Source organism: Pinus tabuliformis, chromosome Q (assembly GCF_031772625.1).
Source record: "Pinus tabuliformis cultivar Carrire ecotype Pingquan chromosome Q, CPIR1, whole genome shotgun sequence".
Taxonomy (NCBI): domain Eukaryota; kingdom Viridiplantae; phylum Streptophyta; class Pinopsida; order Pinales; family Pinaceae; genus Pinus; species Pinus tabuliformis.
The window spans coordinates 791,670,585-791,742,673 of record NC_142296.1 but is presented as its reverse complement, the minus strand read 5'-3'; positions in this window follow the sequence as shown (position 1 = coordinate 791,742,673).

Below are 72,089 nucleotides of genomic sequence, written 5' to 3'. Positions count from 1 at the left end.
TGTTCTTATCATGCCAGATCTTCCTCTAAAGTTGAATTACCTTTGTGTGTATGAGGGCCTGCATTTTGAACTCATCCAAACAATTCAACTGGAACAATCTCTCTCTTTGTGTACTGCTGAGATCTAGATCTAGTTGGGCTTCCATCCTTATTGTGTTATACTCAAATTCAATGGACATCAAGGCCTTTTCCCATAGACCAGCTCATAGGGTGTGAATCTAGTGGTAGTCTTCTAGGTGGTATTATAGGCCCAGGTGGCCTCAACTAGTCTATCTACCCAATCCTTCCTGTTGATGCTTACCACTTTGGTCAAGATGCCCTCCAGCACTCTATTGGTCACCTATACTTGTCCATTAGCTTGTGGATGATAGGGAGTGGAGGTTCTATGCTTGATCTTGTGATGGCTGAGCAAGTCTTCAATCATGTCAAAGGTAAACTGGCTACCTTGGTCTATGACAAACTCTCTAGGGTACCCAAAATTTTAAAATACATTCTCCCTTAGGAACTCAACTACCTTCTCTTCTATTTCTGCCTTAATTGACTTGGTTTCAGCCCACTTAGTTAGATAGTCAGTGCACACAATGATGTACTGCTTTTGTTTGGAAGGAGGGTCAAAGGTCCAATGACGTCCATGCCTCACTTGCCAAATGGCTCGAAAGTCACCTGAGGCTGCAGAGGCATTTCATCTATTGGAGTAGGCCTGCCCATCCTTTGGCACCAGTCACACTGGCTAGAATATCTTTTCACATCTTGATGAAGAGTGGGCCAATAATAACCTGCTTGTAACACTTTTAATGTTGTCCTCTTTGCTGCAAAGTGGCCTCCACAAGGCCCATCATGACAGGTCAGAAGGATGTCAAAGACTTCCTCTCCCTGACACACCTTCTCAAGATTTGATCTGGGCTAATTTTGAAGAGATTTCCCCGAATCCAAGTGAAAGGGGTGCTCTTCCTCACTATATTTGTCTTCTCTTTGGAGGACAAGTTTGGTGGTAACTATGCGGATACCAAATAGTTTGCTATATCAACAAACCATGGAGAGAGAACTGAAATACAAAATAAGTGCTCATTTGGTAACTGCTCATCAATCATTCCTTCTTCACCTGCATGCAAATTTAATCTAGACAAAAAGTCTACAACAAAATTTTCCTTACCAAGCTTATCAATAATAGCTAGATCAAACTGTTGTAATAAAAGTAGCGATATTATAATCAGAGCATTCACATTTGGTTTATTCATTAAATATTTGATTGCAACATGGTCAGTATGCACAAATGTTTGATAGCCTATAATATAATGCCTAAATTTGTTCAAGGAATGCACAACAACCAAGAGTTCCTTTTCGGTCACTCTGTAATCTAGTTAAGCCTTTGACATATTCTTATTGATAAAGTAGATAGCATAAGGCAATTTTTCATGTATATAACCTAGGGCTTCTCCTATGGCTTTGTGTGAGGCATCAACATGAATATAAAAGGGAAGGGCCCAATTTAGGCCTCGGAGAATAAGTGTAGTGGTTAACTTGTTCTTTAGGGTGTCTAGGGCCACTTGACAGCTTTTGGATCATATAAACTCATAGTCCTTGGCCAAAAAACCAAATAAAGGAGAGACCAACTTGCTGAAGTACTTTATGAACCTTCAGTAGTATCCAGCTAACCCTAGGAAACTTATGACATCTCTCTGCTTTTGAGGAGGTGGGACCCTTTGGATGATAGCTATTTTGTTTGGGTCCACCTATAGTCCTTGCTGAGATATTAAATGACCTAGAACGATCCCTGCAGTCATCAAGAATTCACATTTTTTAGGACTGAGAGATAGGTTCATTTCAATGCATTTGTGCAGTACTTTGCCTAGGTTGGACGGAGCCTCTTGAAAATCATAGCCATAAGGTGTAAAATCATCCATATAAATTTCCACCACATCATGGACTAACCTGGCGAAAATACTCAGGACTTCTCTCTGGAAAGTGGCAGAAGAATTGAATAGGCCAAAAGGAAGGACCCTATAGGTAAACGTACCCAAGTACAAGCGAAGGTGGTTTTATCCTAGTCTTACGAGCTGATATGGATTTGGTTGTACTTGCTAAATCCATCTAGGAAAGAGAAAAACTTTTTCCCTGCCAGGCCATCTAACACTTGGTCAATGAAGGGTAGAGGGAAATGGTCCTTCCCTGTGGCTTTGTTCAACTCCCTATAATTGACACAAATCCTCCACTTACCATTTTTCTTTGGAACTAACACCAAAGGGGAGACCCACTCATTGTCGGAGATAGGGTAAATGAATCCTGCATTTAGCAGTTTTTGCAGTTCTTCTTTGACTATGTCTTTAAGAGCTAGATTCATCCTCCTTTGGGGCTGTCAGACTAGCTTGAAACCCTCTTCGATGTATATGTGGTGAGTACACACTGAGGTGTACTCCCTTCATTTCTTTGTAACTCCAAGAGAAGGAATCTAGATGTTCCTTTAGCATGTTGCATAGCTTCTCTTATTAGACAACAGAATGAGATGGATTGATTTTCAAGGTTCTCTCAGAGCCAAATTCTATGGTTTTGAATTAAGGGGGTTGGAATCAACCAAGCATAGGTCAATTGGATGATTGTTTTGGGTTTCCTTTACTACATATTCTAGGGCAATGTACTGAGAGTTGGAATTTGGAGTAGGTGTTCAATCAAATCATCTTCATCCTACTGTCCTCCTCCCATGGTTGTTTCTAAAGTATAAATATTGGGCATAATAAACTTCATATTATTCCTCCTTCTCTAACCATAAAGGTAAATCATGTTGTAGAGATGGCTGAGCAGGAGGGTATAGGACTAACTGTTTGGAATATGCCCATTATTAATGGTCATATTCCCAGCTTTGCAGCTAATGTAAACATCGGTAGTAGCCAACTAGGGTCTCCCAAGGATGAGAGGGTAACCAGTAAGCTTAGCCTTAGGTTGGAGAACTAGGAAATATGCAGGGTACTCCCAAGAGTCAATGGAGACCATCACATCCACCACAATCCCCTCAAGGGTCACTATGGATCGATCTGCAAGTTGTAGAACTGTTGTGGTATTCCTCAAGGAACCTTGGAGGTTGAGCTTGAGCATGGTGTCCTTGGTCATCACATTAATGGTAGCCCCAATATCGATCAAAGTGTGTGGGACAATGGTGCCATTTATGTGCACATCTACTACATGGCTTCCAGGGTCCAAATACTTTGGACAGATTACCTCCCCCATCATTAATTCGGACAAATGTCCAATGAAAATAATGGTAGGGGAATCTCTTCTTTGCCTCCCTAGATGCTTGAAGCACTTCTCCTTAATCAACTTATTGTAAATAGGAACATCTTTTATTGCTTGGAGAAGTGGAATCTTTACACATAGATTTTTCAATTCTCCCAAAAGTTCAGTCTGTTGTAGAGTAGGCTGGAGTGGCTGGGTTAATATCTTAGGAAAGGGTGGATTCAATTTAAGAATGCTTTCCTATCTTTCTTCCTCAACCTCCCTAGGTGGAGGTAGAGTTTGGTTATCCGGGAGAACTCTCCCATATCTCAATTTAATCTCTTGGATTTCCACAGCATAAGCTAGATATGATGTCTTTACATTGTATACTTGCTGAGCTTGTTTGTTGTTTGAGTTCAGATTTGGCATTGAAGGCATCTTGGGTTGCTTGGGTGGAGCAGAGTGTAGAAGTTGTGGTTGGGTAGGTGGTGGAGGCAATAAATCTAGAGCATTGTTGTATTAAGGCCTCCACCCCTGGGGCAATGCATTTCAATGAGGTTGTTGTTGGGCGTGGAATCCCCCAAGGGCGGTTTTGGGGCTTAAAGCCCATATTTTGGTCTAATTTTGTAATCCAAGTGTAAAGACTCTACAATTTGTGGTTGCGGAGCGTGTAGTTGTTAAAGAGTCATAGGATTGTCCACCCTTATTTTGGAAAGGTAATGTCGACTATAGAAGATCTACCCATGGTCTGCGGACCATGGATTGTATAAATAGAGCTAAGCTCTAAGTAGTTAGAAAAAAGTAATTAAGATCGAACATGTATGAGAGATAGCTCTAAAGTGGAAGTCTAAGTTTTGGGTCATAGGATAGGTAGAGGCTCTGCAGCTAAGTGCGCAGAGACCTAGAAGTCCGCAGCTGAGTGTGTGGACCCCTTTAGCTGAGTGCACAGGGTGGGTTAAGTTTGTAATTGTTCATAATTATCAATAAAGAGAAGTATTCTACAATTTATGCGTCTTTATTTCCTGTTTATGCATCTGTTATATTGGGTATGAATTTTACTTATAATGCTTATATGATGTGCGAATGTATGTAAATATATTGGTTAAGTGAATGCAAGTAAGAAAATCCATTTACGCAAAGCTAACTAAGATCTGTTAATAAGATAAGTAAGACACTTAGCCTGGTTTGGGAAATATCACAGTTCGTTGCCCTAGCAGTGCAAAAGTATATCAGCCCCTTGTTTAGGGCTGCGTGAAAGCCGATTGTATCCTTCCACGAATGTACTGAATGGTGGAACAAATGGCTAAGCAACCTGTGCACAGGCAAGTATAGCTGAAATAAACTAACATCACAACCATCTCAAGGGTGCGGAAACTTGGTTCCAACATCCCCCCATACTGCTTCAGGTGAGACTTCAATCCGCGCTCTGCGGGTTGATGCCGAAAGGGCCAGTAGTGTATGGATTTGTTTGGCCAACAAATGGTTCCGTTGTGGGGACCAGAATCTATATAGATATGTGTGATTTCGTATTATTGGAATCCAACTAAGAAAGAAATCGAAGGCTGGTTGGATAGAAGAATTCATGAGTTCACGGCACAAGAAAACAGAAACCCATGACTATCAAAAGAACATTGGTTGGACCGATACATGTATATGGAGATCCATGAAATATTTTTTGCGTCCTTCCCTACTGAGCTATACGAGTGGACCCCGAATCTAGTGCGAAGGTTGGAAGCATCAGAGGATAATATCATGCGCACCATAGATCATTGGCTTGATCACATTATAGCAGGATTTGTTACTGAGTTTGCGGTCGACACCTTAGTCAACTATAGCAATGAAGAGCGACACTTTTTCAAAGTACCGAGAGGTAAGTACGTAAAATATTTGAATAATTGGATTAAAATGTTGTTGTGCGAAAAATGGGTTATGCAACTACATTGATGTTTGGAACTACACGAAGCAGAAAAAGTGTTAAACACACACATGGCAGAAAGAGTATGAAAGATAAAACATGAGAGTACATTTTTAATTAATGAATGATATACATTTATAATAAATGGTGTGACCGTTGGGTTCCACATCCCAAGGTCTCTTTGACTTCCTTAGTCTATTCAGCTTCCACACTAACCCTTAGAGGATTAGGTTTCCAACATTCCCCCCCTTAATTCGAAGGGTTATGTATGAGTCCAAGAAGAAAGATGTAATACAAAATGTGCAAAAATGCATGGTAGCACTAGGCTGAATGTGCTCTCTGAAATGTTGGTATAAAGGGTGGTGGTTTAAGGATGACCATCAAAACTGGAATTCTTAGTGCAGTTCCCGGAACTCTTCCAATTCTCGCATGAAGCTCAAGTCTTCTGCTAGAGGAAGTATTCCTGATGTTTTGAAGAGGAAAACCTTCAACCATGAAAGGGAGGTCTCACCCTGAATAAAAGGGAGAATCTGAACCTGAAAAGGGAGGTCTCAACCTATGGTGGTTTAAGGATTACCACCAACTCTGGAATGCTTAATGAAATTCCTGGAACTCTTCCAAAACTAGCATGAAGATGAAGTATTTTGCTAAAGGAAGTGTCCCCAATTCTATTCTTTGAAGAGGCATTACCAACTGAGGGCATGCTCAGGGGCATCTTTGTCTCTGGCTACAACTTTGAAACTGGTGTGGTAGGTTGTGGCTCAAGCTCACTTGATGTGACTTTGAAGCCTGTAGATGACCATCATTTCCCCCCTTATCAGATACAAGGTGAGATGATGGAGAAAAATCAACTGCAAGATTGTTCAATACTCTAGAACAAGTTCAGACATATGACTGGAATATCTTCTTGGCTATTGATGCCCATTGCCAAGAAGCGATCCATCCAAGATGAATCTTTGTTCTTGTAGGAGGTTTGTTTTTGAAGCATCTGTTTGAAGAAAGACTGTTTTTATGATAGTGCTTACATGGATGAAGATCAAAACAATGATCTTTCAGGTGGCCAACTCGATCACAGTGTTGGAATTTCACAATCTGTTGTGGCTACTGTGGAAGAGAACCAGAATCTAAAATAGCTAAAGGTGAACTGTCATGAGGAGCAGGTGAAGATAAACTGTCATGAAGAAATGCAGCACTTTGAAATTGGACTGGTTTGGAGTAGTCTGGAATATGAAAGGACACGTCCTTGTCATATCCAAGACCATTTCCATGCTTGTTGTGGACAAGCTCTTCCCAAGGTTTGATGATGGGCTTGGGAAGTGCAAGCTGAACTTTTGCATCTGCATGTAACCTTGTTGCTTTATTGGGTACTAAATATGAATGAACTGTAACATTATTGTCTTGCTATTTATGGTAGTCTGTTTCAATCTTCTAAATAGAAACAGGTTCAGAATGATGACTCCTCTGTTGCAATTCTTCCTGTTGTAGTTGAGATTCAAGCTGCAAAAATTCAATCTGTTCTTGTGCATATTGTAGACATGTCTGAATTTCTGAGAGAGAGGCTTTGCTGATTTGGAATGTGTCATTAGAAGTAGATTGTATTAGAGTTTTCAAGAACTCTAATACTTCACCAATTCGATCCATTTTTCAAAAAAATGCAGTGCCTTGATGATACTTTGAGTTCCTCAGAAAGATAAAAGCTTCTTGGAAAGATATTTCAAGTTTCTTGAAAAAATTCTGTCAACCACTCCTTAGAAAAATGGAGCATTACTTTAATCAAAAATCCAAATCTGATGCAAAGACTAGCCAAAACTATTCCACAGTCAATAACAAATCTCCCTTGGTGAGGTGTGGTTCGAACTTCTCCAAATCATACTATGAAAATAGTCATTAGGAAAGGTTTAATTAATTTCTTATGCCATATTCCATTTCATATCATTACATAAGAACTTTTATGTTTCAACCCTTTTAAAAATCTATTATATAATTACTTGAAATACGACAATAACAAAATCATGGGAGCATGGTATATGGGCATGATCCCAGCCGCTTCAATCCCAACGGTGCTCGATTTTCCCAAAACTGCACGATCCAACAATTTTAAGGAGGATCCTTATTAATGGCTGCCAAAATATATTATGCTGACAACAATGTTGGTTAATGCTGATAAGAGTCGTCATTGAATAAATCGTTGGAACAATCGCCCTTCAAAGTTTAGTCACTTACACAGAGGGCATTTGAATTGGTCAATGTTTGTTCTACACAACATATCACCACATTCCAATGTATTTTCAACACAGAAATTCGTCCATGCAACATGAAACACGTCCTACATTCATTGTTGTTACATGCTTCTATTTTTTTTTATTTTTTTTTTAGTCTAGATTACAATCTTCAATTAAAACATAAATCTTCATTCATTTTTGTAAGCATCCATCCATTTCATTCAGTCTTCTGCATGGAATACTGACTATCAGAAAAATTCAACACACGGGCTAGCTTATGCAAAGTCTCACGAAGAGCATCAAGGCATAAAGTCCAACATGTGCCAATGCACCAGAGTTCAAATTCAGGAAAATGAACAATCAAGGAGTTGGGAGTGCACCAGTGGAATTTGTGGCAGCGATGCTATAATTTATTCTCTTTTCATAAATCATAAAAAACATCCATACACAACCCACAGTCTTCAAAAAATAAGGTTAATGCATATACCATATATACGATCTCCACATCATAGAATGCACAATTCAAAACCATGACAGCAGGTATGAATCTACGCATCAGCAAACCCAAGTTCAGAAAGCTTCAGGTGAGCTTCCGCATAGTCAGCAAAGAAAGCGTCTTCGTCCATATGCATCCACGCTCACGACATTCACCATATAAAAAATATATGTAAACAGATTTGTTCGACCAATCATTTAAATATATGTAAATAGATCAAAAATACTATTCTAAATCGCTCAACAACACGCCACGGGATCAGAACTCCTGAGAAGCAGATCCAATCTCCCCCTTGTCTTTTCTAGATTTCTTAGGCAAAAGAACCTGGTGAATGTTAGGTAGGACTTCGATACTCCAACAATGGATTGAAAATGGTTACAACACCCAACAACTTTCTCAGCTCCTCATCATTGCGAATAGCAAGCTGAATATGTCTTGGAACTATACAATTCTTGCGAACGGAAAGCTGAATACCATTCCTCCATTGGCAATGATTACAACACCTAGAAACTCCACACTCACCACATCTCCATGCTCACCGCATCTCCACCAAACCCTGCATCTCCACTAGACTCTGAATGGGAACGAGATTTTGGGGTCGATACCACTACACCAGATGCCCGTAGTGCATTTGATTGTCAAGCTGAGAGCAATCTGTCAGAGCGTAATCCAAAGGAGGAAATATTTTCCTATACTAGCACGAAGAGGAATTCAAACCCTTGAGGTCACACTTAATAATCAAGTGCGGCCTGATTATCCCTGACCGGGCGGGAAATAAAACAGTGGGAAGGTTATGGAAGATTCGATGAGGCCAGAAGTTTCACTGAAGTCTGCTTCAGAATCTCATACCATGTTGGCTACCAATGAATTATCTAATGTGATTTCCAGCACTTATTTTGTTGCCAATGAATGCTCTAATGTGACTTGGAGCTTTTATTCTATTGCCAATGATGAAGGAAGTTCAAGAAAATATTTACGCGTCAATAGTATCATCACTCCAAAGGTACGTGTTGTGCATGTTTATGAACCCAAAATTATCAAAACTAACCCAGAAAACTTTCGGACTCTGGTTCAGAGACTAACAGGGAAATCTAGCCATAAATCAAAGGAGAAGAAGAGGAAACCAAATCACAATAGTTCAACCACTAAGGTAATGGCCACAGAAATAGGCTCTAAAAATCTTGAATATATGGAAGCCCCTTTCTATAGTAGAGATCAGTCGTTTATCATGGAAAACGAAACTACAAAATTTTCAACTGAAGATTGCGTTGGCAGAGAAGAGTGGTTGCAAGCATTGCCTCTGGTGTTAGTAGCAGGATTTGTTAAAATTGACAAGGAATTCCAGAGGAAGGAGGAAACTTCTAGAACTACGGTTACATTTGTTTTGGTTGATGGATGGCCGAAACGAAACTCTTTGATGCCAAGGTATGAGGGGCGTATGGATGCAGAGTGGAGAGGCATTTAAACACAAGCGTAAGAGCATCATTCGCAAGCATTTAGACAACGGACAGTGGTATATAACTGAACACCGAGGGAGCCATTCATTCATGCGCAGAGAATCACCATTGTTCAGAGTTAGGAATTTGTGCTGGCAAAAGACAAATGTGTCAGGCTACAGAAATGTAGAACATGGGCAGAATAGGCAGGGGTGCAGGTGTGTTTTTTTTTCCTCTTTGAGACAGTGGATAGAGAACCCAACACAAATCTAGCTGAGAGAGGTCAGCCAAACAGTTTGTAGCATGAAATAAGCATGCACACAATAATGAAAGTTCTATCTGCAGGAATGCAGAACTAACATGCACAGAGAGGCCACAACTAGTGGCTCAAATTTGAGCAGGGCAGAAATTTGCCTGCAGCTCTGATACCATATTAAACACACACATGGTAGAAAAAGTATGAAAGATAAAACATGAGAGTACATTTTTTATTAACAAATGATATACATTTATAGTACATGATGTGACCATTGGGTTCCACATCCCAAGGTCTCTTGGACTTCCTTAGTCTATTCGGCTTCCACACTAACCCTTAGCGGATTAGGTGTCCAAAAAAAAGTTATAGAAATGAAGGAAATAAGGGTCTGGAGTATAGCCCCTTGATTTCACCACCACGAAGGGATGAAGAAGGGATAGCAAAGGTCTCTCCTGAAAGTTCTATTCAGTTGATAAGTCAAGGGTTTCTGAGAATGCCACCTCCACCCACACCACCTCCATCTTCACCACCATTGCCTCCAACTTCACCTGTACCACCTCCACCGTGATTTAGTATGGCAAACACAGTGAAGTTCCCTTTGTTGAAAGGCTTGGGAAATGAAGACTCGGACCAATTCTGGTTTGTTGTGAGGGCTATATGGGAAGCTCAAGGTGTTATAGATGACCATACAAAGAAGGAAACATGGGTTAGTGCTCTGCAAGATCATGCGCTAACCTGGTATATTAAGTACTCCAGTGATAACCCGAATGCTAGAGTAGTGGACATCCAAGAAGCATTGAATAGGGAATTTAGTAGGCCTAAATATGTGTTGTGAGGAAAAATGCCTATGCAGGACGATCCTATCCACCAAGGTGTGACAGTGCCTTAACAACAAACAGAAACAACTATTCTAGTATTCTTCCTTTATGAATTAAGAATGAAGAGAGATGGATGGACTAACCGGTGTCTTCCGTTTGTCCCTCGATCCGGTTTCTCTTCTCTTTGAGAGTTCCCAGCTACTTGCCTTCTCGCTTGCCCAGCTTCAACAGGATCCTGCAAGATCACAAGAAGAGAACACTACACAAAGACATAGATTCATATTCATAGCTAGTTCAGGATTAGAAATAAACTAAACATACTAATGCAATCATACATCAAAGATACATCAGTATATAGGAGAAACCAAGATAGCTTTATTGATGAATAACAAGGTTCAGGAGGAGATACAACCAAGAGAGTTCCAATCCAGCATCTACCTCCCAGTGAATGAAATCCTTTCTTCACCTCCCTTCAAAGCATTAAGCACCCAATGATTCCAATCTCAAACCAACAGCAATTCTTTGCAATAACAAAATTCCAGCCTCCCTGGATCTCATGGAGGAGAGATCCATATATAGATGTTTGGAGAGAGGATGAGTCAGCTTGAGATCTGACTAGTGTCCTCTCCCTCTGTTAGTTCTTGCTTCCACTTGGAGACTAAGAGCCTCTTACTCATCACTTAGTCGAACTCATCAAGGCAAGTGTCATGGAGGAAGATTCTGGAAGCTTCCACAGTCTTTACACCTCGCACAAAGGACCCTGCCATTTGTCATTTCCCGCTCAGCGCACCCTGGTAGTGCTTCCACCTGCGTTGCAATGCAACTAGCCAGTGTAGCCTCTGCATTTCAACGCAGACAGCTAGTGGAGCCTCTGAATTGATTCTGAATTGACTTGTTTTTGAGCAGTTTCTGGTGGAGAACTTCTGTGAATTGTTGTAGTTTGTTAGCCTTGTTCCTCTAGGGGTAGGAACAACATGTTTAGGGACTTTGGATCCCTTGGATTATGGACATTTCATGCTTATAGCTATAAGGCACAAAAATGTCTATAACAGTTTCCCCCTAAAGTATGAGGCCGTTTATCGGGTGAAATGCTTTATTAGGAGGATCCGAAGTTCTTTCAATGCTGGGAGGAGACCTGTAATACAATACAATACAATACATTATTTTCATACTTTTTTTCACGATTTAGCTAAGGCGTGCATTCCCATGCTTAGCTTTATAAATTCATTTTCATGTACATATAACAAACAATCTTCTAATGATAGACTGATGATTCTGATAGAGCCATCATCCTTTTGGTAGGATGATTATCTGTGCTGTAAAGCTGTACATTTCTATGTCTTTATTTTCTGAATATATATCGTAGCCCGGATGGATGAAACTAGATCCGGGGTCTTCAATCTCGTCTGATCTTCACTCTAAGTACAAGTTGATCCATGTGAGAATCTCTGAAGTCGAACATGGAAAGACATCGCTCAATTACCAGTCAATGATGTAAACTGTTAACAAGCGCGAGAGGAATCACCGATAATGAAGATGACCCTCAAGGTACTGTAGTACAATTCATGTGGTGTGAATAGAGGACTTGGCGTCGAACACCACGCAAAATCTTTCGGTCGAAGGTCATTGATGTGTATCTGTCGCCGGAAGTGAGAAACTTGCCATTGAGGCATGCAAGCTTCAAAATACTGAAGGGGGTGTTCCTAGATCAACTTCTTGGATAATGAGCTGATGTCGACAAGAAGTGATCCGTCAAAGGAGGGCCTTAATGAATCCCACATCAATGACACGGAACGGAGCTAATGATTTTGATGGAGGTGAAAACGATCTGATGACATATGATTCAGGGTGGCGGTCATGAAAGAGTATAATGTATGGTAGTGGATGGGACACAGGTGACTTCTCTGAACGAATTCTCTTGAACATATGGCGAAACTTATGCGATGGATCGGTAGCATTACCCAAAATATGGATGGTATAGCGAGACCATGGTGATGTGACCGGTGAATGAAACAACCCAACCCGATTGTGGTACGGAGGAAAAGTGTCATGTTCAAGAGCGACTTGCTACCATCAAAGTTTTCTTGAGTTTCTCCCAATTTTTCCCCAGTCATTGCTAACCAGTACCTCTTTATTTTTGTCAAGCTTGAGGAGGATAACATATGCTTGTTCTATAACTTGCCCTTCGGCAAGCCCATCGCTATGTTTTAACGAGCCTAGCGATAGTGAAACTCGTTCTCGTCTAAAGACAAGTTTGTCGCTATTTCATGCATTTAACGAGTCTAACGACAAGGATAACTCGGTCCTTTTCATCTTTAGAGAGTCTGAAAAGGTACATAAAGTTAACTCCAAAAGTCCTTTTTCGTCATCTAATCCCTTAAGTCCGGAAAAGTATAAAACAATATAGAAGGGATGGATTTTCGATATCTTTAACGAGCCGAATAAAACAAGCGCTCGATCTTTTTGTGCAATAATCCCTCAGGTCCAAAAAGATTAAAATCTAGAGGAGGGATAGCTCTTCCGGTCACTTTATCGAGCTGGAAGGCCGAAACTCGGCAATCTTTTCATATTTCACGAGTCAGATGAAAAGAGCTTAAAGAAGACTCGTCTTTTGAGGAACGAGTGATAAAAAGGGTAGCAGATGATTCCAAATCACGGCAATGTCACAAGGATCGCAGCTGTTCCTCAAAATGGGTAAACAATCATATGGAGGTGAATGATTGGCCAATGGAAAAGTGGAGGTGATGGGCAAACACGACCAAGGCTTTAATGGCTGATGATATTACATTCACGGTGGTTATTTACCGGAATAGTTCATTTTTAACGAGCTTAAACGCGGGTATTTGCTCGATCTTATGTTTATTTTTTAACGAGCATGAACTATGCGCTAAAACTGCTCGGATCTTGCGTTTATTTTTTAACGAGCATGAACTGTGTGCTAAAACTGCTCGATGATGGTCTTGTTTTTTATTTTTACCATAAATAGCTTTGTTCTTTCAACAGATAGTATTGTATCTTCGACTGCTTCATCAAACGAGTTAGAAATAAACAATATTTGCTTGAAAATGAGATTGAAAACACTAATATTTTACTTTGAACTACGTGAAAAGCAATTAAAAAGTGTTTTTACCTCTCATTTTACCATTTCATTTGCACTTGGTTTGTTGGAGCTTTGGAGGTGCCTCTTCCTCTTCGATTTTCATCAGCTGATTTCGGGAGATTATGTGGATGATTCTCGGTGCTGTCTGGACCAGGTAGGAGCTAAACCCGAGCTCTTTCATTTCATGGTTTCCTTTTTGCATTCTGTGCCTCTTTTCCTGTTTTTCTGAGCCCCTGGGGTTTGATGGGCTCGTTTTTCTATCAACGCACCCTGTGCCTAGCGAAACCTGCGCTGAATGTCAGCCAGTATGAAGGCAGTTTGACATTCAACGCAGGTGAATCACTCCTGCAGGTGCGTTGGGCGAAAAAGAGGAACTTGTTGCACAGTTTTTGATGAAAATTTTGCCTGTTTTGCATCAAAATCAGGATCTTACTCCTTCTCTTGTTTGTTTTGCAGGGGCCATTGAGCAAAATGACCCTTACATGGCGAGAACGAGAGCATGAAGAAGAGGACATGATTGCCCTACATGATCCAGTTACCATGAACGCGCTGAGGAACTGTGGCTTGCTGAAGTTCTTCCGCATCTCTAGCATGAGACAGCAGATCAACCTACTGCAATATTTGCTCAATGCTTGGGATCCCGACCACCAAGTTTTTCAGATTAGGGGTAAGTCCATCCCCTTGACAGTGGTGGACATATATTTCTTGACTGGTTTGTCGAGGCGAGGTGCCCCCATCTCTTTGTCAGGTTCGGTCCGGGGGAGCGATTCTGTGAGAGATTATGTCTGCCAGTATTGTAGGGAAGGATCTCAGCCAAGTAAAGACGGCAAGATCGTCATCCGCGATGTCACCGACAGGCCCCTTAGGGCTATCTTGTTTACTTTTGGTAGGATGGCCGGGAGCGCGTCTCTTCATGTAGCCAACAGGTCCTATATGCAACATGCCTTGGAATGCCTCCAACCGAAATTGTTCAACTGGTGTGATGCAGTACTTCTGGTGATGAAAGAACAGCTGACCAAGGTAAAGACCGGAAGATTGAAGAACTTTGGGTTCGGTTCTATTTTGACCGCCTTTGCCTTGGAGAAGATACCACTGATGCAGCCTCAGTACATTGCACTTGACTTGCCTACTCCTTCTGAACCACGTATGCAGAGATGGGTTGACCACATGTCTAGGCATGCCGGCCAGTCTCAGATTTCATTTTCTGTTACCTTCTTCAGGTGGTTCGATCGTCAGGAGATGGCTTATGCCGAGTATCCATATGCTGGCATGGATTTCCGGGGTGACCCAGATTTAGTACTGCCGGCTGGCGAGCAGTGGGGTGCTATTGGTAAAATCTCTGACCATATCACTGTTTATTGTTTTTGTTTATAATGTTCTTGTGCTTTATCCTATCAAGACTTTAATTAAACTCATGTGTACATGCAGATGTTGGTCCTGTTGGCCCAGTAGCCCGTCCGAGAGTGCCAGCTGTCGCCCCAGCAGGAGAGGCTGTCGGGAGAGTTATTCTTCGCGATCTTGATGTGGCTGAGACTCTTTCAGCTGTGCAGGAGTAGGTCGAGAGCCTTACTCTTGGTATTCCAGATGTGAGGATTGACGAGTTGTCGTTGCAGCTACAGCGACATACTACCGGTGTGCCCAGATGATGGACTCGTCTCTTACGCATGATTGCACAGGCCGTGACTTGCTATCACGAGCATCATTAGACTAGGGTGCCCCCTAACATTTTGAGTTTTTGGGTCATATGACTGATTTTGTCTTGGTTACAGAACATTATATGTAAACCATAAACAGCTATATATATTTTTGATTTTCGGAGTTTTATTTTGGTTTATGTGATCCATATGTGAAACATTGATGATGCTTTTCTTTTTATCAATTTTGCAAATGTATATCTAACACATAGTTTTCTAATGAGTCGGTTAATGTGTTTAAGTTTCTGGATATGTGTTGATACTGAATAATATCAAATTGTCTTTCCAAAATTTTAACCCTTAGGAACATGCGATAAATAGCTGGATTTCGGACTGAGTAGATACCAGTGAGTTGCAGTATTACGAGTTGTGAGTCTAGCCTGACGATTAGGCGGCGTATACCATGGGTGATGGCATCAGAGAGTAGTTCTATCAACGTGCTATACTCAGCGATGTTATTCGTTGATTGACCAATACATACACCTCTGAAACTTACTAACTCGCCACTTGTATCAAAAATGGCCCAGGCTGCGGAGGATAGGTTCCGCGAACTACGACTCGCTCCGTCAGCATATCCAACACACGGTTCCAATGGATTTGACATCTGCAATAAATGTAAAAAGTGGATTACTTAACCAAAATAAACACTTTAGCGAAAACAAAAATGTAACAAAAGCATACAGGTTACTATTAGGCATAGTAACGCTTGAGGTACAACCCGTTACGAGGTTGCGCCAGTGGAATTCCGTCATAATCCATTAACTCATAGGTTCCTTTTGCTAATACCCTTTTAACAATATAGGGGCCCATCCATAAAGACTTAAATTTACCAGCTCCCAATTTATCGGATTCTTGGTCGTAAAGCAAGACCAAATCACCTTCTGAGAGGACACAGGGTTTGACATTCTTGTCGAACTGTGCCTTGACTCGTTTCTTGTGGGCTTCGTTAGCCAACACGGCGTCACGACGGGTTTCATCCAATTGGATTAACTCCAAGAAACGAGCCTCTTCTTCTAAAGTTCCGGGGAGGAGATCAATTGCGAGTTTAAGAGACGAGATTTCACACTGGATTGGTAGGATTGCTTCCAAGCCATACACCAGTTGGAAAGGTGTGAATCCAGTTGCATTCCTTACCGATGTTTGGTAAGCCCACAAAGCTGAGTACAGGATTAGGTGCCATCTTCTTTTGTGAACCCCAATCATCCTTTGCAGCATGCGCTTCAGGACTTTGTTGATTGCTTCAACTTGTCCGTTAGCTTGCGAATAATATGGGGTAGAGCTGTCGTGAGACAACCCTAGTTTGGCAGCTAATTCGACCATCATGTGATTGCGAAAATGCGATCCATGATCTGTGACTATAGCCTGTGGTACGCCGAATCTGGCGACTACATGATTGAAGAAGAAAAGGGCAGCTGTTTCACCAGTATTATCTAATGTAGGCATCGCCTCGGCCCATTTGGTAAAATAGTCAACCACGAATATGATATACCCATGCCCCCCGGTCGAGGTGGGGTTAAATGTCATGAAATCGATGCCCCATTTGGCGAAAGGCCCCACAGCTACTATTGGCTGTAGCGGAGCGGGAGGTCTTCTGGTTTTGCTATCAAAAATCTGACAAGCATGGCAACTTCTGACTGCGGTTATGCAATCTTTGAACATGGTTGGCCAGAAGTATCCTGCTCGTAAGATTTTTTGTGTTGTAGCATATCCAGATTGATGCCCCCCACAGGTGCCTGAATGACACTCATTCAGGGCTTTTTTGGCTTCCTCATGGGTAAGGCACCTTCTCAGAACCGTATTGACACCATGACGGTAAAGTGTATCACCGACGATCATGTAGTCTTTTGCTTGGTATCGGATACGTTTTTGTTCTAAGTGTGAGGTGTTCGGCTGAAATCTTTGGGTTTGGAGATAAATGATTATATCTCCATACCACTCATCGCTTGTGGATATCAGAAACAAACTTTCGTCCACGATTGATTCTTGGGATGTCTCATCGTTGGACGACGATGGGAGATCGCATAATAATTCTGCGAAAACCAAAGCTTTCTTTGATTTGGATTTTACAAATTCCAGATCAAACTCTTGAAGGATTGCTATCCATTTTGAATATTTGCTCCCCAGCAACTGTCGCGACAATATATAAGTCATGGGGTTGCAATCTGATAGAACGGTAGTTTTCCGAAAGAGGAAATAATGTCAAAATCTTTGTATCGCTTGAACAACAGCAAGTGCTAGCTTTTCAACGTACGAATATTTGCTTTCTGTATCATTTAAGTTTTTACTTAAATAATATATAGGATGTTCAATTCCATTGACTTCTTGAACTAAAACCATCGCAATGGTCGTATCCGCTGCAGCCAGATACAGGTTAAAATCTCTTTGATAGTCTGGGGCATACATTAATGATGTTTTTACTAGAGAATCTTTCAGAGCGTCAAAGGAAGCTTGCGCCACCTGATCCCAGACAAAAGGTACATCCTTTTTCAAAAGACGAGTATAACCTTTAGCAAGTTCTCTGTAATTTGGAATGAACCTCCTCAGAAAGTTTGCTTTCCCTTGGAGTTTCTGAATCTGAAGCAAATTTGAAGGTGGAGGCAAATTTATGATTGCCTGAACCTTACAGGGGTCGAGACGAATCCCGTCCTTGGAGACTACAAAGCCAAGTAAACGACCAGAGCTGACGCAAAATACACATTTGTGTGGATTGAGTCGTATCTTGTAGTGTCGGCAACATAGAAATATTGCTCTTAAATGTTGCGGATGGTCAGTCCGCTTTCGCGAATGAGCCGGAAGGTCGTCGAGGTATGGTTGAACGATGTTCTTGATGTCATGGAAGGCATAATTCATTGCCCTCTGAAACATCGCCCCAGCATTCTTTAAACCAAAGGGTAATTTTCGATATGCAAATGTGCCCCACGGACAAATGAATGCAGTATTTGACTGGTCCTGTGGGCGGATATTTATTTGATTATACCCGGAGAATCCATCCATAAATGAAAAGATTTCACATCAGGCGCATTCATCAATTATCTGGTCGATGAAAGGTGTAGGGTAGTTGTCTTTGGGACAAGCTTGATTTACATCCCTATAATCGACGCACACTCTAATTGTTCCTTGTTTTTTCATAACAGGGACAATATTCGATACCCAATCGGTTAGAGGAACCGGGTAGATGAAACCAGCATGGAGAAGTTTTTCAACTTCTGCTTTAATTGCAGCGGCTTTCTTGGGGTGCACCTGTCGAAGCCGTTGTCTTACTGGTTTGACATCAGGATACATCTTAATTTCATGTTCAACGATACTCGAGTCGATGCCTGGCATTTCATCATATGACCAAGCAAATACATCTCTGAATTCGCGAAAAAGAGCGTTATATATTTCCAGTTCTGAAGGAGAACAACATTTGCTAACATAAATATTCTCTACAACATCTATTTTGGTTGAGATATTTATGGCTATAGTCTCTTCAATATTGGATAGGTTCCACTCGGAATCCACCGTATTTATAGTATTTGATAGGAATTCAAAGACTGAAGGGTGATAAAGGTCATCATGAGTATCTTCTTCACAATCTGGAAGAAAGGAATGATGGTGGCTATCATTCCATGGTGCCCCCTCAATCAACATTGATTGTATGATTCCTTCGTCAGTTCCATGCACTCGCGACCAAGGATCTAATGGAGTACCATACTCTCTAGACCTATCTACCCAAATGCACGATGAGCGTTGATTTGGGTTCGCCTCCCATGCCAGAAACATTGATTGCTACAATATTTCTATTGGGCTTGGGGGCAAAACCATTGCATGATCCATGTCGATATCGTCTTCTGAGATCTTCTGTGCGAAGATATCATGTTGCAGGCTCCTACCAACTCTACTTCTCCTATATAGATTGGAGGTGGAAGTGCGAAAGTTCCCATTAATGTGGGGTCTTTCAGTAGGCCTACTCCGATATTTTGAAGCGAATGGTTGCTGCCATGGATCATTGGAATGCTTCCCGTAACTTGAGAACCATTGGGGAGGAAGTTTTGCTGGTCGACGATTGTAATCCCTCCTTGGAAAGGGAATGCAATCTTTCTAAAATAGGTCGACACGACAGCTGCCATGGCATAGATCCATGGTCTTCCTAGTAGGATGTTGTAGTCAAGGTTCCCATCAATGACTTCGACATCTATTTCTACTGTTTTCCCTCCTAGTTCAATTTTTAAGTTATTCAGGATACCATATGGGGTATACGATCGTCCATCAAATGCTTTTAACGTTGTTGAAGATCGCGACAAGGTTGGAGATCCTAATGTTTTCCAGCAACTTATCGACATAATACATGTGGATGCCCCCTCATCAATAATCGTTCGATGAACGGTTTTGTTGAGGGCTTTCACTTGAATAAGGAAAGCTAGTTGAGCTGGTAACTGAGGATCGTATCCTTTATGACCAAAGGATACAAGATTGGAATCCCTTGGGTCCAACCCACCGATAGTTGATAACAAAGCCTGCCTTTGGGATGGGCAATTCTGTAGTACTTCAAGAGTCGACATAGCGGATGGCGATTGGGCCAAATCTTCCACTATGTTATAATGCTGCGCTGCCCTAGCACGAGGATTAAATGTCGACTTGTGTACTACTCCCTTTGGCGGTTTTATTGTTAATTCAGGTATTATTGGTGGCGTTACAACTTCTGTCGAGGTTGTTGTCGAACTACTTGGTTGATCTTTATCCTTGTTGTTCGACAGTTGTGGATTCCCGTAATCTTTGTTCCTTGTCGAGATTAAAGCATCATTTTGTTGTTTTGAAACCGACAACATTAGCACTTGAGACGGGGAAGCATCTCCACTATCAACCAGATTTGTTCCTGGATTTGGAAACGGATCAGTTAACACTGCTGAGGTTTTCGAACTCTTAAAGAATTTCTTCAGCTCAGCTTTGTAAGGACACTCCCTTGTCCAATGATCCTCATCGCATATACGACACCCTGAGGGGGGAGGTTTCCTATTTCCAGGAGGGTTTGAAGAAGTTTTTTCAGGGGATGACTCTCCTTGTTTCTTCTTCTTCCCTTTGTTTTGCTTTTTCTTGCTTCCTGGTTGTTTGGTTTCTTTGCCTTTATCTGCTGATACGGCATTTACTTCCGAAGCAAGAATTTCATCTTTTGCATTTTGATCTAAAATCTTACGGGTCTTCTTGGATGTAGCCTTTGTTGATTTCGTGTTTGTCATGCCAATCACGCCATCACCGGCATGAGAGTCATTGTTTGATTTAGGAGGAGGAGGAATTGAGAATTCGGTTTAGGGGCGTCAGGTATTTTGTCATAGAGCGTGCCAGACTGAGTATAGACTAAGTCCAGATATTGCGCACGAGCGATAACTTGCTCTTCCGTTACGACCCCCCCCTTTGCCACATCTTCCGTAATGGTAGGAAGTAATGACTTTATAAACCATTCAGCTAACACCTGATCAGGAATGTATGTTTTTACCATCCTATGACGACGTCGCCACTCATGTATATGATCAGATATGTGAGTGGCCGTTGTCTGTTTGAAGTTGGTAAGGATTTCCGTTCCCGTTTCATACCTTATAGGTAATTGAAAATGGGTTAAAAAGGTAGTGGCTAAGGTGCTGAAATTGTCGAACGAAGCTCTAGGTAATTCAATATACCATTTAGCCACTGGACCCGTTAACGTCCTCTGAAAAAGGCGAAGCCTTATCGAATCATCGTTTAAGGTGTTTGACAAACACCATAGATGAAAGGTCATCACGTGATTCGATGGATCTTCACCCGGATTTCCATTAAATTTAGGAATGTCTGATGGAAGTTTGTGTGGAATCGCTGGCCACCAAGGGGCGTAAGCAATTGGATCGTTCGTTAACCGGTGTAAATCAGGTAACTCTAGAGTTGCCACGAATGGTAACTGCTGGCTCAGGTTAGGTGAAGCATACCCAGGATACGATGGGATCGCCTGAGCAATTGGTCTTTGCATACCAGCATAATGCAGCTGATGCTGGTATGACTGGTAAGGTTGGTGGACAAGACCATTATAAAATGGTTGATTTTGACCGTTTTGAATGTATGGTTGTCCACTGTTTGCAAAGATCTGCTGCTCAGAACCTTGGTATACTTGCTGGAATTGTGGTTGTTGGTATTGCACCAGCCATGGTTGGGAAGTCATGTGCTGTTGCGCTATACTAACCATTGGACCAAGGTGTGGGGTAATTGTACCCGTTTGGACCTATGCCACCCCACTAGTTGGCGATTGTGGTTGAGTCGCAGGGTCAAGGGGCTATTGCATTACAACCTGATAAATCTGAGGTTGACATACAACAGGCAACGTTTGAACTTGCGACACCGTCACAATCGCTGGTGTAGTTGGGATTTTCGACATAGGTACACACTGTTGCATTGAATACACAACCCTTGGTTGTTGAGGTAGCATAGGCACCCAACCACTTGAAGCAATTCCAGCGTAACCTGAACTTTTTTGTGAACTCCCGTATGGATAACCTCCCAGAGGGGGTAATGAAAGGGCATACTGCCCCCCATACGGTGGTGATCCAGCACTGAAAGGGATTGTTTGCCCTTGAGGACCGGATTACCCAAATTGACCTCCAAACAGATCAATTTGTCGAGTTTCAACATAAGAGTTTCCGGGTATTATTCCGGAAGAACAAACAGGAACAGACCATACTGTCGTAATAGCCCCTGAATGGGCTCCTTCTAGTGGTTGTGAGCTAGTCGGGACAGATGGTATGCCGGCAAACATTGTCGGAGTGACGGCAGGGAGTTCTGCCGTCGCTGTGTCAGGTGCCACAGTCCTAGATGTTGACGGTTGTTCAGACATTTTTAGTCTATCCAAGAGATTCCCTAGCGATTCTACAGGTACTTCCGCTGGTGGTAGACTAGCTTCTGAAGAAGGATATAGAGTGACCCCGACTCCAAAGCGAGTTGGAGTACTTGTTGGAGGGTCTTCTACAATTTCTTCAATCGAAATCAGACCAGGTGGAAGAGGAATACCATAAGGTCTGTAAAATATTTCTGGTGCCGAAGAAGGGATTGTATCGACAGCGACAGATGTTTGAAGAGCACCACTCTCCGGACCGGTTACTGATGGAACTGGTTTGGTAACACAAGTGTTTACTCTCAAACTAGGATTAGTATCACTGTCCCTCTGTGGCTGTTGAACTTCTTCTGTAGAGGCAGGGTTTCCAGAAATGGTTGGAGTAACCGGAACCTCCGATGTCGTCGGAACACTTGTTCTAACTTTAAGAGGAGATTTGGAACCGGTTAAACGAGTTCGCTTTGTCCGTACTGGTTTCGATTCCGGAGACAAAGACGGTTGACTCGTAAGTATCCGCGAACGACGGGGTTTCAATTGACTTTCTTCCACGATTGTGGATTACTCGATCAACTAAAATAAACATGGGAAGTATGTTTCCGATTTGAATGAATTTTAGACGCTTTTAGACACAACTTGTTTTTTCAGTTTTAAAGAGTCGAGGAAAAACAAAAGATGACTCTACTCGCCTTCGATGTTTTAACGAGCCGGAAGTGACAAATGCTCGGATGGACTTTTTTTGTTATAGAGTCTGAAAAAGGCCAAAAGGAACTGCTCCGGAGATCTAGGTAGAGGGTGTGGCAAACCAATCACAAAACTGCAGAATACGTTTTACGGTACGGCAGTCAATCTTCCCGAATGCTGTGTTCGGTGCATTGCGATCAGTAGGGCGGTCGACACGGCTTCCTAAGGATAAAGGTTTTAAGCCTATAGGGGTCTCCCAATAATACGCGACGGTACATGGGAGCACAATCCGTACTGGCACTTTTGGTCCCTCAGGAGGAATCACCCAACCATCAGCGAGGCCAATAGATACCAGGTTTTACGACGCCGGAACACGTCTCTAGCCTAGCCTCTATGTTGTGCGTTATGTTACAAAGCGTTATTAAGTTCATTAAGTTTATTTTATGTTGATATTTCTTAGAAGTTTGCCTTTTGAGGTTCACCACGAGATGTAGATACAACTCCTAAATGCAATCTAAAAGATGATAAGCAAATTTTATCTCATTTTCAACAATGAAAATCCTAGCTACAAAGGGAAAAGAAAGACACCATCTTTTCTCAAAGAGCAATCAGCACACGCTAAATGCACTTTTCCTAAATCAAGCATGCAAACTATCAAGATGCAAATGCACAATGCAGGTGTTTGTTTTCTGCTCTCTTAATATTGATGCCTAAAAAGAAAGCTTTTTGTACAACTTTGAATTTGCTTTTAAATGACAAATACAAACAAGTTTATTTTTTCGAAATCAGAAAGGGTAGAAGAGAATACAACACTTTACGACTTTCGAAATGAACACTTGTTTCGACACTTAAAAGAGACAAACTCAAACCAAAAGCAAAAGTAAACGTATAATCAACTGTAAACAGCCAATGAACTCTCTCCTAAGATCACAATCAACAGATTTGAATCAAGGGCTACAGGATGACTATTTCACTCTTGCAAAGGAAAACTGTAAATGACGCCACAAACACATAAAAACACTCACAATATTTTTGTACAAAAGGAGACAGAATTAAAGCAGAGAAAATGAGTTATCAGACAGGTACCTATGCTGGTTACAGGCTGTAGAAATCAGAGATCAAAACAAGGCAAAACAGAGCAGAGAACCCCAGCTGCACAAGGCCTAAGCTGGATCAGCGCACCTGTATAACAGAGAAACTGAATTGCAACGCAGGTAGCCTTCACGGGAACTGCGTTGAAATGCAGAGTCTCTTCACAGAGCCTGCGCTGGAGCAGTAACGAGAGTTATTCTCTGGGTTCTGGGTCACGGTTTGCTGATTAATCTACGGTTTCAGGCCAAATAAAAGCAACAAGCAAGGTACAATCAAAGGGATGATTTGAAGGAGGGCTAAGATCTATCACAAAGGATCATCAAATCATTTGTGAGTCCATTGTTCATATCATAGATAAATCCAGTTATTGGATCAAAGCAGCAGCTGTCTACTTTGCATCTGAAAATAGCAGATGCAGTTCGATTACTGCTCTTGAGTCTATGAAACAAACAATGATAGAGACACAAATAAAATGACTAAACAGATCTCCCCAGCGGAGTCGCCAATTTGTTCTGGGGAAAAATGCCTATGCAGGACGATCCTATCCACCTAAGGTGTGATAGTGCCTTAGCAACAAACAGAAACAACTATTCTAGTATTCTTCCTTTATGAATTAAGAATGAAGAGAGATGGATGGACTAACCAGTGTCTTCCGTTTGTCCCTCGATCCGGTTTCTCTTCTCTTTGAGAGTTCCCAGGTACTTGCCTTCTCGCTTGCCCAGCTTCAACAGGTTCTTGCAAGATCACAAGAAGAGAACACTACACAAAGACATAGATTCATATTCATAACTAGTTCAGGATTAGAAATAAACTAAACATACTAATGCAATCATACATCAAAGATACATCAGTATATAGGAGAAACCAATATAGCTTTATTGATGAATAACAAGGTTCAGGAGGAGATACAACCAAGAGAGTTCCAATCCAGCATCTACCTCCCAGCAAATGAAATCCTTTCTTCACCTCCCTTCAAAGCATTAAGCACCCAATGATTCTAATCTCAAACCAACAGCAATTCTTTGCAATAACAAAATTCCAGCCTCCCTGGATCTCATGGAGGAGAGATCCATATATAGATGTTTGGAGAGAGGATGAGTCAGCTTGAGATCTGACTAGTGTCCTCTCCCTCTGTCAGTTCTTGCTTCCACTTGGAGACTAAGAGCCTCTTACTCATCACTTAGTCGAACTCATCAAGGAAAGTGTCATGGAGGAAGATTCTGGAAGCTTCCACAGTCTTTACACCTCGCACAAAGGACCCTGCCATTTGTCATTTCCCGCTCAGCGCACCCTGGTAGTGCTTCCACCTGCATTGCAATGCAACTAGCCAGTGTAGCCTCTGCATTTCAACGCAGGCAGCTAGTGGAGCCTCTGAATTGATTTTGAATTGACTTGTTTTTGAGCAGTTTCTGGTGGAGAACTTCTGTGAATTGTTGTGGTTTGTTAGCCTTGTTCCTCTAGGGGTAGGAACAAAATGTTTAGGGACTTTGGATCCCTTGGATTATGGACATTTCATGCTTATAGCTATAAGGCACAAAAATTTCTATAACAATATGAAGCGTAGTTGATTGTGGGATTTAAAGAGATCATGATGCTACCAGGCGAGATGCCTTCCGAACTAGATCAGAGGATAAAATGTATGATCTGCAAAGCCAATATGAATTTGACAGATGGAAAACATCGCGAGTAGTTTGTGGCTTCACTACTACCACATTTAAGAAGTGCGTTGTCCCATCAGAAGATAACATCTCAGGAAGAGGCCTTGGAGATTTCCATGAAACTACATGAGACCCCGATGCAAGATCCTAATCTAGGAGTTCAAGAGATCCATGCGTAGCTGAAGAATCTGTGCCTTGAGATGCAAAGCTTGAAGCAGGATAGGACGGTTTGGCCAGAGGTATGCAAAGAGGTATGGTGCGTGAAATGGAAGAGTCGGAGTGATGACAAAGACCACTACCCTGTATTTACAAATTACCTTGCAAGAGGAGGACTGATGCCTTTAAGGCTGGAAGCTTAAGAAGGACCTAGTGTGGTGCTTGCTTTGTGGTGCACTATTTGTCAAATAGCCAGAAAACATGCCACGGACAACTGTCACTTTTTACATAAGTATACACAAACTCCGCAACAATTGTTCTGCAACTTTTGTAAATTGGTGGGACATGATGAGCGTACTTGCAAGAGCTGTGAATTGATGATGGATAGAATTCCCGCCTATAGAGTTTATGCTAAAACATGGCCCCTTGACCAGAATGTAGGGATGGCATGGATAGGATTTCAAGGGCATGGATGAGGCCGAGAAAAAGGAGGACTTGGTAGAGGTCACGGATAGCTAATTTGCTACAATTGCGGATGGCCAAGACACTATGCCCGTGATTTCACTAATCCAATGTGCTCATCGTGCAAGTATTTCACACTATTTAATCATGAAACAAAAGATTGTCCTACACTGATAGCCAGGATACATGACAAAGGAGTGCTATCGCCTCCCCCAACTCAGAACTTGTGGATGATGAGGTCTGAGCCACACGAGGAAGATCCAAACGTAAATATAGTGCTCCGAAGTGGAATCACGTTGGGAGATGACAAGGGGAAACAATTGAAACACATGGGTTCACAAAGCCCTAGTGAAAGAGGCCGAGTCCGTTTTGGAGCACGCCCATGAAGCATTCATGGAAGCTAAGAAGAGCTTCGCCGAGTCCTCCACTTTAGGAAGTAAGGATAAACCAGAGCCGGAGATGGACCCCTCTGTGCTCACTACTTTCCTGGAAACTTGTATGAAGTTACTGCGTGACAGTAAGGCTGTGAAAAGGTTACGGTAACTTATAAATAGATGTGTTAGGACCGTGCCAGGTGAACCGCACGTAGTCCAAAAGATCAGAAAGCATAAGATAAGGACGAGGCATGAAATGAGACTCACTGCGTAGATCGAAGAATATGAAATGGATCAAGTCATTTTGGATTTGGGATCAGATGAAAATGTACTTCCAAAGCAGACTTGGGAGTGAATGGTATGATCTATGCTGAAATGTTTTCTGATTCAGCTAAGGATGGTGAATCAACATAAAATCATACCCATGGGGAGGTTGCAGGGAGTGACCGTGGATATTGAGGGAGCGAGCGCACTAGCAGATTTTGAAGTAATAAAGATTGTGGATGACAACAATCCCTACCCTGCGCTCTTGGGAATTGACTGGGCTACTGATATGAATGGGGTAATCAATATGAAGAAGCAGAAGATGATCTTTGAGAAGAAATCACTGCACGTAATAATACCCCTAGATCCTGCTGAGGGATCGCGCTATACAGAACCAGTCCGTGACTATGAAAGTGATGATGATCTGGATTGCATCTATAAGATAACAATGCAAGACCAAGACTGGGTGAATCCCACCATGGATGGACGGATTACATGGGAGCGTGAGAGTTCCTACACTTCAGATTCCGACGAAGAAATAGAACGCTGGTAGAATCGGTTACATGAAGTAACTACGCTGAATTGCAATATGATGACCCAGTCACTGCGCAATGTGTTGTGAGAGGAAAGGAATCTGCCTACTTATTATGGTCTAACTGAGGTAGATACCTTTTTGGATGCATTTGAAAGGGAGGTACTAGTAAAGCAACACTTCCAGGCCTTGGACTGGTTATTGCACGCTACGCCCGCAAGATGGTGGGGTATGCATAAGGGAAGCTTTGATGATTGGCGCGAATGTAGGAGGATGATGACAACACGGTTTGGGAAGCCTAAGATGCAACTCACAGATAAGTATGATGGGAAAAATGATCTACATGCATAGTTGGCCAAAGTGGAGAAGAACTATTCCACCATTGAGCACGAGGTGCTATCTATGGTGTATGCGCTCCAGAAGTATCGACACTACTTGCTAGGAGGCCACTTTAAGATGTATACGGACCACTCCATGTTGAAGTACTTGGTCAATAAGCCTGTGTTGGGGGGGCGACTTTACAGATGGATTTTATTATTCCAAGAGTACGATTTTGAAGTTCTTCTAAAGCCTGGAAAATTGAATGCGGGACCTGACCACTTGTCACGCATTGAGACAGGGGAGGAACCTACTAGTTTGGAGGAAGGATTACTTGATGTGAAACTCTTTGCTGTGCACATCGTGGATGGAAATATCGAGGATATAATACACTTTCTAACAACTGGAATTGTTCCGGAAGGATACTCTTTCTAGCAAAAGAAGGAATTAATGGTGTGCATGGTAGATTTCTCTATCATTGTTGGGAATCTATACAAGATGGGGAATGATAAAATACTGCGAGGGTATGTACTTGAGTTTGAACGAAGCAGCATCCTCATAGATGCTCATGGGCGCACCGCGGGAGGAAATTATGTAGGAAGAGCAACCACGCAGAAGTTTCTACTTGCTGGGTTGTTGTGGCCAACCCTTCATCAAGATTCAAAACCATATTGCAAGGCATGTGATATATGTCAACAGACAGGTAGGCCATCTCGGAGGGATGAAATGCATTTGAATCCACAAGTAACGTTGCAACCCTTTGAAAAGTGGGCAATAGATTTTGTAGGACCTATTCAGCCCTAAGGAAATACCATTGCGAGGTACATTATCACTACGACAGAGTACTTGACTCATTGGGCAGAAGCACAGCCAGTGAAGGATTGCATGGGCGTGACTATTGCGAAGTTTCTATTTGAGCATGTAATGACGCGATTTGGATGTCCAAAGTTCTTGATGAGCGATCGTGGTACACACTTTTTGAATGAGATGATCAGCGCACTAACGGAGGAATTTCAGGTGTATCACCAAAAGAGGACACCTTATCACCCACAGGATAACGGGACAGTGGAGGTGTTCAACAAAGTGCTTGAAAACGAATTGACCAATGTATGCAATTCTCAGCGAAGTGATTGGGACCTATGCATACCTACAGTATTGTGGGCTTATCAGACAACATGCAAGAGGTTAACAGGACAGACACCATTTAGGCTGGTATACGAGGTTGAAGCGGTGATGCCTATGGAATGCATTGTACCTAGTCTACGCATAGCAGCGTTCACAGGTATGATGGATCACGGAGCCCTAGAAGAGAGGCTCACACAGTTGGATGAGCTGGAAGAAGAGAGATTTTTGGCTAGATTTCATCAACAGGTCCAAAAGCAGCATGAAAAAGTGTGGCATGACTGTCATATTAAGCTACACACCTTTAAGGTGAATGACTTGGTGTTGTTGTATGATAGTAAGTTTGATAAATTTCCAGGGAAACTCAGAATGCATTGGTTGGGGCCGTATGTTATTAAGGAGATTACCGATGGTGGCGCGGTCCAGTTGGTTAAGTTGAATGGAGATCCCTTCCTAGGAAAAGTGAATGGAAGTCATTTGAAGCCATACACAAGTGGCCCGGCCATCTAACTAGTTAATAGAAGCACAGTCTTAGCGCTCCAGGCAGCTGAAAGGAGGCGCGAGACTATAAACTACACTACTCGAGTTGGGGATCTGAACTAAGTAGTGAAGTGTCAAAAGGTCTGCAACAACATGAATACATCTGCGCTAGTTCGTAGGTCCACCGAAAAGTGACTGTTAAAGTCACTATTCATGATTTGATGGTCGGTTTGAGGCCAAATGGAGTGGGTGGCAAGCATGTAAGGCGATATTTATGGGCTAGATTCTTGAAAATATATTGCCATTCTAGCATTAATGGGTTGAATGTGGGGGAAACAGTAGAATTAAAATTCAAAAGGGCCCTATAAATTACAAGTGGCCGTCTAGTGAAAAACGCTTGGAATTTTGAAAATTCAGTTGTTGCACTATCAAGTGTATATGGACTTTTAGAATTGTGAGGCTTTGAGAGCAAGTTCAGTGTTTGAAACATTGCTAAAGGAGATGTAGGACCTCCTGACTAGAATCATGTCGACACCTGAGGAAGCCACATAGGAAATTATGGTAGTAGAAGCCCTGTAGAGCAATAGTCACTGAGTAGCAGGTGGAAGAAGTCCAACAGGAGGCCGATCAGTGCGCTGCCGAAGTTGTAGTGATCCAAACAGAGCTGGGAGGTCTTCACTCTAAGATCTCCGCACTTGCAGAGTGACTCGAGGGTGAGTCACGATGTTTGTGTTGGGGTCTGTTCGGCGCGGGATCCCCCAAGGGCAGTTTTGGGGCTTAAAGCCCATATTTTGGTCCAATTTTGTAATCCAAGTGTAAAGACTCCAAAATTTATGGTCGCAGAGCTTGTAGTTGTTAAAGAGTCATAGGATTGTCCACCCTTATTTTGGAAATGTAATATCAATTGTAGAAGATCTACACATGGTCCGTGGACCATGGATTGTATAAATAGAGCTAAGCTCTAAGTAGTTAGAAAAAATTAATTAAGATCGAACATGTATGAGAGATAGATCTGAAGTGGAAGCCTAAGTTTTGGGTCGTAGCATAGGTAGAGGCTCTACAGCTGAGTGCGCAGAGGCCTAGAAGTCTGCAGCTGAGTGCGTGGACCCCTGCAGCTAAGTGTGCAGGGTGGGTCGAGTTTGTAATTGTTCAAAATTATCAATAAAGAGAAGTATTCTACAATTTATGTGTCATTATTTCCTATTTATGCATCTGTTATATTGGGTATGAATTTTACTTATAATTCTTATATGATGCGCGAATATATGTAAACATATTTCTTAAGTGAACGAATGTAAGAACATCTGTTTACACAAAGCTAACTAAGATTGGTTAATAAGATAAATAAGACACTTAGCCTAGGTTGGGAAATATCACAGTTCGCTGCCCTAGTAGCGTGAAATTATATCAGCCCTTGGTTATGGCTACACGAAAGAAGATTGTATCCTTCCGCGAAGGTACTGACGGGTGGAATAGAGGGCTAAGAAACCTGCGGACAGGCAGGTATAGCTGAAATAAACTGACATCACAACCATCTCGAGGGTACAGAAACTTGGTTCTAGCATCCCCCCATACTGCTTCAGGTGAGACTTCAGTCCGCGTTGCGCGGGCTGATGCTGAAAGGGTGAGTAATGTAGGGATTTGTTTGGCTAACTAACGTTGAACCTTGGTTAGGCCCCCATAAGTCAATAGTTGTGGTGGAGCATATGGTTGAAATGAGGAGTGGGTGTAGACAAGGACGGATGAGCAGGGGTTCCCCAAAAAGGTATGGTTGTGGTTTGGTTGGGGTTGTAATATGCATGGGATGACCCTTGCATGCTCTGCTAGTATGGTCTAGGTACATGAGCCCTCCTTCAGTGTATGTAGCAGAGCTACTCAGTGACCCCTTCAGCTCCTTGATAAACAACTTTGAGTCCTGATAAAGAAAGTTACTTGTCTGTGGAGTTTTTTTCTTCACATACTAAGAAAATTTCAATAGAATTCAATGGGCATTCATTCCTGGCATGCCTCCTGGTGCATCTAGGACAAAAAATGGCCAAGGCTCTCTAATTCCTCCTAATTTCTCTTAATGTTCATAGTGTCCATTTCCAAGGCAAGGGTTTACAACATCTCACTTTTGAAATCTTCCAGCATGTTTCCAATTTCACCCTTGATGGATGAGTTGAAAGAGGATGTACTGACCATAGGTTGACTACCCCTACCCTTTTTCCTAGTTGCCCTAGAAAGGTTTCTAAAGATAGCCTTGATATCCTTATAGGGTAATTGGTAGATATCTCCTCCTACTAACAAGTGTAGGGTGTCCAGAAGGTCTTCCCTTACTCCCCTAAGTAGGACTAGCTTTAGTGGCTCAGGGTCAAGTGTGCACCTGACCCTTTTGTACCAAGCTGGAATCTTTCTTCGTAATCCTATAGGGATTCATCATTGTTCAGGGTCAAGTGTGCACCTGAACCTTTCGTAACTAAGCTGGAATCTTTCTTCGTAATCCTATAGGGATTCATCATTGCCTATGGTCATCCTAAAAATTTCCACTTTAGTATCCTTTGATTGACAGTAGTCTCGATACTTGTTGTAAAAAGCTTCCTGCATATGAGCCCAAGCTGTGATGTTATGCCTAGGTAAACCCATGAGCTAATGCAATGCTTCATCCTTGAGGGTAGATGGAAATATTTTAACATATTCTCATCATTTGTATAGTCATAGGTTAGGCATTTAACAACAAACTCAAATAGGCAAGTGTCAGGGTCTTCTGTTGTCAAGCCATGCAAATGAGGCAAGGTAGAGGGGCTTATATTTTTCATCTTAGAGTCCCCATTGGTTTCCCTGATGGGGAAGGAACCCTAAACTCTCAATTTATTCCCTCTGTCATTTCTATTTTCAGCCATTGCTTTAGTAGGAATGGGTTCTTATTATTCTTCTTTCCCTGTAGGTTCTTCAAATATGTTAGGTTTCTCACTTAAGGGTTCCTCTAGTTCATAGACACTGAAGAAGAGGGAAGGTTGGTTGTTTGATGCAGTGGGGGTATTTGGCAAAAATTTCCCTAAGTTATCCCTATTCCTACGAGGCATGAAAGGAAATGTTTTTGGGTTGGTTTTGTGTTTTTTTCGAACTTGAAAAGTACTTTGCAGAATTGAAATTTTTGATTAAATGAAAACTACTAACTGAGTGAAAAACTACTTGCTGAATTGAAATATTGCTTGCAAAATGGAAAGGAGAGCATAAAATGTAGAATGAAAAAGGAAGCAACGAAATTACTTTTGCAAAAATAAACTAATGGCATAATATTAGAGACAAGAAAATAGAAGAAAGAAGAAGCATTCACATATTACTCAGACACCTCCCCGATAATGGTGCCAAAAAGTGATGAGTGCTAGTATTGCAACAAGAATGCTACAACTCCTGGGCTACCAGCTTTACTTTATCAACCCTGGGTTAGTACAAACTTGGAGGTGACAGTGTTGTATACACAAGTAATAGTGATGGTTCTTCCTTTTGTTATGGTTCAGCTGGCAAGAGACCACTTTGGTTTTGAATCCAGACTTCTACGGAGTCAAAAGAAGCTTGGTTTCTTGATGGAAGAAAGGGAAATCTTCTCTAAGGGAGAGCTATTCTACTGCAATAATGGAAAAGACCGAAATTCAATGCTAAATCACAATATGCTTTGAAATAATGTTAAATTATCATGAACCAAATGCTACTATATAAGCATGGAAGTAAGAAGCATCAAACATCACTAATGTGCAAGTAAAGGGACTGAAATAAATCTGCTTTTGTCTTTTCGTCTTTTCATAAAAAATCAAGTATGGAAAATAATTTCTTTTGGTGGTGTGGTAGGTGAATCAATGATGTTGAAGGATGGATGGAAGGGTTAGGAGATGGTTAGATGGTGTGGGATACCCTTGGGATACTTTTGGTGACTTCCTATAGGTTTTCCCTCAATTCGGCCTCAAAGCAGGCCATTTCAGGAAAACCTACAGGATGTACTAGAAACCTATAGAATTACCTGTAAACCTACAGGATACAACCGAGAGAAAAATGGAAGGTGTTGGAGGTGATGGAAGGATGAGGGAAGGTGGTAGATGGGTGGAATGAAGTGAGGAAAGGTCTAGGATCACTCAGAAATCAACAACAAATATAGAGGATGGTTGGATTCGCTCAATGTGATTGGAAGAATTTCTATGAAAAATGATGAAAAATAGTGAAGGTGATGGTGAAAATAAGGAATGACTATGGTGGATGAAGTGGAAGGTGGTTGTTGGCTATGAAATCTTTTTCTCCTCCTAAAGCACCTACTCTACTTAAAACATGTATAAATCCCACAAATCTATGCAAACAAGAAGCATTCTCATAAGCTAGAAAAGCAGAATTAATGAACTAACTGCCTACATTATGCATGAGAAAAGTTGTTGAAAGGAATTAAAGCATGGATGAGATCTACTGCAAGAGTGAAGATAGAAGAGATGGTAATGAAATCCTACTTTGAAAAACTGGTCAAATTCTAACTTCAATACAGTAACCTATACAGCTTATGCAAGAAATATAAATCTGTGTTTTTCGGGCTGCATAAGGCTCCCTTCCTAAAATAATGATCCCAAAGGGAGGAAATGAGGCCAAGACACCCACTAACAACCTTGTGGTACTCCTTTTATCCCTGCTAACCTGCTACTGAAGTAAGGCACAAATGGAAGAAAACTAATAAACAACCAATCTAATCTACACTACTTGCAATGAAAACACATCTAAAAGCAAATTAACAATGAAGCTATGAGACTAATCTAAACATACAGATACAAGAAAGAGGAGCCTTGGCTGCTAGGGTTGGGCCCTAACCCAAAATATTCATCCCTCTAAGTTAACTCAGTGTTGGCTCAAACAAAACTCATTCTTATTACCAAATCATAAAATTACATCAATAAAAATTTCACAAGTATGAAGCTCGAATATAGCTTAGAGTTTTACAACAAAAATTTGAATCCTAATGAGGCTCTAGGCATATCTACTTATACAACTGAAGTCCCCAAAAACTTCCTTAAAATCAGGGAGGCTCGACTCCCGAACTCGAGATAAACTCTCTCTTTCTCTCTGACTTGCTCGGCTGCCTTCTAATCCTCATGGCTTGGTTGCTTGCACTCCAAGCTAGTGTGATGGATGGAGGAATATTAGAATGGGGGATAAGTAAATGAGGAGTATTTACCTCCTACAATCCCTCTCCCTTGTCCCATTCAAGTTTTAACCTTAGTATTTTCCAAAATTCCTTGATTTTCTCCTTCAATCTTCCATTGAATGCATATTAATCCACTAGGCATAATATCCAACTCTAACTCATCTCATAAACAAAATATAATAAAAACATGTAATAAGTTGTGAGAAAAGTTGGTTTGACTAAGCTAGGAGGTGAATTAAGGCCCATATAATTACCCAATAATGAGGCTCATCAGTTGGTGGAAAAGAGTCTTGTCAACTTGGCATGATAACCTATTTCTTGGATCTTCTCACGGAAACCTAGGCAACCCACATCTTGGAAAGATTTCTTGATGAAAGGTGAGGCCATCATTTCTTGGAATTTAGTGGACTCATACCTGGAAATTTTCCCTCCTTTATTGTACTTTTTCTTGTCAATGTCTGAGGTTTCAGTATGCATGGTCAAACCCTAACTCACAAGGAGGAAGGATAGGATTTGATTTGGGAAAACAGGGTATTTGAGACTATTTTGTTTAGGGAAGAGGATGAAGGGGTTAGGGGTGATGTAAATTTTTGGGGAAATTTTTGGAGGTGGAGATAGGTGTTAGGGAGAATAGGGAAGTGAAATGTTTAGGAATGAATGATCAGAAGGGGTAGAAAGCTTCAAAATATAGTCCTAGCCTAGGAAATTGTCAAGAAGTGTAGCATAGGCTAGGGTTCATGGGAAAATGAGGGAGATGAGGGGAATAGGCATGGGAAAATCTAAGGGGAGGTAGATGGAGTGTAGGGGAGAGTTATTGAGAAAATAATGACAGAGTTTTACCACTGCAATGAAGGAAACTAACCAAGAAATCAAAAGCGCAGTGAAACCCTGGGAGAGGGTATTTACTAACTTTTTGTGAGAAAATTGATGAAAGGATGAGTGATGACAATCCACTTACTTGCTAATCATGTGATATAACATGTATATGTTGTAGAAAATCCTTGCACTAGATGATTTTCCTCCCACTTCAAAAGCACAACGTTCTACCAGAAGCACAACGAAGGGGTGAAATCTCTGACTTGGATGAGAAATTTCGATGCTTTGGTAGCTATAATGCAATTTTATGATGGAGAGATGCTTCATAAAAGTGAAATGAACAAATAGAGTGCTTTGATTTTCTTTTTATAGGCTAGAAGTTGATTTTTCCATTGGGTCATGATGTGACACCACTTGTCTTTCTGAAAAATGAAATGTTAGGCTAGTGTACTGCAACTTTAAAAATTTAGTATTCATAGTTACATCTTCATACGGATCAAAATGTACTTTAGGAATCATTTTAGAACATTTTCCCTAATTACTACTCCCATAATGATGACCTAGGTGATGACATGACTCCTTATGATCCTTTTTTCTTGAGTTGACTTCATAATGACACCTAATGGATTTACAAACTGATGATTTGGACCTTTGTACCTTGCAATATGACTAACCATGAAATTATGACCAAGACATGATGGCCAAGACACTCTTTTGGTGACCCATCACAAGGAGTGATGACAAGACCATGATGGCATTTTATGGAGGGAGTAGTAATGACCTAGAAATAACCAGCGATCAAATTTTATTTGAAACTTTATTTGAAACTATAACAATTTGACCTACAACCCTATCAACCATATTGAAAAATTAAATTTGATCACTAGTGACTCATAGGCACTAACACATCCGATGTATCAAAACAAGAAGGAATATGGAACACATGTTCATTTATGTTAGAAGAATGATCAATAATTGTCTCTCTATCTTGATAAAAACTAATAGGAAATTCATTTATATCAGCCCCTCTATTTTCTGGAATAAAATTAAAGAAAATAAGGGATAGATTGTTGTCGGAAAAAATATTAGGATAGAGGTGAAAATGAGAATCATAAGCAATGAATTTAAAAATATCTCTATTTGTGAATTCTTGTGCATTTTCTTCATTGCAAATTTCAGATTCCAGATCATTTACTTGACTAATTATGCTTTCTTGAAGAATGTTCTCTGGCTACCCTGAATTTTGTGTTTGATCGACATGATTAAATTTAGAAATTTGTACAACAGGTTGCATATTATTGGAAATTTCAAATTCTTCTTGTACTTGCTGATTTATAATCTGATTTTCTAAATTTAATTCATAGTGATTTTCAAATTTCATGGCAGATGGTCCTTCAAGTTTATTAATGATTTATTATTTTAGTTTTTTATCAAATTCTTGCAAGATTTGTGATAATGGTTCATCAACATGATTATCATTAACATTGTAAGAGGTGTTTACTAAATTTAGGAATTTATCATACATGGATGAGGCCACTTCATCATGACTAATATACACCTCTATATCAGAGTTTTAGATAATATTACTAGAATTTGAAGGAGAGTCATCAAAGATTGAAATTGTTACATACAAAATGGGAGGAAGATAAAAAATATACTCAAACCAATCGATCAATTCAATTTCTGATGGTTTATCTTTAGCTTTGAATCTCAAGCAAATTAATTGAAATCTAACAGTAAAATTTAAGAGAGATTCATTTTCAAATTTTCATAGATATTCAAATTCATCACATACCTGTTCATAATCATATCCGTAAAATTGATAAAGGAACAATGTGATAAATTGATCCCAAATGTGAATAGAGGCAACTGGAAGAGATTGACACCAGTTTCTGGATTTTCCTGAGAATGTAAGAGTAAAAATCTTGCTTAGAATACCTTCATATCATGAAAAGTAGAATTTGAAACATTTTGAATGAATTGTAAAGCATGATTAAATGCATAAGTATTCCTCTTACCATTAAAATTTACCTTTGACAAGTGTCTTAATATTTGTGGTGGAGTATTGGAAGATGCACGTCTAGAGATACAACTCCAAATGGAAAATTTAAGAGGAGCCATTATGATTAAAATAAAAACTTTTAAATACAAAAACTCCAAAAGACAACAAGTCGTCAGGCCCTCCTTCTAGCACAAAAAAATGTTGATCGGAAAAAATGGCGTAATCAACATTTTAAGGTTACTGCCTGGTCAAGATATGTAACTAATGATCTATATCCGTTGAATCATGGTTCCAACTAGTTATATTGGGTCCAATTACACTTTATCTATATCTCTATTGGCTTATAATATCTATATTCTCTCACCAACATAGAAAGAGAAATCAATATGACTCTCTTGCTACTATCTTGGAAAGAAAGTAATCCCTTAAGATGATTTGGGGCTCATCCAAACTAGTTCTAATGCTTTGCCTCCTTAAGAAGATGACTTAAAGAAATGTGGCCTTTAAACTAAATGGATATCTAACTCTATATTCCATAAGACTATCTTGATTGGATAAAAGATTATTCCTCCATACAACCAAGAGCAGGACTAATAATAATTGGGATTTTAGCATGAAAAGATTATGATGAATATCTGGTTGAAGAAATAGTTCATTTAACTGACATTGTAATTACTTATCATGCTATGTTTGAGAGATCAATTAATCATAACTACTGAATCACTAACATTAGGCAATAGTTCACATAATGTTAATGAAAACAACAAATAATGAACCAATATCATTAGGAATTAGTTCACATAATGTTACAGGTTATTAAATTAGGGTAAGGTATAAGATTTTTGGGTAAATAGCTAGTTAGAAATATGATCTTAAAAAGTAATGGAAAGAGATAAATGATAACATATTTATGTAATGAAGATCAGATAGCTATTTTACAATATAAGAATCAACATTGACAGTAGTGCACAATATGAATTCCATAGACATAATTCAACTACCAAAATTGAATGCAAATTGTTATTAAAAATAATAGTATCTTTATACAAACTAATCAAACCTCCTCTCGTGCTCAATACAATATTTGATCCTCAACAAGCCTCTTCCAAATCACAAATTTTGTTGATAGAAACAATAGTTACAGTAGTGCAAACCCTTCTCCTATTTAGACAACTCAGAATTGAAAGAGACCAAAACCCAATCACATAAATCATAGATATGTGAAAGATTTTCCTATTCTAATAATGCCTTTCTATTCTACTCTCTACTCTATCTTGTGCATTTTCTTTTCCCCCCTGAACTCATCCAAGAAGTCATATTTATACAGGGAGAAATAATAACAATCACCCCATATCTCTCAAAAATAGAGTTATTAAAAGAATATAGATATGAAGTTTATGATTTTGTTAGAGCTTTGGTTGAATATAGATTTCCATGGTTAAGAAAATTCCCCGCTTGGTTAGTGACTCTATAATCTTGCACAACGTTCTTGGAACTGATAGGTGGAATTCACAGGCATGATGAGCCATAGTGGATGGCTTGAAACATCGATTTAAATAATCATGGATGCAATAATCCTGGAAGAAAACACTACACAAAAGATTGATCGCATAAGCCTCAAAACAATAATCTTCAACAACCCCTGCCCATTTTAAGTTTGATTTGTGCCACTTGGAGGATTTTCTTCTAAAATGTTGAATGGATGTGTTAATTCTCATCAGCCCTATATGCCTCTCTATGATAAGAGAAAACAAATTTAGCCTATTATAGTGAGATTTTATTAAAATGTCAGAAATATAGATTAAACTCTAAAATGTGTTAAAATATACTTATGCACAGAGACATTTTTAAGTTAATTAAGTGGATTTTTACTTATACGTGGCAAGAGCTAAGTGGTATCATAGGTAAGCTCATCGCAACTTTAAAATGAGACAAAACAAATAATTGTGATATTTGGTGGCTCCGATATGGAGCAGACACGATTTCACATTTAATTCTTTTAAAAAACTGTATTGTGTTCAAATATCGGAGGTGAATGGATTATCAGAAGTTTTACAAATGTTACCATTTAAAAGTTCCAATATGAAGGTGGATGCGATTTTCCAATTAGACTATCGTTAATACCAATATCAGGTCTAGATATCGGAGCCTAGAAAATATCAAAAGTCAGAGGGCGAGGCGTATTGGGAGATCAGAGATCAGAGGAATATGTTTATTAGAATTCGAATATTAGAGGATTAGGAATGAGGATATCATATTTTTTAAAATGTGTCTCGAAAGGAAATACCTGATATGTATTGCCTTCATTATGCGGGAACGGAAACAATGACGTGGAATGTGGGTCCTCTAAAAATCACTTTATTATATAGTTTTGGAAGTTATATGGCCACTTAATATATTCATTAGGTTATTGAAAAGAGACACTTTATGGATTGGACTTTGAATATTGGGGATTTCAAATGAATTTCTCTGATATCAAAGCTCCGATATTAGATTTGATATATGCATTCAATAGGTCTTTCTCTACTTTTATCAATAAGCCAATTCATAATATAAAAGCCACTTTGTAATATAAGACCTAGTCTTGGTCTCAGGGGCTATGAAATGCATGATACATATATATATATATATATATATATATATATATATATATATTTAAAAATATAAATATTTACAAAAAGCTAATTATTTACAAAGAGACCAAATGAATTTTTATAGAAAGATAAAAATAAATTGAACTCATTGGAGTAATCCAATTCCTCAAACTCAAATAGTAATATGACCAATCATTCAATTAAAGGGTCCCCATAATGAGAAATAAGTGAATAATGGGGGGGTTGTGGTTTTACCACAACACAATTCTATATTTAAGTTTGGGACTTTCACTTTAATAAAATATCAGAGCCAACACATTTTCATGCATATGTTGTGAATGTAGTAGGACTATTCTGGTTATGTTTGTAATATATGTTATTTCATTTATGCTAACACTTATGATCTGTTTTGTTTCATTAGTATGAATCTTGTTGAATTTTTGTTATTGTATATTTCAATCATGGTTACCTTATGAATTTGTTTGCAGTCTAACTTATGATTCCTTTTTTGTTCGTGTGTTCCTTTCAAGATGCATATTGATTACATGCTTCTAAGGGGCTCACTCACTTTCCCTTTCTTGTATTAGAACCTTTCATGCATTACAATTGACTCTCTGTAGAGCTATACACTTGTTTCACCAAATTCACAAATACATCATTCTATGCATTATTGCAACTAAGGCATACCACTAAAACCTACTATTTCGGAAATAGGGTTGTATTCTGAATGGGGCTCCTACTCCAAACAATGTGAGGTCTAATTGAGGCTTCATATCGTGGAGACCCTTTGAATGTTGGCGGGTCTTGCACCATCAACATTTCTAGTGCTAGAAGTAGGGTCGAATGACAAGTTGAGCCCATGAAGTCTATTTGAACGTTCCTATGTTTAAATGGATTCTTCCTGTATCTTAACCGCGACATGTTTTTCCAGAACCATAAATGTGAAAGTTCCTACAGGGATAAATAAAAACTTATCAAATATGAAGTTTGATGGTGAGGGTGGAACAACTATTCTTGAGCACACCGCTCACTTTCTTGAATTTTTCACTCATCATAAAATTCATTGTGAGGATACTGTTTGAAGTTTGTTTGTCCTTACATTCGAAGCATGCATTAAATAATGTCATTACATATTGAAATCTGCTTCTATTCACTCTTTCAAACATCTTTTCAAGGAGCTCTACCATGCCTTTGACATGTATGATTATAAATATGTTTACAAGAAAATCATGCTTCTTACAAAAACCCCTGATGAATCTCTTAAATATTGGGTTGTGTTATTCTTTCCGCGACTAGCCAAAGTAGTGAACCGGGGGGTGGAGCCCCACTTTTGTTGCACCAATTGGAAGTAGGTGGGTCAATGGTGGGGTGGCAGCCCCCCCTGTCCAGGGGTTTGAGGGGGGCGGGTAGCTCCCCTATATGGGGTCTGGGGTAGCGCCCCGGGAATTTTTTTTTGGACCCTATATTAGGTTGGGTAGACCTACCTATGCTTTTGTGGATGATTTTCACACATGATTTTGGATGCGATGGTTTTCGGTCCATGGTATTGGTTGCTTCGGAATGTATAAATATGTACTGCAACATTGAAAGGAACAAAAATGAAAAATCAAGCTGGTAGTCCCAGTTTTGGGATCCAGGGGAAAATCTCTGTGTATATGTGTTTTATGTGTTATGCTCTCACATTGTTTATTTTCTGTGTTTTAGAATTTGTATGCAGGTAATTTCTGTACGAGGTTAAAACCTACATTTTGAATCAGAGTTGTTTTGGCTTCAAGGGGATGCCTTTATTGCTGAGGGGTTTCGCTTGGGCTTGTGGTAGACCCTGTTCAGTGGGAATCTGTGAGATCGATTCTGGTGGTGAAAGAAGATGGCGAGCAGTGGAAAGATAGATATCAAGAAATTTAATGGTCAAAGTTTTGAGTTGTGGAAACTCAAGATGGAGGATCTGTTGGTGGATAGAGATCAGTGGATTACGATAGATTCGGGTACTAAACCAATGGGAGTGTCCGATGAAGAATGGATAAAGTTGGATCGGAAGGCAAAGAGCACAATATTATTGTGTCTCAGATTTAGTATTGCTGAATGTATCAGGGGAAGATACGACGAAGGCTTTGTGGGAAAAGTTAGGGACTTTGTACCAATCTAAGTCTCTGGTGAATAAACTGTTCCTATGGAAAAAGCTATATAACCTGAGGATGAAATATGGAGACTCAGTGACAGAGCATATGAACGCATTTAATACTATGGTAAGTCAGTTATTATCTACTGATATTAAAATTTCAGATGAAGATAAGTTCATCAGTTTGTTTTGTTCTCTACCAAATTCGTGGGATAGTCTGTTTATTGAAATAGGTAGAAATACAACTACCTTGCAGTTTGATGAAATAGTCTCATCCTTGCTGATGGAGGAGATGAGATGGAAAAATATGGAGATCCAGAATGGTGATGCCTTATATGTACGAGGATGGTCCCAGAAACAAAACTAAGTCATCAAGTGGGAGATCTAAACCTAGAGGGAGATCTAAATCTCCAGGAAAACCTATAAAGGTGGTGTGCTGGAAATGCAGAAAGGAAGGGAATTACAAAAGGGATTGTAAATCTAAAGCTCCTGATAAAGGAAAGGGATCTAATGATACTCCTTCTGCAAAGGCAAAAACCACCTCAAATGAAGGTGGGGATGTGTACTTGGCTTCTTCAAGTACACATGTAGATCATGAGGCATGGTTGATTGACTTAGGTGCATCCTTTCACTTCACTCTGCATAGAGAGTGGTTGTACGAGTATGAGAAATACGATGGTGGTGATGTCTTCTTAGGGGATGATAGGAAGGCTAGAATTGTTGGTCACGGGAAAGTAAAGTTGAAGTTACAAGGTGGGAGGGTTAGAACACTTTCAGGTGTTTTGCATATTCCTGAATTGACCAGAAATCTGATTTCTATAAGCAAGCTAGATGATGCAGGTGTAAAAACAATGTTCGATAAGGATACCTGAAAGATATTTTTGGGGGCACTGGTATTGAAGTGGGGAGTTCGAATTGGAACTATGTACAAGCTGCAAGGTAGCATTGTTGTTGATGGGTGCAACAGTTCTGTGGTTCTTGAAAGTGGAGCAGAAAATCTAGTGGTCTTTGGAGAGAAGACCATGTTATGGCATCAAAGGCTTGGACATATTGGAGAGAAGGGCCTTCGAATACTTCATGGTAAAGGTATGGTAGAAGGTATGAGTAATAGCTCTCTAGATTTTGATTTCTGTGAAATTTGTGTATATGGGAAGAAAAATCGGGTGAGTTTCCCCTTTGGTGGTAAGAGGCGAAATAGATATTAGAGCTTGTGCACAATGATGTGTTTGGACCTGTGAAGGTCCATCACTAGGTAATCCTGTGTACTATGTATAATTTATAGATGACTTCTCAAGGAATACATGGATATATTTCCTTAAGAAGAAATGTGAATTATTTGACAGGTTTAAAGAATTTAAGGCTTTGGTGGAAAACGAAACAAAGAAGAAGATAAAGGTGCTGAGAACAGATAACGGTGGAGAGTTTTGCAGTAAGGAATTTTAAGAATTTTGTAAGAAGTGTGGTATAGCACGACAGAAGACTACTCCATATACACCTTAGAAAAATGGAGTTGTAGAAAGAATGAACAAGACGTTGATGGAAAGGGAAAGAAGCATGCTCAGTGTTGTCGGGTTAGGACAAGAATTATGGGCAGAGGTAGTGGAGACAGCATGTTACCTGGTCAATAGATCACCTTCATCAGCGTTGGAGGATAAGACTCCACAAGAGGTATGGACTGGTAAGAAACCCTCTCTTTCACATCTGAGGGCATTTTGATGTGATGCATATGTACATGTTCCAAAGGAGAAACGAACCAAGTTGGATAGTAAATCTGAAAAGTGCATCTTTATTGGGTATAAGGATGGTTTAAAGGGTTATAAGCTTTGGAACCCAGTAACAAGGAAGGTTTTTTACAGCCGAGATGTTGTGTTCAGAGAGGTGAAAGATGTTATTAAACATGAATTCCAACCAAAGGAACCTGAGAAGATAGAGTTTGAGCTAAAGGAGGAAGAATCAGACTCTACAATAGAGGAGGAATTAGAAGATGAAGAGCCACAAACTCTGGGTGTGAGAAGATCAGTCCGAGAAAGAAGGCAACCAAAAAGATATAGTCCATCTGCTTTCTATTCAAATTTTTCTTTATCTATCACTGATGATGATCCCAGAACTGTGAAGGAAGCAATAGATTCAGAGGATGGAAAACTCTAGAAAGAGGCCATGGTTGATGAAATGGCATCTTTGCACAAAAATGGGGCTTGGGATCTAGTGGAGTTGTCAGATAGAAGGAAACCCACTGGCAGCAAATGGGTGTTCAAGAAGAAGACAAATGCAGAAGGAACGGTGGAGAAATACAAAGCTTGGTTGGTAGCAAAAGGTTATTCCCAGGTGTCGGGAATTGATTTTGGTGATATTTTTTCTCCTGTTGCCAAGGTAGATTCTATTAGATTACTTTTATCTGTTGTTTCTAATTTTGATTTTGAAGTAGAACAGATGGATGTGAAGACAACATTTCTTCACGACAGTCTAGAAGAGGAGATATACATGAAGCAACCTGAAGGCTTTGCGGTGAAGGGTAAGAAAGAATTGGTATGCAATTTAAAGAAGTCTCTGTATGGGTTAAAACAGCCACCAAGGATGTGATATCAGAAATTTGATACATTTATACGGGGACTTGGCTTCACAAGAAGCAAAGCAGATCACTATGTGTATTTTAAATTAATTGGTGACCATGTTATTTATCTAGTCTTGTATGTGGATGATATGTTGTTGGTTGTAAATGACAAAGAAATTATCCAGGATTTGAAGACCCAATTGTCCTCCAAATTCGACATGAAATAGCTTGGTTCTGCAAACTATATTTTGGGCATGGAAATTAAAATAGATTAGGCAAAGAGGAAGCTCTGGTTAAACCAGAGGAAGTATGTCGAGACAATATTGTAGAGGTTTAATATGCAGGATAGTAAACCGGTGAAGGTTCCTATTCCTGTAGGTGTAAAGTTATCTGCTGAACAGTGTCCCAAGACACAAGAAGAGGAAGAGGATATGTCCCATGTTCCATATGCAAGTGTAGTCGGTAGCCTGATGTATGCAATCATCTGTACTAGACTAGAAATTGCACATGCAGTGGTATGTCAAATAGTGAAGCGGGTTTTCAGGTACTTGCGTGGCACTAGTGATTATGGTTTGTGCTACCAAGGAAGACCAGGATTGGACAGAGTTTTGGATATCCATGGCTTTGTTGATGCGGACTGTGTTGGAGACCTGGATCATAGAAGATCTACAAGAGGGTATGTGTTTAACCTATTTAGAGGTGCAGTCAATTGGATGAGTAAGAAACGATCTATAGTGGGACTATCAACTACAGAGGCAGAATACATGGCAGCCACTCATGCAAGTAAGGAAGAAGTTTGGTTGCAGAGATTGTGTTCAAGTAGGGGGTTAGTACAGGGAGCTATAAGGATAGACTGTGATAGCCAAAGTGAAATTTTCTTGGCAAAGAACCATGCTTACCTTTCAAATTCAAAGCAAATTGATGTTCAATATCACTTTGTGAGGGATATGATAGAAGAAAAAAAGGTGTTTCTAGTAAAGGTGGACACTTTGAAGAATACTACAAATGCATTGACAAAATCTGTGAGCTCTATGAAGTTCTCTTGGTGTAGAAAAAAATGGGTGTTGTAGGGCTAGATAAATGACTAATCTCTCTTGTGGCCCCCTGTGGAAAGAAAACAACAAGTGGGAGAATGTTGGGTTGTGTTATTCTTTCCAAGACTAGCCCAAGTAGTGAACCGAGGGGTTAGAGGGGGGATAGAGCCCCCCCTTCATTGCACCGATTGTGTAGCAGATGGGTCACAGGGGGGGCAGAAGCCCCCCCTATCCAGGGGGTTTGAGGGGGGTGGGTAGCCCCCCTCTGCTGCCCTAGCAAAAAAAAATTTTGGACCCTATATTAGGTTGGGCGGATCGAACTATGGTTTCGTGCATGATTTTCGCACATGGTTTTGGACGTGATGGTTTTCGATCCATGTTTTTCGACACGATGGTTTTCGGTCCATGGTATTGGATGCTTCGACATGTATAAACATGTATTGTAACATTGAAAGGAACAAAAATGAAAAATCAAGCTGGTAGTCCTAGTTTTGGGATCCAGGGGAAAATCTTTGTGTATATGTGTTATGCTCTCGCATTGTTTGTTTTTTGTGTTTTAGAATTCATATGCAGGTAATTGTTGTACAGGGTTAAAACCTACATTAACAAATTTCATGATAACTTCATTCATTTATGTTATCAATTTTATGAGGATGATATTAATTGGAATTTCATGAAAGAGAAGTTCAAATTTCTTGTTCATATTTCGATAAATCCAACAGAATATGATTCCTTCAAAAGTCTCCTAAGTTGAAGGAAGTTGTTGTTCCAGGTGACCCTTCGTCTCCTCCTCATCAAATAACTCCATTTACGTAGGTTGAGGTTAGAGATATTGAGAGTCCTCTGACCCCTCATATTCAGAATTTAAGCACAAGTTTTGACTGTGAATTTGATTTTACCAGTGATGTTATTCCTCCTCGACATCCATCCATTGGTTCCTTTGGTCCTCCTGATTTTTAGTTGTTATATCCACCTATGTTAATCGTTGCTTCTGATGCTCATTAGTATCAAATTCAAGATGGAGTTAGTGTTGGTCGAGAAACTTAAAATATCATTCAAATTGATTAATATGTGTAGGACTCAGTTTCTAAACACGAATATACGATGAAAAATTATGTTTCTCCTTTTTTGCATCTCCCTCATTACCTTGACATCTTGCACGATTTTTCCATACTTGTTATATCTTCTAAAGAATTAGTTTCTGACAATGTTAATTTTTATCACACTCAAGACTCATGGAATGCCAGTTTACATTTGAACATGGAGGGGAAAAGTATTATCTTCCTAATATTTCCCATCCATCATCTAATCATTGTGGAGAAACGAAGAGTGAAATTCCTTGTTTTCAATCTTCCCCTCTCTATGATTCATCAGATCATGAGGATGCCTTGTTTCCCAACGATGGAATTTATGATCATGACTGTTGTGATCTATTCATTGATTCATCTAGTCACGACTCTGTGTTTTCTACTATTGATTTTTCTAAGCCACTGGTTTTCAATGATCTACCTTTTGATACCTTGGAACTACTACAAGTTGTTGAGGCACTTCAACCTACGCTAATGGTTATGTCAGGTTCTCATAGTCTTGATGATATTTCCAATCATGATTTGGAAAGTAATTTATCTCTAAATAATCCTCATCAATTGATTGTTCAATTTGAGAACCAATCTATTTCACAAGTTTCACATCCTCCATTTGTTTGGCATGATTTGATTGCTCAATCATTGGATGGGTCATATCTGGCAAGATCATTAGAAAAACATATGTTTTCCACTTTATTTATGTTTTCCAAAATCAAAAGTTCAAAAGAACATTTTAGCATGTCACCTTGTTGCAATGTGCATGAACACCACAATGCATTAGCAAAATGTTTCACATATTCTTTCTTAACATATTTTTCTGCTTACATTTTTAGTCTTTGAATGTTGACGTATGTCACGATTTATCTTCCTTGTCAGTTGTTATTTATGAATATCTTCTTTGTTTTTGATACCCTCTCCCGCTGAGGTTAGGTAATGCTTCAGTGGTTACATTGGAAGTTTCATTTTACATAAGGCTGGCCTAGTTCTAGTTAGTGGAGTAGGATTAATTTGTTTAAGTTGTTTTTCTTCCATTTCACTCCATTTTGTTCTTTTGTTTCCTTTCATTTTGTAATAAAATTTTGCATGAGACCGTGTTTGGTTTTGAAGCAAGGATGGTGAAGTTCAAGAGGAAATTGTGCTACTATCAATAATTGGTTATCTGTTTATCCCATCTCTTTGCGTAGACCTTGCACCTTTTAGTAAGTGATACCTTAATGGAAAATACATTCTTTCTCGGAGAGAACCTAGTGGAATTACGATGCTTGAATCTATAACTAGTGCCACTTAGTCTAATCAATTTTTAATGATTGGTTAGTTTTGACTTGTCAACTAAGTAAAGTAAAGTAATGAGGGGAGGAAACTCTAACAAGTGAACTGTATTTCAAAGGTGTATAAATATCCTTCTCTAAAGGGACAACCTCCTTTGCTCTCAATAAGTAAGGATCCCTCTTCCTCCCCATGAAATTAATAAGTGTCAATGCACATTTAGATGAACAAAATTAAACAAAAATGATAAATAAAGGGTGAAATAAGAGAAAGGCTTCCTGCATAGTGAGGTGAAGTAAGCAACTCTGTCGTGGTACTTTCCAGGCTCACTGGTAGCATAACAATGTTTTTGTCCCTGAAGTGACTCCATCGGGGTACTGTCTAGGCCTGCTAGTAGCGGAGCAACACTAGAGATGAAAAACAAGACTCTGACAATCCTTTTTCACTTGTGTAGCTATATTCTCCCCATCCCCAATCAAAACAACTGATTTTGAATTGTTTTTGTAAGTGTGTCGTTGATGAAGAGAATGGTAGGGACTATATATTTAACTTGAGCTAATTAAATAAGCTAGGGTGATCAATGAAATGAAAAATACTTCTTGAAGATATAAACTTGGATTACATGATTTAAGACCCATACAGAGAGCTAGAGTTCTACCAGCGTGTCGCCAGTTGTTGTAGCTGCTACAACAACCCTCCAAAAATTTTCTCATGCTTAGATTTTGGAGCATCCTTTTTTCCCATGGAAGTTCATCATTCAATGTTGTCAAGTAGTCATGCTATGTTAAGGATTTATCCTTCTATGCAGTGCTTGTGGTGCCTTATTTTGACCTTAATCTGAACTCTTTCAAACACAAGCCATCTCCTACCTCGACTTCGTAGAATTTCCGATATTTCATTTTGGAACTGCGCAATCCTGAGAGGTAGGCCAACCTTGAGGTTAGAAACTATGCAATCTTGAGAGGTAAGCCAACCTTTAGGTTAGAAACTGTGCAAAAGCTTCTCCTACCCCCAGAAACTGCATAATTCACTGAGCCAAGAAGTTGCCTAGCCACTTGTGGCTAAGAATTTTACAATTCTTCTTAGCAGTATGAATAGCCACTTTCTCAGAATATAAAAAAAGAAAAAAATAAATCCCTATAACATAGGGAGTGTATATTTAGTTTCTCGAAGAGTCGCACAAGTTGTTATTTTTGGCTTTCCACCAAGTGTCGCTTTTTCCTTGATTTTAGGCATGTGCGTCATAAACCTTAGCCTAGCTTACATATATATAATAGACCCTATTAGAGCCCATTTTCACATTTGATTTTGGAGCTCTAGCCTTCCCTAGGAGAACAAGGAGACTTAGGTGAAGTTTGTGGTGCTTTCTCGAGTGAGTTTTCCCTTTGTCATCTTTTGTTGCTTTTTTTGTCGCTTTTTGTCATTTCACTTCTATGAGGGTTGTTTTTCTTTTCTTCTTTCATGGTAGCTGGATTTTTAACTTATATTAGCTTGTACAAGTGTCGCATCAACTTCTTGTTTTTCCCATTAGTAGTTTTTGTTATGGCGCCTCCATGTGCATCGTCGTTTTTAATTTTTCATGTTGATTTTATACACTTAATTATCACTAATCTATCTTACCGTTAGTTTGATATACACTCTTTCTTGCACTATTACTCAAATATGTCACTTTTCCATATCTTTTCCAAGAAGATCTGCTCTTACTTAACAAGAATTTTCCATTTTAAACTATGCCTTTTGCAGATCTGAGGCTCAAGCCTTATGCTCGGCCTCTGTCCCTGTCTTGTCAAACTACACATTGTGTAGTTCCAAGGCTCAAGCCTCACTATTGGCCACTGAGACTGCGCAATGCACAGTCTCTCCCATAGTTTTCCCAGGCTGAGACTACACATTTCACAGTCTCAAGCCTCAAGATTTTCCCTTGCCTGTTAAGACTGCGCAATGTGTAGTTCCTAAGCTCAACCCCTCCTTTTCATTTTAGGAATTATGTAGTTCTTCCTCTCAAACTTGTGGTTGCTACCTTGGCCTTTATTTTTGGGTTGTTTTTCTTGAGCTAACTTATGTTTTCGATGAGTGATTTTTTCTCCTACAGGTACTGCAGTCTTTCAGCACTTCTCTTTGTCGGTTACTATTACTATGGCTCCAAAGAGATCTATCTCAAAGGAAACTAAAAAAAGCAACACTGGGGAGGAAGTTGAGAGTACTCCAGTAAACTTGCCAGTTTTCTCAAACACAACTATTTTTAGAGAAAGATTCAAACATTACATGGGATAGGGTGAATGAGGTATTCTCAAGAAGTAGTGATTTAGGTGGCTCTAGGAACTCACACAGGACAAAGAGGGCTTATGGAAGCTCAAAAATCAAAGTGATCAAAATGCTTTTGAACTAAGACCAAAATGTATATCATGTCGTCTTGATCGCAACAGTGTGAACGGTTTGTCAATCTGAGCTCGTATGAGGGAGAACAAGCGATTCAAAGTTTTGGTCAAAGTTGGATTGTGGGCCAGGTTTAAATGTCCTACAATTTGACTGACCGTGGGACATGAAACATAGGTCTCGAAAGCGAGAAAATATGTTGGATCATAAATTTTTCTAATATCCCCTATATTAGACAAAATAAAAAAATGCCTGTTTAACATAAAAATAAAAAAATATATATAAATGAGGTGGTGGGCCACCACCCCTGCCACCCCCAAACTATATTACAACAAAAAAAATCAAAATTTTTATTGACCGATAGGCCATGACCTCTGCCGAACTTTCCTCAACCTCAAAACATAAATTTAATTTTAAATTGGGTTGGCGGCCATTACCCCGCCAAACCCTCCCACACACCAACCACATGTATTAATAACATATGTTATAAGGGGTTGGCGGGCCACCCCCAGTGGACTCGGCTCACAACCCAACACCCACACCAAATGCATATGTCGTATATATCAATGGGCCGGCAGGAATAGAACTCACCCGGCCACATGGTTGGCCAGCACTACAGGCAACCCAACAAACATTAAATACGCCAACCATTCCCCGCGCCCATTTAATACAACAAATAATCCACCCATCCAACATAGCCGAGGAGGTTAAGGAGTGGGCTGCTCAATGTGGAACTGACCCCCAAAAAAGAAATGCATGTGGGTTTTTCAAAACAAAAGGCATGTAAATATGGAGGAGTCAGGGTTTGACCACTCAACCTCATTATAATTCTAGATTTTTTCCATTGGGCCAATGGGAAATTCATTGTAATATTCGCCCACCAAAAACATTATATAAACCCTCATTTGCTCAGTGCACAAGGGCCAAGGCGTGGCACAGAAATCGAGATATAATATTTTTTAATTGTTTTGTAGGTGGAACCATGATTCTGGAAAAACACAGGGGGAACCATGATTAAGCCAAATTCTTAGGAGGGAAATTTTTTTCCAGTGTCCAAATTGGACAAAGTTTATGTCGATCCTACACCTCTCATTGACATGAACCTAATGGTGTAGTTAGAATTTTGATCGGAGCAACAAATCTTTAGATGACTCGGAGGAGGGAATCTTTAAGGAATCTAGGGGGAATCTAAAAGATTCCTTAAGCCCTATATTTCCACTTTCTCAAAATTCAGAAATTTGACAGTCGATTTTGCACTATTCGGTGCCACAAATCCGATGGTGCATTCATATTTCCCATTTTATCATTCTATTTGACAGCCACTTTCCAAAGTGGAGTGCAGCTGTCAGCATTCATGTGTGAGCAGTCATTCCATGAGATTCGACACTGTGAGACTGATGGCATGGCCAGCTTCAGTAGTTTGAAATCCTTTTCTTCAAATGGCCCTTGGATGTGAGGTATATGCAGTGTGTTCATGTACTTATTTTTGCTACGAGATGCATTATGCTGCATAGATCCCTGTTTGATTTTTGATGTGGGATCTTATTTTCTTACTTGTTTCATGATTCCTTCTTGATGTGATGCAGAATCATCTGAGGGATGCACTTGTTTTCATGATTCATCATGTTTTTATTGAGATCCTTTTGTCATCATGTTGACGGGATACTCATGTGTCGCCATGTATGTTTTCACTGAGATCCCTTTGATACCATGTTGGTGGGATGCTCATTATCATCGTGCATGAGTTTAAGTCATACTGATAGGAGTCCTTTTGAATGAGAGTTCCTGCAGTGAAAAATCTCTTGGAGCCACTCCTGCGTGAGGGCATTTTCCATATATGATAGCGTCGTCACCACCTATGTACATCATCACTATTGACAAAACATAATGTAGCGGCTTACACCATCTTGACACCAGCGCCCAGAAACGTAGTCCCTCCTAGACAAACTCCATTATCAACATCTTGTTATTTTATGTTGTTGATGATTACCATGTTCCTTCTTCTTTATAGCATGCATATATGTTCAATTATGCTATTTTAAATGAAATTCTAATCACATCACGAAAGTAAAAGATCTTGGTTAAATCCAGGAGTTGAGTCAACTCAGATCAAGTTTGATATTAGAGTAGTATTTGCGTGGATGTGAATTGCAAGCGTGAACAATGGAATGTGTAGCGACAGAGGATGAAAAATAAATGTACGAGGCCATGCTCAAAATTTCCCAAATGGTGGAAATAATGTATGAAGCTCTACAAAAAGAGACAGAGGAAAAGGAGAAATTGCAGCTTCAGTTGCGAGCCACAGAAGAGGCCCTGGAAGAACTGAAGCACAAAAACCAAAACCTTCAAACAGAGAATGTTGAATTGAAGATGTGTCTACAAGAAGAGAAAGAGGAAAAACATAGTTTGCTACGACAGCTGTAAGCAAAGGACGAGGCCTTGGACAAGCTACAGCATGACCCATGCGAGATAAAAAGTAGTTCTCCATCTTCATGTATGTTTCTTGATGATGATTTTGCTATTTTTGAAAATCATACCACACGAATTGGCTCCAAACTGTTGAAGAAAATGGGGTATGAAGGAAAAGTCTTGGGCATTAATGGATAAGGAATTGTTAACCCCATCAAAGTGGAGGAATTACCCTATCAGACATAACTTGGGTATGTCAGAAAGGAAGTTTGGGAATGCGCCGAGACAGCTAGCGAACCAAAAACAATAGATGATGATGAGCCCTCATCAGTTCTTTACAAATTGACAGAGGAGGTAAAATATGTTGATTCCCTTTCAGTTTCGTCTTCACATAGTATGATTTCTGTTGGAGATTTGGAGATCCCAGTTACAAGGAAAAACATGAGGCTCCTTACCAGGACAAGGCACGAGGAGGAAAAAGAACTTGGTGTTAATAACCAAGGAATAAATCAACCATTGGAGGTTGTGCAGAGACCTCAATTTATAGGCTTGCGATACACCGAGAGAGAATGCTCAAAGGCGTCAGATGCTTCCGAGACATCGTTGAAATTGTGAAGGAAAGAGAATGATGGGAACACATCCCCATCATCTAATGGTAGGGAAAGAGCTGAGGCAAGCTCTCATCAACATACTTACACCAGAGACGATAAGGAAAGGTATAACCACTCTCAAAATTTGAACGTTCATTTCAATTATAATCATGTTGTTAATTATGGACATAAATCAAGGCATCATAAAACATGTACCTTTTGTGGATTACATAACCATACATTTTCTAAGTGTTGGAAAAGAATAGCAACACACAAAAGGAAGAGGCATGAAAGAGCCTCTCAACAGTAGGTAAAGAAACATGTTAAGAAAATCTAGAGGAAGAAGATGTATTGCAGCCATTGCAATAGAGGTCCCCATCAAAGAGCCACATGTTGGAGGCTCCATCCAGAGCATCACCTTAAATAAAAAGTGTCGATGCATGAACCAGATGAAACGATTGTTCGACAAGCAAAACCACCACAAGGAGGCGACCCATTCACCTTGATAAGTGAAAAATGGTTTCTAGATATGTTAGCTTGTCATGGTCGTGCTTTTGTAAATCATTTGCTGCATTTTAAAATGTAAAAGAGATGATGTGTTTGCCATCACTTGTTAAGAAACAATGATGTCTGGTCTTATTTTGTGTTGCATTTTACACTCTGAAAGTGATGTTGTGTTTCCATCACTTTTCAAAGAAAAAAATAGTGTTTGGCCTTATCTTTGTAAATCATGTGTTGCAGTGATGATGTGTTTTCCATCACTTGTTGGAGCAACAATAATATGTTGACCTTGTTTTCGTAGTTGGGGTATTGTTTCCATCTAGATGTAAACTTGACCACTGAGTATGTGTTATAAACTCGTGGCAAGTATGGGATGCTTGGGTCATTAGTTGGTCATGTAAGGCAAGCATGTAATTTTCAAAACAATGTACTACAGGTTGCAGAGGTTGTAGGTGTTGGCTCATTGTTTAAGGCCTCGAAGAACAAAGGTGAAGGGATTAAAAGCTAGACCTTTTCAAGGACACTTGTGATGCAGACAAGGTACAGAGCAGTCGCATATTATTTTTCATGCTTTTGGAGGACCAAAAGCTCCTCAGTGGGGAGGATTGATCCAAGTGGCTTTGGGAACTCACACAGGACAAAGAGGGCATATGGAAGCTAGAAATTCAAAGTGATCAGAATGCTTTCGAACTAATACCAAAGTGTAGATCTTGTCGTCTTGATCATAGTGGTGTGAATAGTTCAGCAATCTGAGCTTGTATGAGCGAGAACGAGCCAGTCAAAGTTTTGGTCAAAGTTGGACTATGGGCTAGGTTTAAGCGTCCTACAATTTGACTGATCCTGGGGTATGAAACCTAGGTCTTGAAAGCAGACAAATTTTTTGGATCATTAATTTTTCTAATATCCCCTATATTAGAAAAAATTAAAAAAATGCCTATTTAACAGAAAAATGAAAAATATATATAAATGAGGTGGCGGGCCACCACCCCCATCACCCCCAAACTATATTACAATAAAAAAAATCAAATTTTTTATGGACTGATGGGTCATGACCCCCATCGGCCTTCCATCAACCTCACAACATAAATTTAGTTTTAAATTTAGTCGGTGACCATTACCCCGCTGAACCCTCCCACACACCAACTGCATGTATTAATAACATATGTTATAAGTGGTTGGCGAGCCACCTCCGATGGACCCGGCCCACACCCCAAAACCCCCACAAAATGCATATGTCATGTATATCAATGGGCTAGCAAGAATCTAACCTGCCCAGCCACGTGGCTGGCCCACACCACGGGCGGCCCAACAAACATTAAATACGCCAACCGTTCCCCCCCCCCCCCCCCCACATTTAATACAACAAATAATCCACCCATCCAACATAGTCGGGGAGGTTAAGGGGTGGGCCACCCAATGTGGACCCAACCCAAAAAAAAGAAATACATGTGGGTTTTTCAAAACAAAAGGCATGTAAATATGGAGGGGTCAGGGTTTGACTAGCCGACCTCCTCATTATAATTTCGGATTTTTGCCATTGGGCCAACGGCCAATTCATTGCAATATTCGCCCACCAAAAACATTATATAAACCCTCATTCTCTCAATGCACAAGGGCCAAGACATGACACAGAAATTGAGATATAATATTTTTTAATTGTTTTGCAGGTGGAACCATGATTTTGGAAAAGCACAGGTGGAACCATGATTGAGCCAAATTCTCAAGAGGGTGAAGTTTTTCCAGTGTCCAAGTTGGACAAATTTTATGTCGATCCTACACTTCTCAGTGACATGAACTTGATGGCGTGGTCAGAATTTTGATTTGAGAAGCATATCTTTAGATGACCCAGAGGAGGGAATATTTGAGGAATCTAGGGGGAATCTAAAATATTCCTTAAGCCCCAAATTTCCACTTTCTCAGAATTTAGAAATTTGACAGTCGATTTTGCACTATTCAACGCCACAAATTTGAATGTGCATTCAAATTTTCCATTTGATCATTCTATTTGTCGACCACTTTTCAAAGTGGAGTACAGGTGTCGGCATTCATGTGTGAGCAGTCATTCCATGAGATTTGATGCCGCGAGATTGATGGCACGACCAACTTCAGTAGTTTGACATCCTTTCCTTCAGATGGCCTCAAGATGTGAGTTATATGTAGTGTGTTCGCGTACTTCTTTTTGCTATGAGATGCATTGTGCTGCATAGACCCCTGTTTTATGCTTGATGTGGGATCTTGTTTTCTTACTTGTTTCATGATTCCTGCTTGATGTGACACGGAATCATCTATGGGATGTACTTGTTGTCATGATTCATCACGTTTTTCTTGAGATCCCTTTGTCGTCATGTTGACGGGATACTCATGTGTCACCATGTATGTTTGCATTGAGATCCCTTTGATGTCGTGTTGGCAGGATGCTCATTATCATCATGCATGAGTTTAGGTCATACTAATAGGTGTCCTTTTGAATGAGAGTTCCTGTAGCAGAACATCTCTTGGAGCCACTCCTGCGTGAGGGAATTTTCCTTGTATGATAGTGATGTCACCACCTATGTACATCATCACTATTGATAGCACTTAATGCAACGGCCTACACCATCTTGACATTGGGGCCCGGAGACGTAGTCCCTCCTAGATGAACTCTGTTATCAACGTCTTTTTATTTTATGTCGTTGATGATTTCCATGTTCCTTCTTCTTTACAACATGCATATATGTTCAATTATGATATTTTAAATGAAATTTTAATCACATCACGAAATGAAAAGATCTTGGTTAAATACGGGAGTTGAGTCAACTCGGATCAAGTAGTTTCAAAACAGATCGTGAAGATATGCATGTTTACATCAATGTCCAAAGGTCAAGTTACTCAAGATTGCATGCAGTTATCCAACTTTTCCATGCATAAATGTCTTCAATTGGATTTTTTCATATATGAATACAAAGACTACAACTCTCAACAGGGCCAGTGGACAAAGGCTTGCATCTTTTATGGCACATTATTTTCAGAGTATGTATATTTTCCGTTTCCATAATCTTACATGGATTGCCACTTTTATGTAGTCACCAATGAATTGAACATGAAGGATGTATTTAAAGGCTGGGTGAATGAGCCTTCCAAATTCCATAAGAAACCCAACAACATTTACAATACCAGATCTATCAGGAAGAATTTTCAGTACTTGATAGTCCTATGTTGTTGTATCTATGGTCAAAGAAGTACTGAGACCTTTCCAGAAGGCTAGGGATTCTTGCTAAATCAAGTTGTGAATGAAGGAAAACCATTCAACGGGTTGGATTGGTTGGCTCAACAATTGAGGACCCATGTAAATAATGCTAAAAACCCTCCCAAGGGTAAGAAAGATAGGTTTTATGTGTCTCCTTACTTGCTGGATGCAATCTATGCTAAAAACCCTTTTCCTGGCATGGCTTGGACCTGGTCACTAAGAGAAACTTTCATGCACATTAACTACAAGATTCTTTTGGAGTGCCTCTACAAAGGAGTAATTGAAAAGTTGAATGATCACTTCCTCATTCCATTGTACAAGTGAATATTTGAGGAAGATCCAGCTTTTATGTCCCATGAGGCAATGTAAGCAATGTCAGAATTGCCAGATTAGTTTGCCTCACCAGATGACACTTACCTCATAGTTTTTAGTGGTCAGAAGGCTCCACATCTCCTATCGAGGTATGCCAACGAAAATTTGGTCATGAAAGAAGTAAACTATCATATTACCACATGTTTATCAGGAATGTTGGAGAGGAAGAAGAAAGCACCTTGGCCCACCCTTCCTTTACAATTTGGATTATATAAGATCATGAATCTAAAGGTTGCGAAGACCGAAGGAAAAGAGATAGAGAATATCACATTTGATCGCTTGGAATCTAATTCATATGATCCCATGAATGTTTGAAAATAACACTGTGCAAAGATTCATTTCCAATGACCGAGCAAGATTTTTTTTAGGCATGAGGAGGAAAGGATAAAGAATTGTTACAATGCCGCTTAGCCTTGCAAACCAGTCAGGTTCATAGTTACATCACAGATTACATATCAGCTGGAAGTGACTTTGAAAGAAAAATAATTAGTAAGGTGAAACATAGTGCGTGAAAAGGGGAAGCAGAAATTTTTGCACAGTCCAGCAAAAAAATATAACCGCAAATGGAGAGCAGATCCAATCATATTGAAAGCAGCCATATCAGTAGGGAGAAAGAGAGAACAGAGGAAGAAAGAGGAGGAATTGAAGTAGAAGGGATGAAAAGAACAAAATGAATGAGAATAAAGACAAAGGCAAGAATAAGAATAAATATGGAAGAAAGAAGAAGAAGAAGTAACATTGAAGCAAGTTGAGGAAGAGGAACAAAGTCACCTGGTGGAAGAAGAGAGCAAGAAATTGTAGGATAAGGAACTTGCTCAAGAAATTTAAGATCTAACCATAATCCAAGACATGGAGATGGAATCAGAGAAGAAAAACCATGATGTTTATCTCATGCTGAGCATGCAGCAGATCACCATTTAGTCTCCCCCCACCCCCTCCGATAGCTAAGCAAGCTTTGAGTGAAGTAGAGGAAATTGTTCCTCTTGATGATGGTACGGTAATGGATACGTACAACATGACTTACAATGAGCTTAAGAAGAAGATTGTACTAGAAATAAATAAACACTTTCTAGACGATCTCACATCAACTGTATTCATTAGAGAAAGGGTGATTGTGACGACACCAAGAGGAATCTAGAAGCCATTGCTACAACCAACTTGGCCTTTGTAAGTGCTACCAAGTCAAACACGAAGTATTAATGGTTGAGAACATGCAGATGGAAAAGACCTTATAGGTAGCAAAGAAACAAGTGGAATAAATCCAAGTAGAGGTCTAGAAACCAATGCCTGCATAAGTGTATCAAGAATAACTTAAGGCAGTCACACTCAGTGAAGTATCGACATTGGGAGAAACAATGAGAATCCTCTAGAAGGCGATTGTCACTATGCATGAGACAGTTTTTTGTTTTCACAAAAAGCAACACAAGTTCAAGGATAATTCTAAAGTTCTTAAGGTTGTTCGTACAAACATCATTGTCGTGCATGAGTGACCAATGAAACACAAAGATGCACCTCCTAAGTTGGTGAAGAAAACAAGGCAAAATGTTAAGTTGGAGAAGGAAGGGGTTCGAATGCTTATCTAGAGTAACAAACAAATCACCTCATTCATCACCAACATTTAGGTTTCATATACACAATTGCACAAAAATGTGGATTTCATGGTGAAATCACACAAGACCCCTTCAATTGGCTCACTCACCAAAGCCAAAGGTAGGAATCAAACCAGTCAGAAAGTTAAAAAATATTTGGATCAGCTCAAGTAGATTGCCACCAATGAAGATCTTGAGGTGAAAATGAATAATATGCATAAGTAAATTGGTGGCCCCATCCAGATAAATACCATGTTTCTCATGCTGAAGAAGGAAACTTAGACCAGTTCCAAGTAAGTGTCTCTGGATGCAAGGGAGGCTAGTGTCCGCTTCCAACCTGACCCCATTACATAGTTTGGGGAAGACAATGCATAGTACAAAGATTGGTAACATTATGTGATCAAAAACTACAAATTGAAGTGGTTAAGCTAGTGTTTCCGCAAACTCAAGCTTCACTTGTTTTGTCTTATTAGGTTGTCTAGTTGACTTTGCCCAATTTTTTCCTATATGGGTATGAGAAATATTGTGATATTCTTTAGTAATTAATTGTAAATGAAATTCCAATTCTCAATTATGGAATGTGAAGAGTCATTTTGTAATGAAGTCCAAAGGTCATGGTTGAAAGAAGTCAAAGAGTGACAAAGGGGATATGATTAGTCATCTCATTTGTTATAAATATATTCTCATAATTCATGTAAAGGGCATTTGGCTGGGATTTTGGCTTAGGATCATAAGCTTGGGAGTTTTGTTGAGAACCTTGGTTTCTCCTTAGCATAGGGGGAGTATCTTTCTTTAGAGGAACATGTGTTGGCTTCATGCTCCACTATTCAGACAAGTGGTTTGGAAATTGTATATGTATGTTTGGGACTTTCACTTTAATAAAAGCTTAGAGCCGACATGTTTTCATGCATACGTTGTGAATTGAGTAGGAATATTCTTGTTATGTTTGCAATATGTGTTATTTAATTTATGTTAATTCTTATGAATTTTTTCATTCACATTAGTACGAATCGTATTCAATGTGTGTTGTTGTATATTTCAATCATGGTTATCTTATGAACTATTTTTTGGGCTAACTTATGATTCCTTTTATTCTCGCATTGTTCCTTTCAAGTTGCGTACTATTACATATTTCTAAGGGTCTCGCTCACTTTCCCTTTGTTGTGTTACAAAATTTCATGCATTGCACTTGAATCTCCATAGAGCTATACACTTGTTTCACCAAAGTCATGAATACATCATTCTATGTGTTATCATAGCCATGGCATACCAGTAAAACCCACTATTTCAAAAACTGTACCTTATTCTAGATGGGGCTCCTACTCCAAACAGTGTGAGGTCTAATTGGGACTTCATATCGGGGAGACCCCTAAAATTTTGGTGGGTACAACACCATCAATAGTACCCATTATCATATGAAAATTCTACAAGTGGAAGATATTCTTGTTAGTTCCTTGGTTGGTGCATCACATACATTTTTAACATGTCCTCAAGGATCCTATTTTTCCTCTCTGATTTCCCATCGGTCTGTGGATGGTAAGTCGTGCTAAAAGCCAACTTTGTTCCCAGTCTTAGGAACATTCTTTCCAAAACCATGAATTAAATTTGGCATCTCTATCTAAGATGATATTTTTTTGGATTGCAAGTTTCTGTGGAGTGGTTTTAGAGAGATTGAGTTCGGATAATCCACAGTGTTCATCTTTTTTGTCGACGTTTCGAGTCTAGAGCAAGACTCATCATCAGGACTTGATATGCTGAGAAGAGAAAGGAAAGGGGTATTGAGATTGAGCCATTTAGATCTGTTTCTCTTCTCTGTATTTTGATCCTTGTTTTTTCGAGATTACGTATCTCTTTCCATGTATCCCCTCCGTACAGGGCAACAATTTTGGATTGCAAGTTTCTGTGGAGTGGTTTTAGAGAGATTGAGTTCGGATAATCCACAGTGTTCATCTTTTTTGTTGACGTTTCGAGTCTAGAGCAAGACTCATCATCAGGACTTGATATGCTGAGAAGAGAAAGGAAAGGGGTATTGAGATTGAGCCATTTAGATCTGTTTCTCTTCTCTGTATTTTGATCCTTGTTTTTTCGAGATTACGTATCTCTTTCCATGTATCCCCTCCGTACAGGGCAACAATTTTGGATTGCAAGTTTCTGTGGAGTGGTTTTTGAGAGATTGAGTTCGGATAATCCACAGTGTTCATCTTTTTTGTCGACGTTTCGAGTCTAGAGCAAGACTCATCATCAGGACTTGATATGCTGAGAAGAGAAAGGAAAGGCTGCTTCTCTTCTCTGTATTTTGATCCTTGTTTTTTCGAGATTACGTATCTCTTTCCATGTATCCCCTCCGTACAGGGCAACAATTTTGGATTGCAAGTTTCTGTGGAGTGGTTTTAGAGAGATTGAGTTCGGATAATCCACAGTGTTCATCTTTTTTGTCGATATTCTTAGTTATTCCATGCAATATCACGATATCCTTTATAAAAATTTGAGCCACATCACTTGTCGAATTAGTAGACTTGGATACCACAAAGTGAGCTACTTTTCTCAATTTTTCAACCATGACCATGATTGCATCATGTTTCTTGGAAGTTTTTTGTAGTCCTGTAACGAATTCCATGGAAATTACCTCCCATTTCCATTCCAAAAAAGATATGGACTGCAATAAGCTAGTTGGGTGCTTGCACTCGACCTTCACTTGTTGGTACTCTACACACATGGAAATGAAATTGACCACCTATATTTTTAAATCTAGCCACTCATAGAAATTCTTTATGGTTGTAAGATTCTTTTGGTATCCTAGGTAGCTAAAGTATGGTTTTGCATGAAAATCCTTTAAAATCAACCTCTTTAGGTTACTATCATTTGGCACATAGATTCTATTCTTGAATCTAATCAATATATTTTCTAAGAGGCAATATTCCTTGTCCTTTTCACCCTCAGACTCTTGCTATAGATTTTTTTTTATCCATTGATATTTTCATCATGCTTCCCTACATTTTTAATTCTTTCTTCCATACTAGTTCCATAAGAAATGATGGTTGTTAGTTGGCACATTTGCACTCTCCTGCTGAATGCATTGGCAACTCAATTTTCTTTGCCTTTTATGTATTTAAATTCAATATCAAACTCACTAAGTGTGGCCAACCACCTAGCTTCCCTGAAATTTAGTTTAGGCTCATCAAATAAATACTTTAGCCCTCCATGATTATTCATTAATGTAAATCTCATACCAAGGAGATAATACCTCCACATTTTTAATGCATGGATGATGGAAACCAACTCCAAGTGATGAGTTACATAGTTTTTCTCATGCTTTTTCAACTTTTGTGATTCATAAAAGACCACTTGGCCTTTCTGCATTAAGAATTCACCAAGTCCTTCCTTGTAGGAATTTGTGCACACCACAAAATCCTTGTCTGGAACTACTATTCTTAGTACTGGTGCATTAGTGAGCAATTATTTCAGTTGATCGAAGCTTGTTGTACATTCAACTGCCCATTCAAAATTCTTTCCTTTATTTTAGAATGCATATGATTGGATAACCAATATTGGAGAATTTTTTAATGAATCTACTATATTATCATACCAATCCCACAAAGGACCTAATTTTGGCCATATTATTTAGTGTTGGTCACTCCATGATGGCCTTGATCTTCTTTGGATAAAAAATTACTCCCTCCTTTGAGACAATGTGTCCCAAATAATGCATTTGTGACTGGAAGAAGTCCCATTTTCCAAGCCTTGCATAGAGTTAATGTTTCCATAGTAGCTATAGAATTGTAGCTAAATGATCTTCATTCTCCTCCTTGGTCTTTGAATTAGACCAATATCTCATCAAGAAAATCCACAAAAAATTATCTAGATAAGGGTGCAACACATTGTTCGTAAGGCACCTAAAATTTGCAGGTGCATTAGTAAGCCCAAAAGGAACTACCACAAAATCATAATGCCCATACCTCATCCAAAAGGCGGTTATATATATCTATTTTTCTTTAATGCACACTTGATGGTATCTATATCTTAAATCTATCTTGGAAAAGACTATTTCTCCTCTTAATTGGTCAAATTGATCATTAATTCATGGCAAGGGATTCATGTTCTTAATGGTTACCCTATTAAGTTTCTTGTAATTGATGCATGACTTGAGTGTGTCATCCTTCTTTTTCATGAATAAGACTGGTGCTCTCCAAGGCAACACACTTTTCCTTTTGTAACCCTTGTAAATCATCTCCTTGAACTTCAATTTCAGCACAATTAATTTTGGAGTACTCATTATTTATGGAGCCTTGGATACTAGTGCTATGCCTAGTAACAATTCAATAGAAAAATCCACCTCTCTCCGAGGAGGAAAAACTAGCATCTCTTCAAGAAATACATCTTAAAATTGGTTTAAGATGGGATAATTCATTAGAATGTCATGGTCATCACCTTTGACATTTCGATTGGCTTCAACAGTTTTATTAATTTGAACAAAAAATAAACACATCCTTTCCTATAACTTCGTTTGGCGTACATAGCCGTAATCAACCTCACTAATGTGGGTTTTAATTTCCCCGCAATATCCTTCTTTCTCCAGACTCATATAAGAATTTTATTTCCTTCTCAAAGCAATCTACCTTGGTGTGATGCATATACAGCTAGTCCATTCCCAATAATACGTTGTACGCTCCCAGTGGAAATACATTAAAATTTTCTACTATTGGCATGCCACTCAGCTCAAATGGGCATGCTTTTACCCAATGCTCAACTCTTTTCTTTTCTCCCATGGCTAATTTCACTAACCATTATTCTTCATGAGGATCCATGGATAATTAGAATTGCTTTACAATTTATGGGTTAACGTTGTTGTAGTTAGACCCCGTTTCAATTAAAATATAAATGGTTCTATCTTAAATCCTACCTTCCATCTCAATTATGGAGGCCTAGTTGTCTATGTTCCTATGACCTAGTTCTACATAGAGCCTAGGGACATTTTGCGCCATGTCCCATACAGTCTAGGATTCCTGCACATTGTCAATTCATGGCCAAATGCCCATTTGTTGTGGATAATCACTTTTGCAATGATTTTCTCTACGTGTACAACATTTAAATGGTTCCCTAGCATTGCCTATGATCTGTTCTCCCACATGATGATTTGCATGACCCCTTTTAGTTGAATTAAATTTTGGTTATGCTCATCCTTAATTAGTTGAGGTTGCACATTTCCTCTTGCCCAAGGTTTGTGACCTTCCTTCTCTCTTATCCCATTTTCCTTTATTCTTAATGCTTCAAATTTCCTTTCAATCACTCTTGAACTCAGGCCCACACCTTGACTACTAATAGTAGTGTTTTAACTTTCTAATTGTGTCCTCTAGTGTTTATGGTTCATTGAATTAAATTTAATTTTTAAATGATAGAGACAACCCACTAAAAAACCTATAAATCTTTTCCTTCTATTCCTTAAGATAAGGCATATATCATAGGAGTTCCAAAAAATTGGTGACGTACTCCTCATCCGACATTTGTCCCATTCTGAGCTCATAAAAATACTTTTCCTTATTGTCATTATACTTATCTAAAAAGTATTTTATTTTAAAATGCTTCTTGAGTTATTTCCATGACAAATCCTACTAACTTATATTTTTCACATTTTTTACGTCTTCCCACCAAAAGTTTTACTTATCTTTCAAGTTGAAGGTAGAAACCCTTTCCTTCATATTCTTCGAATGGTTGTGGATTCTGAAAAATTTGTTCATACCAAGAAGCCATGCTTCAAAATCCTCTAATTTCTTCACTTCACCACCAAATGTAAGAGGTTTGGTTTTGTTGAACTCCTCTGGCACATACTCCATCCCCTTTCCTTTATAATGATGATGATGATGATGGTTGTGTCTATGAAAATTACTGGATTGTTTTCTACGATGTATTTCTCTATTTTATAGGGTATCCACTTAAGTAATCCCTCTTATCATGTCCTCACTTGAAAATATATGCATTTTTTTTAATTCGGTCTCATTTCATCCATTAGTATTTTATTCTTGTTTTTTGGGATTTTTCCTGCCTTTATGGCTAGATCCCAACTTATGTTGGTTTTTCCTCTATAAGTGTGAGAGGTTTTGTAGTATAACCACATTCAATTTTTCTTGCCTCTCTTATTCCTTGAAAATCCTTTCATTTTCCTCCTTGCAGCGTCTTATTTCAACCTTAAGCTTCTTAGTGTATCCATGTAGTCAGTGGAACCTTCCTCCCCTGTCTTTCCCACTAATTCTTCCTCTTCATATCTATCATGTGACTTGTTAGAGAAATATTGCACCATTTTGGTCCTCATATATTCTAGCATGTAGTCTCTCCTTATGTGCGGTCATACACACACATAACTGTTAGAATAAACAAAATTCAAATGTATAACTTAGTCATCACCTTGGCTTGTTATTGAGAGTCTACTAGTATAGGGCTAGCTGAAAATATATAATTCAAGGTAGTAAATCAATGCCAATGATAATATATCAACCATTAGTACTATGCTACATGCATAAATCACAATGGACCCACCTCAAGCAACACATATAATCAATCCACACAACCATCATGTTTTTAACACCTAGGACATTGCTCTTAAAGCCTCATTTTGTCTCCAAAGGTCCAACATTGAACCTTTTACCGTGTCAAATTTGTAACAAAATTTTGATTATATTCCCAAAGGTCCAACATTTGAACCTTTATGCCTGATACCACTCTATAACACTCCCCTCCACCACCTAACTTAAACCAACTCAGTGGAATGTGTTACTTTTTCCTAACCCAACCTCCATAGTTCTGTCATGGGAGTATGGTCATAAAAATTCTCATTATTTCAAATTCTTTGACTAAAAAATTTACCATCACATTTATCTCATCAAGATCTCCCTGGATAAAATCCTTTGACTTGACTTTATTCATGGATTCAACAGATATGGTCATCTACTGTTAGGCCTAATAAACTTTCCACATTAGCGATGGTCCCTTTTTTTTGCCCACGTAGCCTCTTACATGGGCCTACATGGTTTCTTTTTCACCATGGTTAGACCCACATAGAAAAAATGTGATTTTCATGGTCAGTAGTCATTGCATTTCACCAAAAACATTGGGCGTAACACTAGACCAAACTCTGACCTTGTCCCAGCTAGCTGCCTAACGTAACCTAGTCGTAGGCCCAACCAAACCGACCATGACTAGTGGATGCTTTTTTACTAGCCAAAAAAATTAACTCACTTCTAATCATGACTTGCCCAGTTTTGCCGACTATCTTGACCCCTCAAACCGATGGGTTGCATAAGTGATTCTTGACATGTGTTATAAATGTTACTCAAATTAGACATTTTTTTCCCAAACTTATTTCACGGATTTTTTATAGGCCCAAAACTATTTAGAACTTATCTCCACATATACTCCTTCCAACATGCCTAGGCCATGGAATCCTACCATGACTAGCGGACCCCACCCGACTAGTCAACTCACTTCAACTAGACAAACCAATTAAATCCCTACCAGGAGATGTACCCCGACTGGACAATACTGCAATCTATCCTGATGAAACTTAATGCTGACATCCAGTAGAAATATTTGTATAGGTCAAAAACAAGGAATGTATCCCATGTTATTCCAGGAATGATGCTCCACACATGAAACTTTACACACATGAATGATAATCAAGCCACTACCTCATTGGTCGGTGTCCCTCAGTTGAATTGGATGCCCAATGATCTAGATCCTCCCTCTAGGGCCTCGTATTGGTTACTGAGTCTTCATTGTAGAAATTTGACATCTTCCTCTCATACGTCAGTTTCAACTTGTCAAATCGACTTAAGCCTCAATCAACCATAGAATATTGAGTACCCTCTGGATGACTCAGGGTGAAACCACACTGAATTTTTCCACTATTGACTAAATTACCAGTAACCAGATGATGTATTTCACACACTGTAACAACTTATTCGACCACATTTTATAGTCAAACATGGTCATATGATCTACTCTACACATCATGAACGTATTAGCTTAACACATAAGGCCTTTATGCCATTCATAACCTTGATAATTACGCACATACATACAACATCTCATCTTAGATAATCAGGATCAACATATTCCTACATTAATAATTCTAATACATATATGAATCATCATAGAAACAATATTCATCCTCTTAGTATATGTTGTAGCGGCTGCAACACCCTCCAAAATTTTGGCCGACATCCAAATTTTAGAGCCTTCCTTGGCTTTTTTCCTTTGATGATTGCAAACACTCGAGCTCACCCCATGAGTTCTTGTGAAGTCTTTTTCACCTTTTTCTTGTTGACCAATGGTTGTATTTTGGCATATAAATTTATTTGTCATGCTTGCAATCTTGTTATGGTGATTTTGAAGGTTTTTCTTTATGTGCATGAGGCATCTTCGCTTTGTGAACATTAGTCATACTCACACACAAAGTTGTCAGCACATACGCACAAGTGTCGCCACGATTGTCCAAAGGTCTATCAAAAGTGTAGCGCTTATCGCTGTCAACTCCAAGATAATTTCAATGAGCACATGTTGGTCTATGTTGTCTCGTCATCAAATATGCTAAGTGTATGATCATAATGTTAGTCTGCACAAGTTCACTTGCTTTATGCACACAACCATTTTCCTAAAAATATTCTCGACCGGAAACCTCTCCTTCAACTGGACCTCGACTGAGATGTAATGAGTAGTATCAACCTTCAGTGACCCTGCTCTACTACCTAGAACTACGCAGTTCTTGAGGTTGTCCTATAGGTTAGCTACACTATACAATCCCATAACTGAGCAGCCTGTCTGACTCCCATAACTGTGCAAAAATTGCCTCCATGCCTAAACTGAACTACAAATTTCTCAAGCATGGTTGTTAAGCCTCCCTCTGGTCTGACAGAAACCTACACTTTACTAAGGCCCGGGGCTGCACTATTGTCCAAAACTACGTTGACATGTCTAGTTGATTCCCCTGTTGCCTATCCCACATTGCCTTCAGAAACTACACTGTCATGATCAATAATGCCTCTGTTACCTTGCTCTACACTGACTCAAAAAATAATGTAGTTTTGTCTACCAGGTTCCCTACTAGATTTCTTTGTATTGCTCCGGGAATTTGCTCATAATTCCCAACAGTTCCTCTGAGTGGCCTGCTCTATCCTCCCTCTAGAAACTATGTAGAATTGCCCAACAATCCCTCTACAACCCTGCTTTGTCCTCCCGTTGGAAACTACGTAGAAATTGTCCCCCTCAAGGTCCCATCTTGCAAGTGACACTAATGACTATCACTGCCCGATTCTACCTCCCAGTGATCATTGCACAATTTTTCCTGATAATGCAGACTGAGATCTAGGATACCTCATCCCAGCCTAAGTTGTTCTCTGCACAGTTTCAGTGTCCTCTCCTCCCTCCCGGTCACCTCAACCCAAACATGGAAAACAATGCACCATGCTAGACTAGGATATTTTTGGATTTTGTGTCATCATCATGAGTGAATTGCAGGAGCAGATACATTGATGGAGCATGACAAGATGACGAACAAGATGAAGAAGGAGTGCATGCTAGAAGATTTTCTTGCAGTAGGATGGATGTAAAAAGCACATCGAGCAACAATAAAAATGAGTACATGCATAGAACCATTAAGGAAGGCCAAGACCATTGAAGACCCCACAACACTTAGCAATGTGGAGGTGAAGACACAACACACAAAGAGCACATCCATCACTCAGCAGTGCAACAACTTGACCTAGACACCATAGTTAGCCAGTACATGTCAACAATGTCATGTCGAGTTGTGTCATGATTTGTCTCGGTCACATCACTACTATGGGCCATATTTTTTGTAATCAAATGTAATGTAAAGTGAAAGTCCAATGGTGGCACACATGAATTTAAAGAGTCATGTCAGATGAAAAGTTATAGGAATTTGAACCATCATGAGGGAAGTCCAAGTGTCAAAAGGGTCAAGCATCACCCTTGGCTATATAAACCCCCTCGTTGTATGAGCAAAAGGATTTTCACTTTGGCTCCTCCCACATAGCCTTGAGAGTTCGTAGTCTGTTCTTTGAGGAGTAAGGAGTGGCTCCAATGTCCCACTACTGGGACTAGTGATTTATGGTGTACATATGTGTCTTGGAAATTTTGCTTAATTCAGAAGCCTATCCAGGCCATCATGTTCTCACACATGTTTGTAGATGTTTGTAAGACTACTCTTTAAACATTTGTGATGCATGTTTTCTTAACTTGTACTACGATAATTGAACTACTTTAGTTATTTTAGTACTCGTATTGTTGAAGATGTGTTGTATTGTTTGTCACTACTGTCTCATCTGTGTGGACTACTCTGCATGACATTAGACAAACCATTCTTTTTTTTATTGGTTATAATGACCATCACCCCCGTGTGGACTACTCCGTTAGTTGATGTATGTGTTTTCCCTTTCACTTTGTTTTTAATGACTGTCGCATCTGTTGTGGACTACTCTGATGGATGCTGGAAAGACCCTTGTTATTTTTCATGTCTGTCTCTCCCTGGGTGGTATTACTACCTCTCATCTATAGGATCACTTTTACCCTCTCCCTTAAAGTAAGAGAACCTTGACAAATGTTACATTACGCACTCACCATGCATACTGACCTCGCTTTTTGAAGATACAAGCATAACACTTTCATGTGATAAACAACAAGAGCTAAAGAAAATATATAGGATAATAGAAATTAGTCCATCGTGCCGGATGGCACTCCTACACCAAACATTGTGAGGTCTAGTTGGGACTTCATACCAGGGAGATCCCCTTTGCTGGCGGGTCCAACACCGTCGATAAAATTTCACTAGAAGGAGGGCCATATGACAAGCTGTGTTTGTAGAGTATGGTTTGAATCTCTTATTTTAAAATGGCTCTTCCTGACATCATAATCTTGGGATGTCTTTCTAAAAAGTTTGAATGTACCATCCCCGTGGAAGTTATCCATGACCTATCCAAGTTAAAGTTCAGTGGTGAGGGTGAACCATCTTTTCGTGAACATTTGCGCCAAGTTATAAACTTCTACCTACGCCACAAGATAGAGTACGAAGATGTCTAGACTATATTGCTCACCCTCACATTCAAAGGTCGTGCTCAACAATGGTGTTACACATTACCCTGTGCATCTATCGATTCATTTTTTAGCTTGCCAAAATGATGATTAAAATGTTCGATGAGTATATCCACCAAGATTTTCGTGAAAAAATGTGTCATTTAAGTATGGAGCTTGAAGAATCAGTTGGGGACTTGGCTGGTCACTTCCTTCACCTCTGTTAAGAAATGCTTGAATAACTTGAGAACATTGAATTCTTGAGTGAAGAGTTTAAATGCTTGGTTCATATTTCTCAATATGGTGAACCTCCTTCTTTCTCTTCCTCTCAACTCTTGTTGACCATGAGTCACCTTAGATTACAGAGGAGGAGCCCAATACCTTGTTTGTTCCTTGTCCTCCTCTATTTTAGATCTCGATGTGGGTGCCCCCTTGTGGTGCTTTCAATGATGAGGAATCTTCATAGCATGTCCCCATCCCATCTTCTCATATGTCTCTCTCTTCTATGGAGGAAGTTCCAAAATGGCTCAAGAAGCCTATAACGAAGTCTCACCCCTCCACTCCATAATACTATGTCATCATTCATAACTCAAGTCTTGACTATGATCAGCATCTCTGCCATCCTCCATCATCTACAAGCCATGACTCCTTGTACCATGACTCGCTTGATCAATCCACTTCACCATCTAGTTGTTCGCATTCTCTTGATTCTCCCGCTGCTGGATCAAATTGCAATCAGGCGCAAGACAATCACATTACACAGGTACAGGAGAAGAAAGGTGAGGACACTATCAATCTTCCCTCTCCGTTTCAAAATTGTGCACATCAAAATAATGAGCTTCCATTATTGAATGATACTCAATATGCTAATCTCGGTGGAACATCCCATACAATTAATTCTTTCGATCAACCCCCAACCTTGGGAAGTCATCACTCCCATACTTCCATATGTTGCGATGAGTTCCCAAGTAGATCATGCAAACTTCATTTTTCTCATGAAGACTCTAACTCAAATCTAGAATGTGCTCCAGTCAAAGAAGGAATCCATATCGAAAATTCCTTTTCACCTCACTTGCCCATGTTTCCTACCATTCATAACACAACCACACATGTCGAAGATACCCCATGTTCTCTTGATTCTTCATTTGATGAGCTATCTCCTCAATTGACACAAAGAAGTGACATTGTCCATGATGAAAACAATCCATTCATAGAGCATACTCCCCATTCCCTGTCACCTCTTCTATTGCATGAAGACAAATGTTCAAGTCAACTTGTTGAAGCTGAAAAATTTGGTGCAACCTGTGACAAAGATGGATCCAGTTTTGAAATCAGCAACAACAACCATCCTCAAGCCATGCATGATCTGGTTCAAGCTTCAAACTAAAAATTTTCAATTCTGGAAAGGTCTGGGACATGCCAGGGAGTCGAGGCACTTCAACGTCCATTGATGGTTATGTTAGGACCTCGCTACTCTGGTAAGCTCCCCGAACCAAATTAGATATGGTTTCTCACACACAATTTGTTTATTTTCATGGTTGCACTCGATGTGAATTCATGTGTAAAAAGTGTTTGGTATTCCATATGTGATCTCCAAAATTTTCAAAATTTTACTTATGAACAAATTCACGAATCTGTTACAACACATATGTCTTCATGCACATCTCTCACATTAAACTTGGGTGGGGAATGCCCATCTCTCATGAACTCATGGGACTAGGAAGTTGATCATCTTAAAGAATACCTTTGCCTACAAACATACTTATCTAATTTTCCCCTTTAAGGTCAACTCCTTGGTCTTCTTGTGAATCTTGTACTACATATCTATCTGCTCATCACACCAAAAATCTCCTTGTGTGAGGAAGAATGCACAAGCTATCACACAAATCCAATTCCACTCCATTCTCCATGCCCCGCCTATTTTCAAACATTCACAGCACTGACATCCTTTTTACATTCCTGTGATGACCGTGATGCTTGCACAATTTTTCATCAGTTGTAGGAAGGTGGTCTGTCATGTCCAGTTCACAGTGAACTTGGTTCCATTGTTCAAAGCATTCACAAGATTGTTCAAATGAATTTGTCTTTGTTCTTTCCAAAGTAGGAATCCAATATTTCAACCATCTCATCTGATCATTCCTCTATCTTGAGTGAATTTCATTCAAATTATCATTTTCCTAACATCACATCTAATGGCAGTTGCTT